The sequence below is a fragment of the Dermacentor silvarum genome, chromosome 4 (assembly GCF_013339745.2).
Source record: "Dermacentor silvarum isolate Dsil-2018 chromosome 4, BIME_Dsil_1.4, whole genome shotgun sequence".
NCBI classification, from domain to species: Eukaryota; Metazoa; Arthropoda; class Arachnida; order Ixodida; family Ixodidae; genus Dermacentor; species Dermacentor silvarum.
In genome coordinates this window covers 62,853,694-62,925,782 of record NC_051157.2, presented here as the reverse complement: position 1 = coordinate 62,925,782, position 72,089 = coordinate 62,853,694, and the positions used below count along the sequence as shown (strand labels likewise).

Below are 72,089 nucleotides of genomic sequence, written 5' to 3'. Positions count from 1 at the left end.
GCAAATATGCACAATACAGAACAGAAAGAGACTGCAGGAGCATTGGAACACAGATCATCGTCCACCTCGAGCGATGCAGTCAATGTGTTCATTGCAAGAGATTTCCTGTCCCCAAACCCTAACAACTACCGTAGACTCTTCCAGCCTCCCGCGAGGTTCCAATGGCAGTGAGGTCCGCTGCGAACGTTTGTGCCTACAGCGATCGCAAGAAACTCCACGGGAGCTGACGCACGAAACTGCGTGCCTTGGTTGGAAGTGTAGAGTGGACACGTGATTCGTGACATAAACCAACAATGCCTCTGCTACGTACGTACATATCCGGAGCGATCTTATGTCTCCGCAAGAGCCAGTGCAGCACCTGGGCATCCCCTAGTCGTGGAAAAGCCATAGTGCTCAATTGAGCTACGTCACGTTTTTCTGCGACCACTTTGATGTAATAAGCTGCTAAACCGTTGCGTCATTATTCCGAGAAGTGATTCAGTCGCATCTATGCTTTGTTCAAAATTAATGTGGCGGTGGAATAGAAATTGGATGGAGTGTGTTGGACTAGAGTTGAATGTCGCACTGAAGTTGTATAATGGATGGGCAGTTGAACTGTGGCATACGTACGTTCAGCAGCCTGGCAAGGAAATAAGAAGGTTCTCAGATGAACTATTGGTTCATAGATTACCGGACTTTAGTGAACATCTATTTTGATAACGTTAATGGAAGAAAGACAATAATATATTGCTGATGTATCGTCTTTCTACCTTATCAAAACATGTGTCCACTGAATTCCGGGAAAGGAAATAAGATTTCGTTATTGGCGCTCTGCTTCTTGAATAAGCTGTGAAAGAGTGAATGTATGTGCACCAAGTAGTTAAAGGGGTCAAAAATCATGACATCGATCTTCAAACGAGTCAAAGTGGGTTGGAGTGTATGACATGCATTTCCAAGTCATGATTCATGACCGACAAACCGCTTTCGTATTTGTAAAGCTAGCTTTCCCGTGAGACAGTTTGCCGTGCTTATGGCGGCATAGTCATTTTGGCAATCAGCGCGTACGAGCACTGTTTGCTTGTCATGTGACACGGGAAATGTAGAAATGTAAACCATTCTGAAAAGACAAGCCCCGCCATCGCATTAGAGAATAGCCAGTTCCGGCAATATTTGGGCGAATGTGCAATGCAGAGAAGCACACTTGCAAAACAAGGAAAATATCTGATGGGGATGAAAATTTGAGGATAACAAAGAAACTCGAGAAAAACCTAAAGGCAACGCTTCTAACGATGGAACAAAAAATAATAGACGTAAAGTTAATATAAAGGAAGGTGGCAGCATGAATTAGAGAGTAAACGGGTTTAGCTTATATTTTAGTTAAGATTAAGGGGAAAGTGGAATTGGGCCGGTCACGCTTAAGTTTTTTCTAACGTGAATTTCTACCAATTAGATCAAATTTCTGTAGTTCTAAGAGAGGTATTTGTCCTGCAGTGGTCATAATGGAATGATGATGGTGCTGATGCTCCTGCTGCTGCTGATGATGTCATTGTTGTTGTCGTCGTTGTCGTTGTTGTTGAGGTTGTTGTAGTTGGCGGTGGGGGTGGTAGTGGAGTTAAAGCTACAAGGCGTTCTATGGCGCTCAGGCCGAGCGATATGCTTTGACGCGGAGGGACAAAGGGCGCTAAGTAACCTATTTTCCACGATCGTGCTGCCGGTCTGGATGACAGGTCAGCTTCAGTTTCCACTACAGTGTCAGATTATTGTGAAATGGAGGGATTTCAGGGCGGAAACGAGCACAAATGTAACGATAAGAGTTGAGGGAAAAGAGAGTGCTGGAGGTTGCGCCCTACACCTGTACGAAAGGTCATGCACAGTACAATGTCCACAAGCCGAAGAGCGGAATGATTTCTCCGAATTGGTTTTTTTTTTTGGGCGACATATTATCCCGGAAAGACGCACGTATCGTTTTATTGATGCCACTTAATCTAAGCATCTTGAGAGTGAGAAGCTGAATGCAGCCTGGCTGAACTAGAGATTTTCGAGTACCCAGGGGATATTTTCTCAGCAGATGTGAAACCCGAACCTTTCGGTACCTGTGTGACGACTACCTGAATTGTCCGCGAAGAAATTCAGTGGATATGTAGCACGAGGTAGCTAGTTACATTTGCTGTCCCATTCCGATTGAGGGCGGAATGCAAAAACGCTTTTGTACTGTACTTTGCGCACACATTAAGGAAGTCGAGGGTAGAGATGGGCAAAATTTGTTTTTATCGCTGTATGTTAATGATTTTGCTTCTTTTTCACAGTATTCAGAAGCCTTAATGTACGCTGAAGATGCTGCATTGTTTTTCTCGGGGAACACAATGGAGGACTTTCCGGTTCAAACAAATCAAGTTTCGAACGTTTGTGACTGGTTTATAAATAATTGCCTGAATCTTAACATTAAACAACTACTCATATATAGCTATAAGAAAACTATATAGGAATGTACTAACTATCAGAATTTAGTTGTGTGTCTTTACGCTATGCAGTTCCTACCTGTGTGCTATTATTATTATTTTGGGTAGGCGGTTCGAAACAGACATGCAATAGCATTGTCAAATTCAAAATCTGTGTAAAATGGTAGCATATGAATGTCAAATTTTACTGAAGACCCGTGAATGTCCCAACTTGCCCATCTTGCGAATCATTTCCCTAGCATTTGTGTATAGCTTCTTATGCCTACTGCTTGGAGGAGTGGTGATGCATATACAAATCTTACATTGGGCCAATTATCTGTTTACAGAAGTCGAGAATCAACTATGAGAACATTTATATATTCTCATCCAACTTCTGCAAATCAGGAAACTATTCAATTGCTTCGTATTTTGCCTCTAACGTCTCTATATAAGATAAGCGTAGCCAATTCAGTTAACGCTATTATTATGTATAATGAGCCCTTTCATCGTTTAGGTAAAAAACTCATGAAACTACTACTAGTGTGCATAACCAATTTGGATAGTAGAATTTGCTGGAACCAGTGCACGTTCGAAATGAATACTCAGAAATTTGAAACTTATGAAAAAATTATGTATCGTTAAAAAAATTATGCTCCAGTCGCGGGAAACGCTTAGTAGTTGAACATACGTTTGAGTTCTTTGTATAAGTGCGTGCATTGTTGTATATTTACCTCTCGCAGCATTTTTCTTAGTTTGATCTGTTAACTTGAAATATTCTGTCTAACATTTACATAGGATTAATTTACTGATACAAGGTCTGTATGAATGAATGAATGAATGAATGAATGAATGAATGAATGAATGAATGAATGAATGAATGAAAATCGAGTCTTACACTTCTGCGTCTCTTTAGACCTTTATGAAAAATTGGGCATAGTGACCCATAACTCTCGTAGGTGTAGTAAAAGGGGAGCCTACTGAATAAATGAATGAATGAATAAATAAATTAATTAACGAACATGGAGTCTTACACTAAGACATCTCTTTAGAGCTTTATGAAGAGTTGGGCATATTATTAAGGTGGGATCCATGACTCTCGTAGGTGTAGTAAAAGGGGACCCTACCGAATCAATGAATAAATGTAGCATGGAGGTCTACCGAGAGGGTGAAAGGGTGTTGGGCGTTGGCCAACCACCGGTAGTAGTCACGAGTCACGTGCCCTTGGCAGCCGAGAGAACGCTATGTCGGCCCAGGTTCAAGAACCACGCAACCACGCGGTGTACAGTTGCCCTATACATCTTTCGCGCATGTCTCCTCGCGTCGCAGCATGCGTGGTGGGAAGAGCATGGAAAACAACCGCGCAGATACGGACCGCAGAACCCTTTCGTGGATGGCCAAGCGCGGCGTCGTCGGCGATGCCAGCGAACAACACTCAAAGGACACACGACCGAGACTCTCGCCGCAGCAGAGAACGCGTCGCTCACGCGGCTCGCTTTGCAGTCATCGCTGTGGGTGCGTCATGCTCCCATTCTCGGTGGAGAACCACCGAGATCATACAGAGGCGCGCGCCCGAGTCGAGCGCACGCCATTCACCTTTCGCCATGACGCCCGGCCCACCGAGACCGCTCGCGCGCTCCACGCCACGCCATGCTCTTCTACGGCCCCGGCTCGTCCTTTATCGTTCCCTCGACGTATCACTCGGTTTCGATGTTCACGCGTCGCTCCACGCGCGCTCGCGCGAGGCGCGTGGCTTCTTCTCGCGACGCAAAAGCTTTTTGAACGTCGCGTTACAAAGCGGGAGACCGCCTCTCAGTTTCTGCCTCGCCGGCGAGAGGGCGCTGGCGGAGAAAGCGCACTTTGTGTCGTGCCTCTCAGTCGGCGAGAGCTGCCCCTGTACCTTGCCGTGATTCTTTAGTTCGCTGGCTAGCTTTCTTTTCCGTACTACTTTTTGTTGTTGTTGTAAGTCTTCGCATTGCTGTCCCTTCGTGGTCTTTCTTTCGCGTTTGATGGAAGATCGCGAGAGTCGCATCGTGTCATGCAGTGAGGCGTTATGTGGGACGAAACCCGAATGTGCGCATGGTTTGGAGGCTCCGCGCGCAAGGTAGTGCACGGGCGCTGGCAGGGGGACATTGCTCTCTGTGCGCGGGCGTTTCGCGTGGACGACGCGTACGAGAAAGTGTGCGCGTAGCGTGCAGCCGAGCTCACGTGTTGGATCGACGCATCCTGGAGGTGACCGAACAGCCATCGTGCGCTACTGTGCGTGTACGAACAACGCACAAACATGCTCACGAACGCACACACACTAACACTGTGTACACGCGAGCACGCGGACAGACAGACACTGTGTCATTGCAGTGTGGGTCACAGTAAACCGTCGCAACTAGTAAAATAAAGTCACACTAGTTGGCGGGGAAATATCAGGCTGGAAATATCAGGCACACTGCAGTTAAATAACTCATGTGATTTGTGTGAACCCCCAATTCTTGGAGATCTTACCAGAGGGAAGCATTCTGGGCAGGGAACTGCGGTGCAGCGGCAACGAACGCGACCGGGAAGATAGTTGAAAATGTGCTCACCTTCGTGAGACATTCTGCTCACTATCCTTCTTGCATCTAAAACCAACCAAACAAACAAAAAATAATTGTCAATTTAGCCCGAAGGGCGAAGCAATGGAAGCGATAGTAGGGCTGAGCGTTGCGCTGAAGCTCCTGAGACGGTCACAGTTCTAAGGGTAAGCGGAGGTCGACGTGTCGGCGTATAGCAGCACGCGAGGCAACTTTTGCTGCGCCACAGGAACAATGCCCTTACAGGCGTCTCACAAGGCTGGCGCGATGAGGAGCGCTGCGTGTGTCGCGCCTCAATGGTGTACGAGGTAAAACAGACGGAAAAGAGCTTCAGCGTGTTTAGCTTGAAAAGTTCTGTCCGTTCCGCTGACACCACTGTACGCACCAAGTACACAACTGCGCAGAAGGAATGCTAGGGTTTATGCCTACAACGCTCATGCCAGCAGCGGAAGACAGAACTCTGCCCTGGCACCTCCACCTGGTCTCGTCGTGTTTGCAAGCGAACGTACAATCGTAATAAAAACAGACAGATACGCAAATAAGCAGGCATAACAGCAAGCAAGAAAAATATGTTGCATGTTGGCGAGTAGCCTGCGAGTGCGTATAATTCGCATCGATGTGTTTCTAAACTCTCACCACGCCCCAACGCCCAGCAGCCGTGGACAGGGGGCCGAAATGAAATAAATGTTTCTCTCTCTCTCTCAAGTGATTACGTGATGCCGGAGCGAGACAGACGAAAACAAAGAAAGGCAGGAAGTTAACCGGTACAAAAAATCCGGTCTTCTACCCGACACTGCGGGGCAAGTGAGGGGGATGTAGAAAGATAAGACTAAGAGATTGAGAGAGAGCGAGAGAGAGACGGACGGAGCACATGAAAACGATCACTGCCGTTCACTGCACAGGATGACAGCTAACACTTGTCGGTGCTCAAGTTACTTGTGCAGGTATTTGCCTGTACGAATTGCAACAATACACATTCATATGCAATTCCGGAGTGAAATTCCTGCATTACTATGCATATCTGCTATAAAAGAACAACGTGGATTTTAACGAAACACCGCCTTAACGAAGCTTTATGACCAACGTAGTGACCTTGCAATTATGAAGGTTTGCTGTACACATACAACTTGTATCAGGTTGCGCGAGAGACACTGGACAGAGCCGTCGTTAGACGTTAACAGGCTCTCGCGGACATTGAAAATTCCTATATTTCAAGAAAGCCACTAAATGTCCGTCACTGGTGGAAGAATCGTTTCGCAATTGGGCACGGCACTGAGCACTCTGAGCGTTATCTGACACTGGCGCGTCTGCTACATTTACCACGACTCCGAGAGGACTCAACCAGCCTGAATGTGCGATGCAGCTTGCAAACAACGAGAAGCCATAAAGGGGGCACCTCGCTCTTGCGACACCGGAAATGGTCCCCTGAAAGAATGCTTGCCAACAGTCCTTCATCGCCGTCATTATACTACGTCAAGCACTCGTCTACTATGACAGAGTGGACGGAATTGCCTAGTTGGTAGTAATCCCTGTCGAAAAGGCCGGGAGATCGTATATTATGACGCACTACCAGAAAGAACAACGAGTCAATCGCTTGTTTAGCCGCCACTTGCACGAGACAGACTGTTGTGCGAGTTTCTGTAGCCTTCTCAGGACCCCTTCATATCAGGAGACCTTAAAGTAGACAATGCACTCAACATTTCTTTGAAGGTGTGCGTTGGAAGGTAAATTTATTAATAGCTGCCAAGAATCTCAAGGTGCAAAAAGTGTACGCTAAGGTTGTCTGTTTGGAAGACGCCCAGTCCCATCCATACGAGTGTTACAGACCGCACCGTATTTTGAGAGACTGTACCGTTTATTCATTAAAGCATTGCTTCTTAAACTGTGGTTTGCCGACCCCCGGGGATCGCAAGAGAAATCTAGGAGTGCCAGAGGAACTGATGCGGATATTCATTGCTCCCCTGACGAAGGTCGTTCATCAAACCAACAATTGAGGTGTCTGTGGAAACCTTGGTGACAACGTATCTCCCCTTCGATACAGATCAAAACCTTATCAACATACAGGGAGACGTGTCGCTATAATCGTAGATTACATTCGAGTAGGAGGAGGAATAACTTTATTGCAAGTCCTGCGATTTGGTGGGACGGGCTAAAGGTCCCGCGGGCATACGAAACAATTAACGATGCAATCGTGCCGAAATGAGGTAAAACGTGGTTTCATTTGCTGTGGGGTTTTGTGGTGTTTTCTGTATATCGCCTTGCTTTCCTTAAAAAATAAACTTATTCGGTGAACGCCACTAAGCACCGCATCACCATCATAATAATTTCTAAATGACAGGTAGCCATGTTATGCGACCATAACTGCCTGATGTGACTGCAAGTGATGCCGCAGCCGATCTTAATATTGCAGTGATTTCATAAGAAAAACATCATCGTAGCATCAATCTCACGGCAGGCGAAGGTGTCCATGGTAGTGAAGATGTGCTGAGGATCAACTGCGCTTAATAAGCAGGGACAGAAATTGTCAATTTTTTATCCATTAAAAGAAAAAGAAAATAGCCCGAATAAACTTTTTAGCCGTGTTATTACGTGTCCTGTCATCAAATTCACTATCGCTGGTGTTTTTGGAGGGAACGCAACAATGTGCACACACTTGACGGAGGACGAACGTGCCATTTTCTCAAATTCGGAATATTTTTTTCTGGTATATTTGACGTTTTTTTTTGCATGCCGAGTCACTTCTAGCAAATTATCTATGTTTAATCCCACCAGTCTCAATTAATCTAAAGACAACAAAGTAAGGTTAAATTTCTATAGTAATACTAATAACGAAAAACTAAACCTGCATCAAATTCTACTTTCTCCAGCAACAAAAGTGACATAAAAGTATATAAAAAACTTACTGCCCTTCCACTCTTGAAGGAGGACCAGCGAAGCTGTTATGTGTTCTTCTAAAATGATGAAATTATATATATATATAAAAGAAATTATACATCATGACAAAGACACCCTAATACACCTTAATCCTCCTTCATGCAACTTAATCAACTTTAATCCTCCTTAATAGACCTTATTCGACCGTAATCCACTCTAATCCACGTTTGTCCACACTAATCTACATTATTGCACCTTAATCGACCCTAGTCCTCCTTAATCCGCCATAATCCTCCTTCATCTACGTTAATCCACCTTAGTCAACCGTAATCCAACTCAATGCACCATAATCCTCCTTAATTCTCCTTCATCGACCTTAATCTACCTTAGTCGGCCGGAATCCTCCTTAATCCACCCTAATCCACCATAATCGGCCTTAATCAGACTTAATAAACCCTAATCCACCTTAAACCTCAACTGGTGCGGTGGGTAGATTACCTCGGCGGAGGGTCGGCCTTGTATTGCACAATCTTCGGGATCGGCCCACTGTTTTCTCTGTCGACGCGACTTCTGCGAGAACCCGCTTGTCCTCGCGCCTGCGAGAGAGAAACGATGGTATTCCTAAATAAACGCATCACTGTTTTGATGATCCAAATATAATCTATCAGGGAGGGAGCAGCCTACCTGACTGGAGCAGTATTTTTGGAGCAGTACCTGACTGGAGCAGTAGTTGGGTGTTGCTAAGTTGCGCTCCGCAACAACCCAACGACCGCCGCTTCGCATCGGGAAGGCACCGCGGCTTCCACCGGGGCACAAACTCGAGCAGTATCCGCTTGTTTACACCACCACACTTCACCGAGATCAAAAGCCGTTGTGCCACACCACCACTACTGCAAGGATTTCCGCCACTAGAACAATCGCTGCAATAATAAAGTGCGGCCGGCATGGGCCAGACACCGCCAGGCATTCAACGCGTCCTAAACGATTCGCTCCCTACGCACGTAGGAGCTGCGCTTGGCAAGATCGCTGTGCCCGGTCCCGGAGATAAAGAGAGCCACGCTCAGTAACTAGCAGCGCGCAGACCAGTGCCTCAAAAGTCCCTAAGTGATTATGTCATTAGGCACCTAGAAGCTCCACGATTGCCATGACAACACGTGTTAAGCGGAAGTCACGTGACCCGCAGTGCCACGCCCCCACTGTACCTACTAGCAATTGTAAAGTCGCTTCCTTTTTCGGCGGATTTTCTGGCAAGTGAACGTGAGGGTAGCTGCTGCCTATGAAATGAAAACTGCGTGAAATAAGCATAAGTATGAAATAGCTATCACTGTCAAGATACAGTGTCAGATATTTGGATGCGCACCAGGGGGTCCCAATTACAAACAGTTTTCAATAGCTATGGTTCAGCAGCTATGGTTCAAGCTAGCTGCCATGCATAATACCGTTTTACAGCCTGGTAAGGGCATTTAGCCATGGGACAAGGCAGCACCCTCAATCTCCTCGATTTCCATGGAACCCTGTTCGGTCATCATCATCATCATCATCAGCCTATGAGTGTCCAGTGCAGGTCGATGGCCTCTCCCAGCGATCTCCAATTACCCGTCTTGCGCCAGCTGACGTCATCTTATACCAGGAAATTTCATAATTTCATCCCATCTCAGTCCGTTGTACAGTCCGTCGTCCACTGCACTTCCCTTCTCTTGCCAACCATTCTGCAAATCTAATACACCATCGGTTATCTGCCCTACGCATTACATGGGCTGCCCAGGTACCTTATTAAGTACCTGGGCTTTAATCCTTTTCGTAATTAACTCGGAAGTAGTTTCGTAAAATACTAATTACAGATATAAAATCGAATGCATTCGGAACTGCATGAAATTGATGTAATCACATTAATGTCGTTAAATTTTTTTTTCAATTAGCACCAATTTCATCTGGACCATTTCGTTGTCTCAGACGAGAAAAAGACCAGTGAAATGAGTTTAGAACACAGCGAGTTGACACGGACATCGGGGATGCAGCATCACCATGGTAACTGTACCACGCAATGTTACAGCATCATTTTTGTTCTTAGGCCAATAAAAATAATTTTTATGACAAGAAACACGCAAAGACCGTTACTTTCCACAATTAAAAGTTGTCGACATGCACAAAAATTGTACCGACTGATCACGATATCGCGATCACTACGCTCGATGCTGCTGGCCGGGTAGATCACATTTTCTTGACTTCAGCAAAGTAGTCTTCCATTTTCAGTAACAAACGTGACAGATGTTTCTAATACATTACCAGTGCCTTCGGGGTTTCCCCAGGGAAGTGTACTCGGGCCAAATGTTTTTTTTTATATTATAGGCGTACGCGAATGGACGTAACCGATACCGTTGAATCAAACAATAACATTGGACTGTTCGTTGACGACTGCCTTGTATATAAGCAGGTAACAGATGTAACCAGGACCACATTAATTGTTAAGAAAATTTGTATAGCTAGTATACAGACAATAGTCAACAAAAATTGTAGAGCCATAAGTCCGTAGAGTGTACATAGACTGGTCTTCTAGGGCCTTCTCCCTCATCCGATTGTCTGCAGAGTACCATGTAGGCGAAAATACGCAGGCTAATCACTCTGCTTTTTCAATAAACAGCTTTCTTTCTCTCTCTCTCTCTCTCCACAGGAAATCTCCATAGTCAGTCTTTAGACCACATCCTACAAAAAGTGTAAGGCCATAAGTCCACAGGCAGTATATAGACTCGTCTATAAAAAATTAAGCAAGTGTTACACGTTTGTAAAACGTGAAGGCGAAAGCCTCATTGCACACTTGGCCCCCTTTTTGTCACGATTAAGGTACGTTTATGAAGAATTGTGGCAACTCTGTGAGAAGTATGCAATCAGGCTTTCGCCTTCACGTTTTACAAATGTGTAACAGTTGCTTAATATTTTGTACCATCTCCGTCGAAGGTTCGTCTATCGGAGCGCACGAGAAAACTAACCGAAATCGCCGCACCTACTGGTAGTGGGCCAGTGCCATCAGCGCCTTCGCAGAGGGAGGGGCAGTATGGGAACGCTGGCATGATCAGCGGCATCGGAGCCATCTGTGCAAGAAGACGACGACGAACGTGCGAGCAGTGGTACGAGCGCGTCTCTGTGGCCACGTTATTTTTTGTACCACACCACTAGACGCCGCGTTTTAGAGCGCAGCTCTGAGGCACCCGTTCCTGCGCTGAGCGTTGGCGTGCCTCGTCGTACCTCGTAACCGAGCGAACGAGCACAGCGAAAGATGAAAACGAACGCGGAGCGTAGCGGGAGATGAAAGAAAGCATGAGGCGGAAAGCGGAGTGGGGGGCGGGGGCAGATGGCCTGCGCATGCGCTTAGTTGCCGGCGGCCTCAGCATCCGCCGCCGCGTGGGCGATCTCATCTGTGCTTCCGACGGGGGGAAGGTTGGCATGAGGTGGGGAGGGCTGCTGAGGTCAGTCCGCGGTACCAGCGTCTGTGACGGGGATCATTGTTCCTGCATGAAGCGATGGCGAGCGGCTACGAGTAAGGCTCGATGTGACGCTTCCTTGGGTGTTGTCGCCGCTGACACTGGTGGCACGATTTCCACGCGACGAGAGGCCGCTCTCGTCGTTGGTGGAACGAAAGCGTGCGAACGAAAACGTAGTGCCGCGCAAGACGGGCTGTGCGGCGACGATGGCTACGATATGGCGACAGAGTAGCGTGCGTCATCTGTATGGAAACGAAGCGCTGCATTACCAGAGGTCTGTCTGCGACGGCTGCTGTGAATCGCGCCCATGCGTCACACACGCGCTGCCTCTCGCGATCTCCTGATTAGCCAGGCAGTCGCGCCAAACTTCGCTCCATTTGCTATGTGCCGCACGAGACAGATTATCCACGCCAGCGACGCTACTCACAACGTTCTCTTCCTAATATAAACCGTGCAACTATATAATCATAATACAAAATATTGACACGCGAAATGAAAACACGTATAGAGCTGCACTCAAATTTCGCGTTAAGGAGCATCGTAATCGTCGGTGAATTTTTTGCAAAGCCATCGCGTAACGAGCGACTTAAGGCTTTCGCCTTAATAATAATAATTAATTTAACGCGTTCACCAAAACACACCTATATATACACTATCGCTCCGTGCGCGGCGCGCGTTCCAAGATCTCCGGCTTCTTGCTCTGCCGTTCACAAGGGATTAGTAGACGTACGGCTCTTTCTTCCAATTGTAATTTTCTGTTTTCGTGCCCTGTACAAAACATTATGGGACGCCACTCCCCCACGCATACTTAGCCAACTAAGTAATTAGCAAGTGACGTGGTGAAAGCAAAGAACGACTTTGTTTTGTCTACTGAATCATCTTTATCGACAAGATTGGAGTTTCGTCTTCATACAATTTATTGCATTGTGAGTTACTGATAAAAATTGGAGGACGCTTAAGCTTCGCTTTTAAGAGTGGAACGCGATAGCGTTATCGGGCCCCGTTCACATCGTATTTTTATTTCAGTGGGCTTCACTGCAGCACAGAACGTAGGATAGCCAGCTTGCAAAGACCAAGCTTACACCGATCCCTTAATGTTGGCTTCACATTTGAATGCATTGCTGGGAAGCCGTTTTTCCAGGGGCAATATGTGTGTATGTGTGTGTGCAAATGCTTTATTTTTTCTTCACATGCGACGATGTCACGTCGACCAAATGGGAGGCTGCCCTAAGCAGCCCCGACCTTGAAGCACAGCTCTGGGCTGTCCATCGGGCCCGCGACGCAACTGAGAGGCTCGGCCTTTCTGTACCGACGTGGGAGCGGCCCGCTAAGTGCTGACGCGCGTTCCGAGGGACCGTAATAAAGTTTTACCATACCATACCATACCATGAACATGATTACACAGATATCTGGACCGATAGCCAGGGAAGGCTAGTTTCCGCTCCAGTGTCAAATAAGTGGTCTTATATTAATTAAACTGTGAAGGTCCTAGCACCTTTTTTAAATATTTTATGAATTGTTTGCTATTGCCCCGACAAGCGCGCGTGTCCAAAACGCATTAGGCAGGCGAAGTCCCAATTTGACCTGCCGTAGGGACCTGCCGAGGATGCCAGCGCCATCTGGATATCATTTTCACAAGTAAACTACAAGTGCGCGCCGCTGTAGGTCTGCTAGAAATGCTGGAAAAGGGGTTTGTGTATGAGTTTCCTCGTAACTAGTATTATGTTTTCTCGTACATTCAAATTACAATCCGACGCCGAATGGTAAACAATCGGACACCGAATCCGACGCCGAATGGTAAAGTTGTACTTTACCATTCTCTGACAGATTTCACTGTGAGAAATTTAATGTTTGTTCGCCAAAACCTTGCACCACGTGGAAGGCCTGCGTGGTCGGGGTGGTTGAGGATGATTTGCTCCGCGACGGATGCCGACATCAACGCCGACGCCGGCGCCGATGCCGGATTTTCTGCAACACGGGGCCCTTAACGCTATCGCGTTAAAATTCTAGTTTTCTAGACGGGTGATACGAACTGTGTCTGTGCGAAGTGCAGACACCCTGAAGACCAGTCGTCCACTGTTGAGGCAAAACTAGAATGCAAGTTGTACTATTTATCGACATTCACGACCACGCGTCATTTCGGTAAATCTTTCGGCTGAGAACACTTTCCTAGAATCTTGAGAAGGAGTGACCGGTCCGTGAGCTGCTGTAATGATGTCATAAGCATATGGCCATGAAACGCGGGCGCTGGCTTTGTAGCGAGTCGTGCAAGAACCGGCACGCACGCTCCGAGATCGCCGGAAATGCTAGAAATATCAAAACTAAGTATTCGTTACGCTGTCGAGGTCATAGTACTGTAACAGTTAGCATAACATGGTATAGTTTAAGTCCTATAGCTCTAACAGCTCTAGAGTCACGTTTAGCCGTTGTCGAAGAGAGACGCAAAGCACACCACAGAAATCCAAGCACGTCGCGCACGTGCACCATTTGCTGTTTCTCTTATTGCCCTTGTGCTTAGCTGGTATGATGCAGACGTTTGAACGTGACAGCCTTTCTGTTAACTTTAATCCCATATTCGAGGAAAACGTCCCGAAAAATGGTCTTCATCGGGGCTCTCAAGTTGGAGGAAATATATTATTGATGGTTTCTTTGTTATTTTGTATTTCTATATTTAACACGACTCCGGCCTCTCTTCCTTCGTCCAAAAAAGTCGTTTAAGTAAAAATTGGATCTTATGTAAATGAACAGTCTTTTTCCCTATTACACTTATAAATGCCATGTAGGCTTATACGTTTTCTGCACGGTGCTGTGATCCGGTTTCGGGTTCGCGGTTCGAACTCAGGCGTCACACAAAAGGCCCCTCGCCTACGACACCTCCTAAACCTTGAAAGCTGGCCTGCGCTATACAGGTGCGTCGCATTAAGCTGACTAAGTGGACCCACGCCGTCGTACGTCTCTATCGCCGACAGTTACTTGTTGGTGAGGACATGAGGTCGGGAGGTTGAAGGAAACGAATTGGTTTATTTTACATACAACTGGCTCCATAGATATAAGAGCAGACACCATGTCGGAGCACTTTACCTGTCTGAGCACACTACACGTCTGACCACACCACATATCTCAGCACTCTACATGTCTGAGCGCACACTGCACTGCACCAAAGATCCGCTTTTTTAAACCATCGCTTTCCCTGGGTCACTCGACGAGGGAATTCGATTACGCTGTCCCGGCCAATCAGAAATGTGTTCGCAGCACTCCGCCCATGATGTCGCATCAACTTACTGGACTCCGCCTCTGATGTTGCGCAATCGCCCCCGCATACGACGCAACCACGAGGCAATTGGGAATCTGAAATCGACGCTGTTCTTACGGAAGTCGTCGATGTTGGCCCCTTGCATCAATTAGCAGGCTCTCCGGTCAGTTTGTAGCAAGTCAAGGTGCCTGGCCTTGACGGTCGTTACCGCATCCACAGAATGCGGTGGTTGCTGTCACCTCGAAGGGAGCTTCTTTGTTTGCCCGTAATCATATCAATAATCATATAAGCAGCGCCAGACCCCGTCGTCGACTAAGCCGGCACTGGTGGGAAGCACAGAAAAAATGCCCATTGTCGTTTTGAGACGTAACAACGGCGTGTAACGAATATAAACGATTTCTGTTTCTTCTTTAGCTATGTATTTGATCGATACTCAATTATGATGGTTTGTTAAAGTATCCATGAACAACCTAGAAGGCCTTCAGCTAATCATCACTCGAGACAGCGCTGAAACATGACCGAAAGCATTGGAGGCAGGTCACTGAAGAAACGCTCTTACGAAAGAGGGGCCCGTATTCACACAAAGAGCTCTTACGCTAAAGCTGTTCGTAAGATCACGTGCCAGCCAACCACGCTGTCGGACATGTTATTAAAGGTGGGGGCTGGCCACAGCTCTTCAGAAACAAAAAATTTCGCGTTGTGAATTCCGCTCGAGAAGCTAATCATGGGCTCCGATTCTCGCCGCTCGTAGATGCTGCCTTTTTCGTGGAGCCAATGGAGGGCCGCAGCGGTTGAGTAGCCCCATCGTACGTACGGTGTACTTCCGCGAGCCTCGAGTGTTTAGGCCAATATCTTGCGCTGCACGGGTGCATAAGTCACGCAACTATAATTAAGCGAGCGTAGCTCCGCGCGCCGTCAGCGAACGTGCCGGTGCGCGTCGCGTACCGGAAGCGCTGATCTTATCGCGCCCGCAGTTCTCGCGGTGGCGTAGAGGTGGCGCCACTGCTCTCGCGCGCGAGGGACAGTCGTCTTGCGGTACACCGTCTCAACGGCAAATGCTCGCTTGCCGTCAAACCGTTACTCGTGGTGGAGGTGGTGAGTTGTTCGAAGATAATCACTGCTCCGTGAGTGCGATAGATGCATGATTTGTTTCGCAGGCTGGACACACCAGGCTATAACAGCGTTACTTTGTCTAAATCTGCTGGGTTTTTAAAGTAGGCCATCTGACGCACCACATACGAATGCCGCGGAGCTTCAGTTTCCATGTCATTCCAAAGTAGAAGCCATGTCTTTTCTTGTTTTTCACTCTTCTTTTACACAACATTCAACGCGAGCTCAATTGCGTAACGTAGCGGTTCTCTTATGCGGCGTGGAGTGGGCGGTGGGCTGTTTTTCGCGTTCAGCAGACTTATCGTGCTCTGAAAGAAAAATAAGTAAATGAATGAATAATTGCGTTGACATTGCGCGCCGAAAGAATGAAACGAAGAAGTAAAATATCGGTGCGTAGAGTCAAAGAGGACAATGTACGCGTGCCTCGCACAATCAACCGTGTGTCAGGCGATTTCCCAGCCTTTGTGTAACGCACGCTACTACAGCTTTCATTGAGCATGATTATTTTTTTTTTTCGTTGGAGCAGGATTATACAATTGGATGCTACATATATTACGCATCTCATGTCACGCATTCGACGAAGCTACTTTCATGGACATGCCTGGCACATCCCAACGCACTACACCATTGCTTTAATGACATACAATTTAGAAGACGCATATTGTCGTCTTCCGGAATATTCAGTCAAGGATTGCAGACACAAACATGTTAGTTACGTATTTGAAGGATCTTTACGTCTCTTCTATTCATATGTTTAATGTAGGACTTAAGATATAAGTTAGAGAAACTAATAGATCACACTTCCGGAATTTGAAAAATGTAAGTCGTTGTCATCAGTGGGGTCTTGGCAAGCGAAACAATATGCAAAGACTAAAAGCGGGTGGTGACGTTACGATAACGGTCCCGCACCAGCGCACCGTAATGTCACGAATTTTGATACAGTCTGTTTGGAGGTAGTTAAACAGAATGATTAGATTTGGATTCGAAAGTAATCAAAGGAAGCTTTAATCGGAGCCAACTCCGGCTTTCCTATTGAAATATGTGTAAAACGCAGAAACACGCTCATTAAACAACCGGTGAACTGATTTGAATGAAATGTTTGCATTTACTAGCGAAAGTTGCGTTCTACCGACTGTATAAAGCAGAAGAAGCCTCGGACTTCCGCGAAATTTTTTGCATATCGGTAAGCTTAAAAAAAAAGAAGAAAAGAAAAAAAGAAAAGAAAAAGCAAGAGAAAAAAAAAGGAAGAGTAAAGTGCACAAGTACATACCTATGTAAAAAAAAAGAGATGTCACAGTTCTGTAGACACTGCATGTTAGAGCATCTATCGCGGACAAATGTGACGTATAATTTTACAGTTTAAGCGAAATTGTTACAATACTTACGAAGGTATTGCCAAAGTCCTACTAACCAATTATTGCTATATTTCAGAACAATGTATTATGCATAAACTTTGTCCGCTTTAGATGTTTTAATAGGTGCCGTTTGCATAATTGCCGATAACGTTTTTTATTGCCCAGTTAGAGAGTTAAGCTTGATTCTCCAGTATCTTAAAATTTTGAGATCTTCCTAAACATGTGCTTAAGAATTGATGCCTTAATAATTTGTGTAGTCCTACAGTCGGTATACTTTAAACTTTACTTTCAATGCAACATTCTTTATCAGAATCGATGCAGTAGTTGTCGAGAAAAGCGATTTCTCTTTCCATATGCATTGAGAAAAGCGTATACCTGAGGCAAAGGTTCTTTTTAAGGACTCAGTCAGTGAATTTTCTAGTTTCCTTCCGCGCACAAAAGTGGTCCAACTATGCAATGACAGAGTGAAATCGAAGTTGTCTCACTGATATCATTAAAGTCATCGGAGCTGCTATTTGTGAGCGATATTCGGAAAGAGAAAATTTTGCCTTCGTTAAATCTGCGAATAATTAACCTTCTTACGCTGAAGGAATGCGAATGGAGTTTGGAGAGAACCCTCTAGAAATTCAGTGTTTCTGTTTCTCTTGAGTACCTCTCCAATACAGCAAATTAAGTGCTACTGTTTGCACACGATATGTTTTGCGCAGGTTTAGTAAGCTTAAACGAGTCCGTAAGCAACTGTTGAAAGGGACACTAAAGTCTAAATTAGTATAGACCGATGAAGAACTCTATCAAGCCAATATTGCCAAAGGTAGAGAGATAAACGAAAACTCATTTACTAGTTACAAATTATCCCGTATCAGCAAACATGGCGGATTTGTTATCGTTTTTTGTAACACATAGCACGTACCCCCGAATGTTTCGGATAGTCTAGCCTAAACCCTGCGTCAGCTTCTTCGTCCCAATGATCAGATCATCGTTTTTGCCGCTGTGCTTGCAGCGCCATGGCGTTACCTCCGGTGGCGAAACCTCCGACGAGGAGCCTGCTAAAAGGTGGCCGAATGGTATGACTTGAGGCGAGCAGCGGGAATGACATAGGATGAAGGGGGCGCGTGTGGAAGGATCGAGTGAGGCTCTATCGTACGTAATATCAGTCACTTGTTGAACAACGCCCTAAGGGCCGGTGTATCGGGAAAGCAGCTTTTCCGAAAGGCCTACGCGGCCCTGAAGATAGAAGACCGAGCTCGCCCGCTCTGAAGTCGATGTCACGGTGTTGCGATTCTACGTGAAAAGCGACAATATTTCTCGTTAATTTAAAGGTAAGATGTTCATAGCTAGAAGAAAAAATGAAGGCCCAAGTTTCGTTTTTAAATTTCGCGCCAAAATTCTAGCACCGCTTGATCCCGTCAATGAGACGTCATGGATTCAATATATATATATATATATATATATATATATATATATTCGTATTTGGCCCATTGCGGCGGGGTAAACGTTCTACAGACTTGATAAATTCAGTCTTTTGATCATGTAGAATACAATCTTGTCCACCTTAACCGATAAAAAAAAATAACTATACCCGAGCCGATAGCCGTCAAAGTCCATGACGTCACGGTGAGTTGGTACGGGAACATCAAGGTGGCATTTTCTTTCGTTCTTGTATATTTTCTGGCTTATCAAGACTTCTCTCGTTGTACAGAGATACGAATGAAAGGATAAATGCAAGGGGATTCAATCAGAACGGGAAGATCTGGCCTGCTACGCTACAATGGGGGGCATGGCCTTCCATGGAGGTAGAAAGATAAGACTAAAGTAGACAGTTGCTTTTTTTGATATTGTAGAAGTGTAATTCACTCATTCACCTCAACTTATCTGTCCCTTTGGTGCCTCTTAACGGAAACTGGGGATCTCAAACTACACATTCCCAGGCTTGCCACAGAAGCTGAGAAAACAAATGCTGTTTCATTGGATACTTCGTCAAATTACACAGTCAATCTGGAAATCAATATAAAACAAGCTTCAGTACAACTCCCAAACTTTTGAATAAGAAACATAAGCTACGGGGTAACATAATTCATAAATTTACTTTGTTGAGAATGTACTATAGAGGAAAATGTGTGATCATTGTGAAGTATAAAGCTGCGGAAATTAATGCGTATGGCAGCATAAATTTGTCTGATCCGTCGTTTAGGTGGCTTCGAAAATTAGGCAACGTTAATACTTCAGATATGAAGGCACATTGAAGTAGGTAAAACAGAGTTGCAGCGATTCAATGTCATTATGAGTTATAAAGATTTTTGAATGAGCAGTTAAAAATATCCAGCAGGCCTAGTCACCACAAAAAAAGAAGAAAATGTAGAATATTGATCAAAGCGAGAAATTAAAATGTAATCAATTAAAAATAATCAAGCTGCGAGTACCACCCTTCAAGCACCAGGTGCTCTTATCACTGGTACTCAAAAATCCGCTCATCATCAGTATAAAGAAATCTTTGTTGTCATTTTTGTATGGCACTGTGGCAGATTATCAAGAGTATCAGAAGAACCGTTCCCTTCAAACCTGAGTCACTGTTGTCGTAAGGTGTACAGGGTTTGTCAGAAATACATGTTACACGTTTAAATTACATTCAGCGATGGATGGTATACGTAAAATTCAAAACACTATATGTTCATTTCAGATAAGAGCCACATATCTCGTGATCTAACCGTCAACGCGGAGCAGAGACAGTTTGGGTAATAATGATCGGATGAGATTTTTAGGGCATAGAATATTGAGCAAGACTGCTCATATTGAACAACATCGCAAAATCCTTAACGAAATTGTAGGGCTTGTGATATGAAGTGCTGAACATGTCACGGTGCACCTGCTCACTATGCTACGGAGGCGAAGGAAATGTTTCATCTCGAATTACCAAACAGGTTGACGGAAAGCAGAGAGCCGACAGAACGGACAGCTCGCGTTAAAGCTTTGTTTACAAAGGTTTGAAGCACCAGTTTATATACTTGGGGACATCCCGCACGTAAACACGAAGTGCCATGCGACTAGTCGCGGAGCGGCACTTTTTCGTATTATGCGGGCTTTCTTTCAGGCTTTGAAAAAGCTGTTATGTCTATGGCACTTATTGCGCAACTAAAAGCTGGATCGGGAGTTTTTCAGGATGGTCTACAAATATCTTATTGACACTTTTGCTCTCAATATAATATCTGATAAGCTGATTAATTAATAATAACTAATTATGTATTTATGTATTTAGCCGAAACACAAAAAAGTAGTCTGAGTTGTTCCAAGCGACCGTCAACAACATTACATTGGTTCTGTCTAGCTACGTGGCACTTACATATTTTTAAATTTGGGCACAAGTTACGTGAGACACATGGTAGATACGAACGAACAGTTTAGTGTGTATACTTCGTGATTCGTTATCCGCACTATCGTTGTTGCACGAAATGGATTTTCTATTAGTTGCGTGGGTCTAAACAGTACATAGCTCTTCTTCAAGTCTATGTCATATAGCAGTCACCACACAGTACATGTTACGCTTAGTTTAACCCGCCGTGGTTGTTTAGTGGCTATGCTGTCGGCCTGCGATGTCGCGGGATCATCCCGGCCACGGCGGCCGCATTTCGATGGGGGCGATATACGAAAGACACCCGTGTGCTTAGATTTAGGTGCACGGTAAGAACCCCAGGTGGTCCAAATTTTCCGGAGTCTCCCACTACGGCGTGCCTCATAATCAGATCGTGGTTAGGTAAAACCCCATAATTTAATTTATTCACGCTTAGTTTATTTTTAATGCTCTATTATCCTGTTGTTAATTCTGAACCACAAAGAAAGAGTATCCAACAGACACACTACCATTACCAGCAGACAAATAAAACAAAGAACAGAAGAACAAGAGCGATAGAAGTAAGCGACAAGTATTGTGACGACTGCCAGGACAGAGGGAGCTCAAAGAACGCCAGGGTCGTCTTATGAATTAGAGCCCATCGCGTGACCACTCGCATAAAACTTTCCCGCGCTACGCCAGGACTTTTACTCGTGCCCCGAGCCGCCACCGTTGTCGACAATTGGTTGTACACTTCCATCAGCGGCACCTGCCTCTACGTTGCGCGTCGCCACGCGTTTCGTGCGCGGCCACAAGGAGCGCTCCGTCGCGTCGCCGACGCCCTCCCGCCGCGGCGTTCGCGCGCGCGCGAGCGTGCGAGCCGCGGCGACTGGCCGCCGGTGGCGACGACGTCGATAGGCGTGACGTCACGCCGTGTTGGAGTCACGTGCGCGCGCCGCCCCGTATAAAACCTGCGCGGCCCGCCGGTCGCGTCATAGTTCTTGTGCGTGATATGTGCGTGAGGTAGCAATGTTAAAGTCGCTCGTTTCGCCGCACTACCCAGCCGTAGAACCCGTGAGTATCGCCGTGCACGCGCGCGCGCGGGGGGGCTTGTTGCCGCGATGCCGGTTGGGCTGAGGGTGGCTTCTCGGCCGTGCCAGGGCCGGGGCCTTTATTATTGATTTTTTAACTTAAAGTCATTGGCAGGTGTTCGGAGTGAAATAGGTAATTTAAATGTGTGATTACGTAACTTATTAATCAATTTCACCTGCGAGATGAATGAATACGTAACGATGGTTCCAGCAATTAGGTGCTTCTACGCGCTGTCACCACTTACTACAAGAAAAAAAAATGTCGAAATATTGTTTTGATTTGTAGACCCTTAATTTGACGCCGTCATTGAAATTATAGGCTCATATAATATGCCAGCAAGATAAGACTGTTCCCGCTTTGCCACTTGGTGTGTTCCCAACTCTAGCATTGCCCACCTGTTACACCTGCATCTGCGGGTGTATGTGTGCGCGTGTGTGTTGTTTGTAGGATTGCATGCACGGCCGCTGACAAAGTGGTGCTTTCGGATACAACTGCACTCGCCCAAGTGAAACGCTAACTCCTGCGCACCACAGGCCAGCATTCGCGCCACCGTGAAGAGACAGCATCAGTGGACCCCCTGGAAAGGCTCTTCGTACGACGTCCCGATCGCGTTTATTTGCACCTGTTTGTTTGCCATCGGCTCTTCCCCCTCCTCGCCCTCCACGTGCGGAATAAGCGGAGCCCATTTTTACGCCCTCCTTTGGTTTTAGTCTTTTTCCTTCTCCTCGTCCCATTCCCCCGTGTGCCCAGAGTGGCAGCAACAGCTTAGCAAGCATCACACGACCGAGGGTCGAGCCAACCGGTTTGGGCGAGGAGAGAGATGCCCACGGTGGCGGCGTTGTACAGCTCGCCAAGAGCCTGCCCGCGAGGAGCGGTGGCCTTCTCCTAATGGCGAATTCGTCTCGCGCGCACACCCATCCTCTCCGCCGTCGCTAGCCGGCCAGGCCGTCCACGAACCAGCCTTCCTTCCCTACCACCACGCCGGCGGCAAAGAGGGCCCCCCGTCAGCTAACAGAGAGCAGCCTCCAGGCGAACCTTTCGATGCTGCGCTGAACGCGTCGTCCCACCAGGCCTCCTCGGCACACCCGTTACCGTATGCGCCGACGTCCTCTATGACGAGCCCGGTAAAACACTTCTCCAAGTGCTTGAGCTGTTGATTGGCCCCAAAGAACAGCTGTTGCCGAACTTTGGCCATGGGCTTCAACGCGTTGGGAGGGGGTCAAGTTTATGGGAAACTGTCACCTGAGTGATGTCGTGGGCGCCATTGTTGAAAGGGTCTTACGTCTGCTGTTTCGCAACAGTGTTGCACGGCCTCTCTTGCTAACCTTTGCGTGCTTTTTGTGCTCCTTTTTCTTTCGTGCAGCGTCATCAACTGGTCCCGAGTCCGAGCCATTCCGCGGGCGTCGCCAGTCCCGTCTCCATGGCCGACACGTGGGGCATGAACGAGCTGGGCGTCTGGTTCGACGAGGCCGAGAACGGCGTCACCGGCGCGCTGCCGGTCCCATGCCGCATCAAGCAAGAGCCACAGTCGGCTCCTTCGTCTCCCCAATCGTGCATGATGAACAACGGCGGTGGCGGCAACGCCATGCTGGACTATCCCGCACTCCTCGAGGAACTCGTGAATGTGACTAAGAACTGTGTCGCATCTCACCCGCGCTCAGCGCCCACGGCGATAGCCTCTGCACAGCCACCGGCTGCTGCAGGTAACGCCGCTGCCGCCGCGTTGGTGGCTCAGCCGGGCAGTCCCAGCATGTACGACGAACCGTGCGCCGGATTAGTGCGCTGCCACGGCACCGCTGCCATGACGTACGCGCCCGCCAAGCCGTGCCGTCCTCCGCCGCCCTCGTACGACCAGCGGCTCGCCATCAAGACCGAGGACTGTGCCGAGAGTGACGCGGCTGCGGATTGTTGCACGTCACTGTCCGCAGACAAGCTCGACCAGCTTCGACTGCTCGCCATGCAGCAGGCGGCTAAGGACATCGACGTCGCCTGCCAGATCCTCAACATCTCGCCGAGTGAGTACTGTTCCTTCATCGTTGACCGCCGCCCTTCTGTGGGGCTTCTGATGATAGTAGCATTGCACACACACATCGTGAAGTACCTGCGCACTTTGCGAGAGTTTGAGTGAATACGAAGGGGACAAAGATGCATGAAGCCAGAAGACGTCTGTAGACTACTAATGAATGCTACATGAGCATGAGGTGGAAAGGCAAATAATTCAGTTCGTTGATACTGTACGGCGTCAATGACGGCGGCAAATGTCAACATCTGAGCTATACATTTTCTACGTAGAGAAAGCGTATTTCGGCACAACTTTCCTTTATCTCACGCTCTCATTTGTTTATGCTTGACCTACCTTAGCATCAAGCTGCTTCTTTAATTATGGTCTATAGTTTCGCAATACAAGTTAGGTGTTTGCACGCTGAGTATCAAACGTGCACATTTATTTCCGGAAATATTATAGTGAAATCTGAATCATCGAGAGTCGCCATTTCACTTGCTATTATACTGTTACGATCATCGTCCCGATTCAAAAGGCCCATTGGTCTGGCGATATCAGCTGCTTTGCACACTTAGCCAATGTGTCAAATATGACGCTAACGCTGCTTTACAAACGAGATGCGCCTGTGGAACTTTGTATGCTTAAGCAATTATGGTGACCGAGGGCACTGTCTGGCACTGTAACTATACTTCCGACGAAACGGAGCCCGTGTTCACAAAAAGCTCTTATTCTATAATTGTTCGTAGCGGAAAATTCCAGCCAATCGCGAAGGCGGCCATGCAATGGCGAAAAGCACTTACGAACGAGAAGCAATGTGAATTTGCCCTCACCATTCTCTGTGTAAACGCCCATAGTCTTTGTGTAAACACCTATATACTGAATCTACAAAGTTCATGTCTTGTTCTTGACGTTCTTTGCCTGCTAGACTGCCATTTTTTCTCTTGCGATATTCGAGGCAGAAGCGATGTTAGCTAATACAGCAACTAACCCTATTGAGTTTAATTACATTGCCGAATCAAGGAAGCAAACACAAGCAAGTTCAACCAGATCGAGCTTGAGCTCCAAAATCTAGGCTTAATTTAAATGTCCGAGCTGCGTACCAGACATGTGGCCTGTGGAAATGTATTCCTCTTACTGTGCTTAATTTCCTTCCGCTGTGAATTGAGTGCTTCCTCAATGTCACTGAATACAGGTATGCCCGTTGCCGACACACTGTTGCCCGCTTGTTACGCGTCTATCTGAAGAACGGCACAAATTGCTTTTCTTTCTGGTGGCTAGCGGCTTTAATGCAAGTTTAGAAGAGCTCACTGCTTTGAGGAAAAGTCGAAAGCAGAGAAACTAAAGGAATCAGGTCGACAAAGTTAACGGGGCACATAATAACATGTTGTAACATCAACTTTCCTTTGCAAGTGATAATTCCTCAGCATGTGTCGTCTGTGCCGTTCCATTTCACTTAACACCGCCCCTTTGGGCGTTTCCCGAACGCGCAGTCTTGCAATGTCAGCGTGCTCCCCTATTTGCATCGATTATCACTGACCCGTGTCGCAGTTGCGGGGCTTGTTCCCTCAAAGCTGTGCGCCGTCAACATCACGTTTGCAGCACATATATGTATACTTCGAAGCCGCGCTTCAACTCACTTCGCTTGGTGTTACTATACTTGGGGACTATAAACAGAGACGAAGAACCTTTATTGCCCCAATCTAAGTGAACTTGTGGAACATGTGCCACTGCATGACGGAGCTCTCTGCACAGGGTCACAAAACTTTTTTTGTTCCCCTAAGAAGTGTATTTAATTGTACGTTCGCGATCCCTATTGACCGACGATTATTCTTACGAGCCGCACCTTGTGACGAAAAAAAAAATGGCGGAATTGTGCCGTATTTAGGGCTAGACCATCGTGCTTAGGAACTGGGCATGTCGTGTAATTTATCTTGAGCGATGCATACTTTAATGGGTGTTGGAGATGTTTTCCTGGCCATACATCTGGCATGACTACTCCACATGAGATAGGTGATGCATGAAATGACCCATTCATACGCAGGTAGTACACACTCACGCACTACATGCACAAGTAAAAAGCGCAAGGGTGACAAGCATCTACAGCCTGATAGAGTATTGGGCCGGTGAACGTAACGTTTCCTATCGTTCGATTCCATTCCTTTCTTATCATCCGCCGCTCACGGCTGGCCGATCTCGGTGATAAAGTGGACGGAGCTACTCCCAGGCCACTGATGAAGCACAAAACGAAAAGAATTGAACTTTATCCCAGCCCTGCGCTTTGCGAATCACTGCAATTAATAATAATAATAATAATAATAATAATAATAATAATAATAATAATAATAATAATAATAATAATAATAATAATAATAATAATAATCTAGCAAGAGCGAGATCAAAAGTAACGAAGAATGGGCTTTCTGGAAACTTGCTGCAATACACTAATTACAGGGCATGTGGATCAGCCGACTAACCTGGTATTGCATCATCCTTTACATGCTTCCTTTATCAAAGGAATGTTAAGAACGAAGGAGGGCATCATCTGAAATATATGTAGCATAAGAAAATTATTCCAATTACATCACTTCTTTATGTCAAAATTAGTTTGTATCAAAATTCGTCATAGTATTTTTGTAATTGTAATTTTTGTATGAGTCAATGTTTGAGAGATGAGATGAGACTATACGCTTCTTTTTCTTCTTTGTTCCGCGCAGATCCCTATCAGTGGAGTGTGGCAAACGTCCACTCATGGCTGGTGTGGACTCAGCAGCAGTATGGTTGCCCGTCCTTCAGGACCGACTACTTCAACATGAACGGCCCCGCACTGTGCTCCCTGAGTGAGGAAGACTTCAGAATCCGTGCCCCAGGATCGGGCGACATCTTCAGCGCGCAGCTGGAAATATGGAAGTCCGGTGAGTGCACCTCTATGCAGATGGCTTCAGTGATGAGGTTGGGGTTCCTCAAGGCTTCCTCTTAGTCAGCAGAGCCATAGCCGTAGTCATGAGAAGTGTATATCGGCGTTAGAGCATCCCACCGATCAAAGGGTAGAGAGGGTTGGAACCAAGGGGAGGGAAGGTTGGGAGATCAGCGATACGAAGGTCCTGTTATCTACCCTAGACGGAAGGAAAGGGGGGCGAGCGTACAGAAACCAAAATTTCAAAAGCTCTCACAACGAAGTCCTGGCCGCGTTGCGGAGCAAAACGCAATCTTCTTCGCAATGGACGGCCATAAAGCAAAGTGGCATATCGTGACTCTGAATACCGTTATTGACGTTTTATTGCAGTATTGCCATAAATCGAGGTAGCTTAAAAGGCGTATATTCTATTCGCGCCGCTACTCGTTGTTGTGAATCCAAACGCCGGTTGTCACCAGATTACAGTAATCGGCATTAGTCAGTAATTACATCTAACGCAGCACCCCATTTGTCGAGAACATACTTTGAGTTTTCCTCTTGATGCCCTTAAGTAACTGTGGCCGTGTTTGGAACTGATCCTAGTACACTTGGACAGTGCTCATAATAACATGAAATATCCTAAGCATGTAGCTGGGAGAAGCTGTAGATTTGCACGGTGACGTGGGCGGTAGCGGGCGTCATTAGATAAGCCGCGGCAGCTACGATAGCAACACCATACTCTCGAGGGCTACGATCTCGTTGCGACGAGCATAGTGCGCACATACGACCAACGGTGTTCCAAAGGTGTACAAAAATAGTCTCGCGGATAGAGAGCGCTGTCTGCAGACATGTCTATCGGGCAAGTGCCTCTGCAGTGGAACATTACGGGCGCCGTTGTACGGAGCCTGATAGCGGAGCGGGGGCATTGAAAGCTGCTTTTGCTTATGTTCTCCCGATCGGGTTCTGATAGTGCTTGTACTAATGCAAGTATGATAACCCTACACATGTCATGTGCTTAGTGTGGCTCGGGCAGCGAGGACCAAACGCCTTTTCACGACTCAGTAGACATTTGCCTTTGTGAACTGTGGAAGCCGGGTGCGGAAGGTGAACCTGCTCCCTCAAGATCATATCAGATACAAGAAATAGGCGTGCTGCCATCTTAAAGCAAAAAGGCAAAATGAAGGCGGTCAAGATGAAACTAAACAATTGCAGTGTGCTAGTAGCTACATAACGACACATGGGGAGAGCTGTAAAGTACAGCCATCTTCTGCGCCCATTCATTTTCAGTTCCCTTGTTGAGACGTTCTTTGAAGGCACAGGTACAACTCAGTCATAAACTTCTTGTGGGCATAGCTGATATCTTTGAGCACGGTGCCTGCACGTACTGAGCTGTAAAGACATGTTTACGAGGCTGTAACATTTTGTCGGCAGGAAGCCGTCACTGTCGCCCCCCATATCGGTACGCGAACTGTAAACATGCTCTGAATATCGCGCCCGAAAGCAAACAGCGTCGCATGCTTTCTAAAGCTGCTGACGTCACGCTAGAGCTGTTCATTTCTTTGTCTATCGTAAACAAGGGAGCGGTGCGCTGGCAAGAAAGGCATTCTGGGTGACGTCGCCTCAAGAACTGTTATGGAAAAAAGCTGAAGTGCGGAAACAAGCAGGAGGAGATATGACAGAAGAGATAAGCCGACAGGTCGGCAGAATGTAGAGAGCACAGCAGTACATTGAGTAACATTAAGTAACACCAGTATACGGTCACCGTTTTAAAGCAATTTTAACGGAAGGTTAAACAATTTTAACACTCGAATTCCCATTCACTGCCTCCGCTAACATGTCCAGCATCAGAATTGGACACATAATTTGTTCTTACGGACAATTATAGAATATGAGTTTTATGAATGCGAGCCCGGATTCGGGCCGCGTGCAAAGATCGTGAGAATACGAATCAGTCTGAAAACTATCGACGCCTGAACGTAGGTAACGTCTTGCTATTGGAGCCTGAGGGGTCAACAGGGCTCGTTTTCAATATCGCTATATGGAATGACAGGAGCTTCGCATGGCCCTATTCACAAAACCCACTCTGCAAGTGGGCGTGTTTAGAGATATGCTAAGTTCAGTCCCTTCGTCTTAAACAGAGCCTAGATGATTTCAGTCGGGTTATCTTCTTGGTGTGTGTCAGCTCCAAACTCCTAGCATGACTATAGCGCTTCAGCCATCAAACGCTGAATCTGCGACAGGAGAATGACGCTGCTCTTCCCTTTGTTTCGTTGTCTCCTACAGCCGCTCATCTGCGGACGTCAGAGCAAAATCATCAGCAGCCAGGCCAACGGTCGGGGGCAACGCAGTTTTGCCCCGAAGATAGCGTGCTGGACCTCGCGAGCCTTCTGGGCCAGACCATCTCGGGCAGTGGGGCGCCGGACGCCTCGCCGCCACGCACCTCGCCCCTCAGCCATCACAGCGACAGCCACAGCGAAACCGCCCACAGCGACGGTGAGTGGTGGCTGTGGATGCCACGAATATATCTACTTTCTGCTGTGCGAACTTTAGCTTTTTTTGCGATATTCCTCCAGGATAACCCATCGAAGAGAGAGCTTGTGAGTCGACCAATCTCTTTGCGAAGCGGAATAACATCGGGCTGTAAAAAGCGTGATGAAGTATATAAAAAAATGAAAGATGAAAAGAAGGTGGAATACTCTTGATGAAAAAGATGAAAGGTGAAATACTAATAAGAAAAGAGTAAAAAGAATGAAAAAGATAGAGATGAAATACTAGTGAGAACTTAAAATGCGCCGAACAGGATCCCTCAGATATATACGCTTGAGAAACAGTCTAGTTACGGCTCGCGCCATCGTCGGCAATTCCTTTGCCGAAAAAGCGCGTTTGAAGGAAATTCGAAGTGCTCCTGTTCGCTAACTGCACAGAGCTCTTACTCGGGAGAAAATAGCTAAGAGGAAAAGAATGTTCCTCTTTTTCTCTGCAGGATACTCAGGGTTCTCTCCATGATAGATTGCGGAGAATCATTTGCACTGAGCTGAGTATACTCTGTTCGATCTAAACAATAACTCCGCGTTGTTGTGGCCACTATTTATACGCTGACATTGCCGTCGCGTGGAAAGGACAACGTTCGAAACGGAGACACTGAAAGCTTATTCAAAGGCAGTCATTCGGTACGACGGCTGTGTCATAACTCGATGCCACCCGCAGAACTTCGATTCTGCCTTCTTCATCCGTATTCAGTTGCACCGAAGACTGCGCTTCAATGTTGACAGGCTTAATCGCATCTGTGTGATATTTTCTATATACTGCATGATCATGTGAACGAGCTGTCAGATATAATTGAAGTTTACATACGATGCCAACTGTTCGGCATACGTGCTGATCACTGCATAACAGGTTTAGGAATGCTGCGCGTAAAAATTTCCCCGGGACCTCCCTTTACACGGGGCTTTTATTTGCCATACCAACGCGATTTATCGTTGCAAAAAAAAAAAAAAAAGAAAGTTGCAGTTAGTCTGTCGCTAACAGTTAGGGAGTGTCTCTTGCTATAGCGAAGTTGTACGACATTGCAGGACATTGCGCTAGTCCAGACATTGCGCCAGTCCAAGCAATGCACTGCTCGACGGGTGGAAACGGTCTTATCAGTTATTATGACCGAGTAGGCTAGGTGCCGGAGCAGCAGAAGTGGCGCTGGCTTGTGAGGCGAGTAGCCGAGAATCTCGTTGATGTGTCGCAGCGCAGTGACGTCGTTCTTTACTCTCTCTCTCTCTCTCTCTCTATATATATATATATATATATATATATATATATATATATTGCCTAGGAAGAAATTTGCGTGAAAAGACGCTTAATATCTACACAGCTCATTTGTCTTAGAAGTTCGCCGCTTACATGTGCGCAAAATTACTAGGCGTGTTGGAGCGCCTTTGTTTCTACCTCACAGTTGTTCCTACGAAATCGCGTAGCATCTTAAAGGCATTTTACCCTCGCTCCTTGACAAATTCGAGTACTAAGATATTCACTGTATGCCTCCTTGCTGCGATTGAACAATCGGGCACTCTCGAACCTGTCATCTCTTATCAGCGACCAGACCAGCTAAGTACAATCTGTGAACTTTTGAAGCAAAAGGTATGTGGATGGGCTGATTTAAGAATTATCTCGTCACTGTTTGCATGCAATCCTTCTTCAACATCAGCCTAATTATTTAAACCTTTGTGATCCTTCCCTCTTTCTTCATAACGCCGGATAGCTAGCCGTTCAGGGCTCCTTTTCTCATAGTAAATCCCTCGAATATACGTTGCTTTTATAAAGGGGCGAAGGCAAATCAAAGCGGTTGTTATTTCCTACAGCCACTTCTCATGGTTAGCAAGCGAGCACTTTCTAATTCCTTTATGACGACACAAGGCATGACTTTCCACCCGCAAGGGCGGCATCTGCTGGGTGCGTGCTTCGGAGGGGGGCGTCCTTCCATTGTCGGCGACGTCCGTCGCGCCATAAAAGCTCCGGCTGTGTGTGTGTGTGTGTGTAGCTCAGCGGACACAAGCCACCAGATGACGCCTTTCCGCCGGTCTTGCAGCAACAGCGGCGTCGAAACGACGCGGGACGAAACAACAAAAGAGAAACGGCCCGCGAGCGCGCGCCGAAGCTTGCGTGCGCAGCGGCAGCGCGACGTTTCCGCTGATAGCAGTGCTGATGGCGCGGTCGCTCGCTGTGTCGCGCGTCCGCGTAGACGTAGTGAGCCGCCCAACTGCCGTTGCTACTGCTGGGCTTTGCTTTCGCGGAGTCGCCTTCTTTTGCGAGCGTTTCACCGGCTTTCTCGGGGGCCTTCCAAATTACACATTCAACACCCCTCCGAAAAACACGGGCTACCAGTCATGCCGGTTCGCTAGCGTTTGGTTCGCTTCTTGTTTTCTTTCTTTTCGCTGCTCCTCGCGCAACAAAGGGCCCGCTGTAAGAAGCGCGCCACTAAACTTGGCTGCTGACGCGAGGAGGACTGGTGTACGTGGGCGATGGACGTCTTGAAAAGAAACCAGGAGCGGGAGGAGGGGTGGGGGTTTAGGTTGGAAACTGTGGGTATGGGATAACGCGAGTGTCCGTAGCTGTTCGATCAGAGCAGAGAGAGAGAGAGAGAGAGAGAGAGCGAAGCAGGTGGAATTGGGAGGTGGCAGTCGAAAATGGGTGTGTGTGGGGGGGGGGGGGGGGGATTGCTGTGCGCTCAAGAGATACAAGACGGGGAGGGCGAAAGCTATTGGCCGCCACCATGGAGGGGTTGTATTCTGCGCGTGCTCGCGCTCTCACGTGCAAAAACAAACACACGCAGACCAGAGAGGCACGAAAATTTCCCAATTTGGAGCCGCCGATCTTTCCGAGCTTCGGGGGTAGCAGCCGAAGGAAAGAGCCAGCCCCGTCCGACGGGCCGCTGCCTCCTCTCTGCCCCAACCGGCGGAGGAACCGGCACCGCCTGGAAAAGGCAGCATCGGTGGCTTCTCCAGAAGCCTAACCTGACTCGGGTCAGAGCTGCCGCCGACGGTGCTACTACCTTCTTCTTCCCGAACGGCAACCTGTTCTTCCACTTCCCGCCCATCTAGAGGAGAGGCGGAGGCGAGGGGGAGCTCGAAACTGGCTCGAACGATGATGCTGCCGTTGCTTGCCGCCGTAAGAGCCGAGCAGCCAAGTTCGCTGGACGCTCGAGGGGGCCCGACGCTGGAATGCGGCCGTTCTACCGGCGGCGATTGGGCCTGGAATCTTTATAGCCGCCGCCGCCGCCGCCGCTGTTGCTGCTGCTGATGCTAGCTCGCCTTCCCCCTCCTCTACCCCTCGACTGCGATGGGCGTCGGCTCCTCTCGCTTGGTTGCCTGCTTCCACTTTTCGAGCCGACCCTCCCCGCCGCCTCGTCCCGTGCCATCTCCTTCGCTGCTGAGCCCCCCTCTTGTTTCGACCTCTTCGCGTCTCGGGAACGCGCGCGCGGATGGAAGAGAACAGGGCGTGGTGGATTACTCCGCGAAGCTACTCGAGCCGCCTGTTCACCCTCTCCGAAGCCGCCTACCCTCCTTCGGGTGTTGCCGCCGTAAGGGGAGGGATGCTGCTGCGGGAGGGGAAGAAAAGTTTCATTTCGGGGCGCGCTCGGGCGCGCGCACTCAGTCCTCGCCTTGCCCCGCCGCGCGGCTTCGTTTTCTTCTTTTCTTCTCTCGTTATTGTTCCTTTTTTTGTATTCTTTCCTGAGTTCTCCTTGATTCAGTCGCAGGGGCAACGGTCTGGAGGCTCGGGCGGCCGGTCCCATCTTCCTTGCTTCTTTTTCTTCTTCCCCAGTGGTCGTCGTTGTTGCTGCTGCTTGTGTTTTTCTGCCCTCACGTTTCGTTTATCGCCACTGCCCCCTCCCCCAAACTTCGCTCCTCTCTCTGCTCTCTTCCACTGCTGGCCCCGGCTCGGGACAGGCCGAGCCGAATTGATCGTTGGCTTTCAGGTTTGGCCTGGCGGCGCACCTGCCTGTCCGATGGTGGTGCCTCTCTTCTCGAACGCTTCGAAACAAGCGGGAGCGGACTTTCATTATCTCTTCTACTGCTGCTGCTGCTTCTGCCGCCGCCTCGCTGGCTTGGCAAAGGAATGAATATACATACGCGCACAGCGGCTCTTCTCCTGTGTTTGGCACGGCTTCAGGGGGCATGGTTACTGCACCCGCTCATTTCTCTCCTGCTACATCTCTTACCTTTCTTTTTTCTTCTTTCACCTTTCATTTTTGCTGGCTTGACCGTCGGTATTCTGGACAGCCCAGGTAGACGTCCCCTCCCTGTCGGGCTTCAAGGCTGCTCTCGTTGCGCCTCGCTGTGGACGCTGTGCTTACGTGGCGCGTCCACAACGATCTGGCTGACTTGGAGACCGTTTGTAACGCGTGCTACAGGACCTATGTTTTGAGTCGGTCTCATCGTCATTACCTGAGCTACGGCACAACGTCTTGTTACTTCACTCTAGCGTGCTTTTCAGGCAGCATCCGTCTTGCGCGATGTGGTGGGGGGTGACAGTATACTTATGCGACTACTATGAAAGATTAGGCGCTGTAGCGACTTCCAAGGCAACGACAATGTACATGCGGCAAGCACAGCAAGCTAGCGTGAGAAATACCAGAACCACAAGAACAAAACAAAGAAACACCATAGGAGCTCCCTTGCAACACACACAATGAAAACGGCGCATAGAGTAGATGACGTCACGGATAATATATGCGCAGAAGCGGGATGCTCTCTTGTGCCAAGGAATGCTATAGAGATATACTCAAGGCAGAGTTGTCGGACTGCGTTTAGCGGATAGCTTACTTACTGTCGTACACTCGTACGTATTGTTCCTAGCACACTCAGTTCGATATGTTCTTGAGCAAGTTGCAAATGTGGTATGCTTCACCGCACGGCGCCATGTGATAAGCGCGGCAAAGTCCTGCGGCTCCTACCAACAAAAAGATGTTCCGTTGCTTCGGCGTTATTCGGCTGGTGAGGATTTCTCTGCACGAGAAAGAGACAAAACAACAACGGTACAAAAAATGAGATGATGGGATGATGACACACATCGAAAGAAAAAGGGGGCACGGAAGTGGCTGCCGTCGCCGGAAAAGAGAAATAATGGTCGCTTTGACTAAACTCGGTAGAGGCGACCGCGTGTGTGCCCCACGCTCACGGTTCGCCGCACCGTAGGAGCAGTGGAGCTTGAGCGGTAGCACACCTGCCACCGCCGCCACGATGCTCGCGAACCGTTGCTTCGTGTGCACCAGTGGTGCGTTCCTACACAAGTGACGAAGCACGCTAGGAAAGAAGACCGTTGACATTGTACGGAGCCTCGCGGTGAAGCCCCCACAGAGGTGCTTCCCTCTGCTGCCTAAAAGCGCTGAAGCGGGGATGCTGCAGAGCAACGGAAGTGTAGATCCGAGGGTGGCGATTTGGTTCGGTAAGTGCGTCTGTGCGGCTTGCGTGTCCACGAAGATGGATTCCCACGAGAGCAAGCGCCCGTGTTTCTCAAACCCCCAGTCGCTACAATCAAATCTCGTTTCCTTCGCTGTGGCCGCTCGCTTGAGCGCTTCTGGAAAAGTATGACGCGCGCTCTACGTGAGTTACGGCACGTATAACTCTTGGGGAACAAGAAAAGCGAAGGGTATTAAGCCGCTATTTTTCCCGTGTGTCAGGTCAGGTGGCGCTTCCGCCGAGAAACAGAGGGGAGGATTAGCGCGCTTTGGTCGCACAGACGTTGGTGCCTTGCTCAAACTTCGTCATTTCCTGTTGTCGAATTGAAGGGTGCGATTTTGAGGGCATGAATAATGTCGGCACTCGAACTTGATGGTATATATATGAACTGGATGCTCACGGTGCGATTACGTTTTCTTTTGCTTTTGCATCACGTACTGGCACCGTTATGCCAATAGAGTGACATCATTACAGATTTACATGACTACAGTACTTGCGGAGAGCAGTGTATTTTACCGCCTTGATTCTTCCTAAAACGGCATACATCACTATCTGCCTTAGCATGCGATAATATCCCCGCCACATTTCCTCATGCTTTCGATCGTCGTAGGGTAATCGTATATAAACGAAGTGTAGTTGTGTCTCGTAATTGACGTTCCCTTTTAAATCTGAAGTTAAACAAGAAGGATCTTGGCATCTCACGAGATGTGACCTTCTTTCCAACCTCCGGCGTCTTGGCTCGTCGTACATAAGACTGACTCACAGGTGGCTACGATTCAAGTAACGAACTGGCTCGAGGCGTTGTTTACTTCCGTCATACCCTCGGGCAATTCACCTTGCTGCGCAGCTCGTAAGATCTCCGTCCGTCTCCGTGCCTGTAAGGAGCTCACGCAACGGGTGCTCGTCGTCGGTTTTATTCCCGTGACCCGACTTCTGACAGCAATACACCCTGATCCCTGGAAAATCTTTCTGCCTATCTTGGCGACGACGTCGTCTACATTTTCCCCTTTGTCGTCTCTTTCCTTCTTTTTCGCATTTGCCTTATCTTTCGTTATCTCTATAGCAGTGGTATCATTTGTCCTTCTACGTTGCACTCGGCGGCTGAAAGCTAGGCGCAATATAACTGTTATCGGTGTGCCAGTCAACGCTCCAGAATGTCAGAAACGACCTCTGTTATGCTCTGGCTGATTCCGCACTGAATTAACTGAAATGTCATAAAGAGCAATAAAACGTCGACATTATAGTGAGTAGAGCAACACTGTTAATTGTATGCTTACGAATGAAGTTTTATTAGTCGCTGGGGGCTCGTGCTAGTTGGAGAAGCAGGAGCGCGAGCCTATCTGAAGTGCATTTTTCTTTGCCAATATAGTAGTGGCTGTTGGAGTGCTTATTGACATCAACTCGTGTAACAGAAAATATGTGCTTGCCAGCACCCACGTCCTGCACCGCTGCAGCAATACCCTTGCTCTTGTCGCCAGTGTCTGTCTGCATTCCAGCTCCCCCTCGCCGCCTCCTCGACCATCGCACGCTATGCGGACCGCATGAATGCTCAATTGTATGAACTTACGTGTTTATTGATTGATTGATTGATTGATTGATTCGGAATTTCTTGCAGTGCCAACAAGGCAATATTGCAGGGGAGGGGGGTAGTCTGCATGATGTGCGATGGACGAGATGGGTGACCTGTAGCAACAGTAATGCCGATACCCTATGACGAGCGGAAAGCGTGGGCAAACGGCTGTATAGTACTATAACGATTCACACACGCGTGCACCTTTCGTGCTGTGCTCAGGTGGATGGCGCCTAACCTACGATGTTCGCCTCCTTGTCGTTTCAGACGAGGCGAGCGACACGAGCAGCGACATCGCCGAACGCTGCCTCGGCACCGGCGTCGCGCTGACGACGGGTGTCGTAGCGGCCGCAGGCCGTGCCCCTTCTTCGTCGCACATCCACCTGTGGCAGTTCCTCAAGGAGCTCCTGTCGCAGCCGCAGCTGTACGGCAGTTGCATCCGCTGGCTGGACCGCAGCCGGGGCGTCTTCAAGATCGAGGACTCAGTGCGCGTGGCCCGGCTGTGGGGCAAGCGCAAGAACCGGCCCGCCATGAACTACGACAAGCTGAGCCGCTCCATCCGCCAGTACTACAAGAAGGGCATCATGAAGAAGACGGAGCGCTCGCAACGGCTAGTGTACCAGTTCTGCGCGCCCTACAGCTGTTGATGATCCCGGTTCCCTGTAAGGGCGGCCCGATCCGACGAGGCTTTCTCAGCTGGTTCTGGGCCTCGATCGGTGCTTCGCGGCCGCCTGGGTTCCCCCCCGTGAAAAAAAAAGAAGAAACGCAAACAGTGTGCGTTGTTGTACGTGTTCGTCGCATATTCCCCCCAAATACTGTAGCGCTCTCTCGCATTCTTTCTCTTTACTACTATCGCGTCCCTGCCCCTGTTTTGGTGTCATTTCTGCCTTGCATACAACGCCCTCTGCCGTTTGCATTACGCCTCATCGGAGTGCTTTCGATGTAGAAACCGCGGAGAACACTCGTCGAAGTCTACGTTTCGGCCGAATGAGTTTGTATTTTGGTCATTTGAAGACTTTACACTCGATAAAAATAATAAGAAGGCGAAGAGCCTAAGATGTAAAGACTAAAGAATCTGTGTCACAGGCAGCCTATAGAACGAACCCACTGTTCCTCTAAAATTGCGAAATCTAGCTCGACGGTTAAAATGTTGGAACGTCAAGCTAACTTCGTTTACCAAAAAAGCATTCTCAGTCGCTCCTACCTCCATTAACAAAATTCGGTTATCTGAATCTACGCAACCTGCAATCAGTGGCACTTAAATGAAGCCCATCATGTAACTGTAGGCTGCATAAAAAAAAAAAAGAAAAGCACGCGAAAGAGAAATACGGCTTTGACGAGGGCTCCGTGGTCGTTGCTTACGTTCTGTACATAGAGACAGGGACATAGCACTGCACTTTTAGTAGTTTTGTCTTTGCTCACTTTCTCGTAAAGTGCGACCCCTTCGCAAGATCTCCCTGTCCCGTTTCCTTCCCGAAGTTTTTCAGCTTTGCTGCTGCTGCTGTTGCTGCTTCCCTTCCCTACTGACCCCCGTCCCTTTCCCGGCTGGTCCGGGATCGGGCGGGGGATGCTTTCCCTCTCTCAGAGCGTGCATGCTGAGGTCTTCCTGCGCCGGCGATCTGCCCGCGACGCTTTTATTTCTCCTGTCGACCGCTTCTGTTTTACTGAAATGGTGTATCCTCTGTTTGCAGTCGTTTATTATTATTTTTTTTTTCGTTCCCGCTATTATTTATTTGTTCGCGCCACGGACTGTTCTTGTTGGTGCGGACACACACACACCTATACGTGGATCTCGTGTTTTTGTGACTCACACACACACACACGCCGTGGTGATGCCAGAGGATGGTGATCTGAAACAAACGGAAGACTGAGCCGGACTTATAAGTGTGCTCTTCAGTTTCTTTTTTTCTTTAGTTCAATGAGTCACACGAACGGTTTTTTCTTTTGTATAAGGCGTTAAAATGCCCATCTTGCTCACGAAAGAAGAGGTTGTTGGAAAGAAAGCCAAGGTTGTTCTCGTTCATTATGAGTTACCCTTTTCTTTCTTTTTTTTTCTTTTTAAGTCTTGTGTTGACATATTTGTCGTTCTCCCGAACATCTATTTATTTATTACCCCACCATCAGTCGGTTCGACCTCGCATCGGCGTCAAAAATCCGCCGCGCGACTCATCAACTCCACCTATCCCCATTCCCTGTGCCGCAGCTTTATTATCATTTTTTTATATTGCAACGAAAATATACTACGAAAAGAGGGAATATTACCGCGCGTGTCGCGCTCTTGCCACCGACACCCGTCTCGCCTGTCTCACAGACGACGCAAGGAGACCTCACCATGAACGCCGTGATTTTTTTTTCTTTTTGTGTTTAAATGTGTGTTAGCTTCCCATTGCACCATACTTCATGTTAAACGAGTCTTTTGCCGACGCGGCGAGCGGACCGGGGTAACGTTGGGGTGACGCGGAAGGTTTTGACGCGGACCCGTGGCAGGAGTTACCTGCAGTAAATCACGCGGTCAACTTCAACCTCCAACCCTAAGTTGCCTCGGTCCTGCAATAGGGAGACGTTCGATCCCAGTGGCCTGCGACCGCGCCCTATGTGGGGATGCGGATCGCCATGAGATGGCGCTAGGAGATTCGGGCCTCCTCCCTCCTCCTCGGCGTTGAGGCGAGAGTGAATCCCCGTATATCCGTGATATGTCGGGCAGTATGTTCTAAGAACAAACCCCCACTCCCTTGCCCCACCCCCCCTCCCCCTTCCTATTTTTTTAATATATATTACAAAGGTATCGTAGTGTTGTTACAGTGAAGCAATGTGTGGTGAAAGAGGTTGGGTTTCGCTAAGGTGTTTGCTGCGCTCTCTATCTTTTTTTAAAATATTGTGCGCTGTTTCGTTTGTTGTAGACTTCGTTGCTCTACGTTTCAAAGTGTGATGTGCCGCATGGACCTTTTGCGAGAAGTACGCTGGCGTTCTGGGCGTGAACGTTGATTTCTGTATAAATAATAAAAAAAAAAAGAAATAACCCGTCAGAGTGTAAAATGAGACAAAATATTGATGAAAAAATTCTAATGAATGCCAAACTCCGATGGCGTACTCGTATACTGTCATCATCCGAACAAAAACAATTATTTCTTCAGTGCACCAAGTGCTAAGAGTTTGATAGGCAGTAATAGTATACTGTTTATGTATTTAGATTGGTTTCTATATTTCCCAGCCTTTCTGATGAGATCAAAATACCTGTTTAATACACCGGAATGCCAGTCGACATCCGCAAATTGCCTTGACTTCGTGTCTTAAAAACTCACGGCGTCCTTTTTTGTTACTTCCGTTTTTTTTTTCCGACGCCGCTTATGTACAAAGTTTGTCACTCTGTAATTCCGTCTTGACTCGTGCCTTTTCGCTTCTTGTGCCTTTGCGCGTGTACCAGCATTTTTTGTGTACGATCGTGTTCGCGTCTCTGGTTGCCTTGACAGATTTGTCAACGTTAACTTGAAGACAGCTTCAGAAGACTCGCTTCGCTTGTTGTTCGTGCCCGCTCGTATAGCGATATACGAAGCGAGCAATGCCACGTTAACTTGTTATCACTGTATTGTCTTCCGCGGCGGAAATTTTGTCCATTTCGGCACGAGTGTACAGTGCGTCTACGAAGTCTTATTTTTTCCCCCCTTGTTCACTTGGAACATTTTCAACATAGCTGTGAAAGCGTTGTTGCTTGTACTGGAGGTTGTGTTTCGAGTCCAAATAAACTCCTTGTTTTTGAATACACTACGTCTCCGTGTCGAGCCTTCGACAATCGACCTCGCGTGCTCTGATGAGAGAGCGAGGTGCTGTTGTCGGCTGTGAATTCGCATTAGTAACACCTTGGTGAGAGCTAGTTGGTTTGTCTATATAACTAAGCTGAAACAGCGCGACAAAACAGGGACGTCTGTTCTGTTGTGTGTGTTTCTCTGTGTCCTTGTTCAATCGGGCTGTGTCAGCTTATAAAGTTCGGTGAATCCGGTAAACTCTACACGTTTATCAATGCTGCTAGCACGGAGGTTGTCCGTCTTTACCGTTTCCGTGAGGGTTGTCGAGGAGGGAGGACGCTGACCGCCACGGTATTTCTGGTATACGCTTGAAGGCGTCTGTCATTTGTCTGGCAATATTAGCATGAACGCAGTGTATAAGCTTCCTGCTTCGGCGGCACGTGAGACCACAGCATCGAATAGACCAAATCATAAGCAAAAAGCAAAGGCGAACAGTATGGAATAGCTGGAACGCGCTATGTGTATTCGGGCTGTCATCGGTCGAATGTATTCACCAAACGATAACCAGTACCCCCTTGTATCTACGTGCCATTAACACTTAGCAAAGAGCATAACGTTACCCAAATTGATAGTGGTCGCTTATCCGTTGTCGCTAGTGTGCGTGTTCGCTGGTGATGTTCACATAATTGAATGGTATATCAGGTGGAGCTTGAGCTATGCTAGTTAAATTATATATCAATGAAAAATAATTCTGGCAGTGCGTGAGAGGACGCTTGCCGGTCTTGAGTCTACAGCCTTTAAAAATGTTGCCTCGAAGCCTCCGATAGTTCCAAGTGCTGGTGCTCCGAAATATATAAGTAAAAAAAAAAAAGATAACATCCTTTTATACGACAGTCGCAAGCTCACTTTCGATGATCCTTGAAACCAATTACGGACCACTGAAATCCGCGAACCCCATTGGCTCCGTTCCGCAAGCTCGCACAAAGGAACCAACTAGGAACGTCAATTTCAATGGCGCTTGGTTTCAATGATCATCGAAAACAATCGATTGAAAACGAACGTGTGAGCGTAGCCCCCTCATGTCATCATGAAGTAACCAGAGGAGCCTTCCCGCTTCCCCAACTAAAATGGAGAATCATAGTCGTCAAGCCTCCCTCGCCAGAAGAATCCTGGCGCCGCCCCTACCCATATATATATATATATATATAAAGTAATTTGCCAGTGCTGGCGCGCGCTTCACTGGCAAGTTATATCGACGAAAAAACGTGGAAGCAACTGGTACTCATAGTTGTCGAAAGGAAAAGCTACCTGCAGGTAATTCGGCTTGCATCATCATCTGATGATCGGGAGTCGCGTGCATGATATACGCTTTTGGCTACAGGCGGTTCTTGACATTGCGAGAAGTGAGTAGATCACCACGAAGCTTTGGAAAAAAATCTTTTAGGGTGAAAAACTATGCCTGCCTTCAAATTTGACGAAGATTGAAGTGATTGTAGAAGTAATTTAAATTTGAGATTCCCAATTTACTTCCCGTCATTTCTCGGGCGTTCGGTCCAATTGAGCTGTTTATAGTTTGTGAAGTGTGCAGGTTTATACAGTACAGAAATATAGTGTTTCAATACAACGCTTTGAAAGCGGAGCTTCAAAAAGAACGTAATCTAAGAAGCCCAGTGGTGATTGTGACGGGCACGCCATCTTTGTTCTTGAGCCTATGTGTACATCGCTCAGAGAGTAAGCAGCACGAGTGGTATCTCTGGTGCACTCGCCAATTTAATCTTCTGCAGATGTAGAAGTTATGAACACAATATGACAGCCAGACATCCATCAAAGAAAAAAAAAGAATAAAGATGGCACTAATATTTATCTAAAATGAGCGTCAGCTATAGTGCGCTTTCATAAATGCGGGAAGGTCAAGACGAAAACCAAAGCAAAGTCGTTCCATTCAATCGCGAATATGTCTCATCTATGCCGGTACCGAAGACTTGATATCGAACGAAACTTACACCAAGGTTTACGGCAGAGTGTATTCAATCTGCACGCCAACGCTATACAAAACACCATCTGAAAAGCCCACAATTAAAGTCTCTTCATTACGACAGAACGTCACCGCAGCGGTTGAAATTCGATATGTACAGGCGATCGTATAGCCTCGAAGCCTCGAGTACTGAGGGCAAGTAGTTGTTTTTTCTGATCACCAGGGGATTTCAGTATCAGTGAAGCACAGACATCACAGCATTCACGTTAAGTGCACAGCACAAGACCAGAACTTACAGGCGGAATACTTCTCTTCTAAGCCAATTGCGCACTTGAAGCAATGTAAGCGGATCCGAAGTGCGACGTCTAGAGTACCTTCGCTTGGCCGCACTCATTTGATCACCACAGTGTAAAGTCTTTCGCTAATGTCATGCCACCCATCACTCCATATACTTGTGTTTCGCTACTTATCTTTCTACAAACTGCTTTATTCTAGACTAGACGCGTTGAAACGGTATACCTAGCATTAAACCCGGCCACTAACATCTACGGAATCCCACCCGGCTCTACTTAAGAAAAACGTATCGCAAATGGCATCGGCCGTCCCGACGCCTAAAAGGACAAGTTCTCAGAGGTCTTTATGGTGCTTGCGACATCTCTACTGTGTTTGCGACATCCGCATCTCTCGCGTCTGCGTGGTGTTCATATCAGACTTTCCATGTGTGCATGTTTTTTTTTAAATTCTTTCTGTATTATTACTATTATTATTGTTTTACAGTGTCTAGGCGTATTGTGAAACGAACTGAATGGCCGGATGATAAGGCCAGCCAGACGAATGACGGCGTGGGGGAGGATGCGAACAGCGCGTTATAGGCTGTGCCGAGTACGCATAGCTGGACGCTTCCGGAGACAGGCCGGCCCGGTGCCGAAATGTATCGGAGCAGGCAGTTGCCGCGGGCTCGGCATGCTCGATGAGGACGACGACCCCCGGGCGGTCCTACGCCGCCGCCGCCGCTTCTGTGCGCGCGCGCGCATGCTAATGAACCCTGTGGGACCTGTCCGGGCCCGACTCCTCTGCTTCTCCTGCTGCTGCTGCCGCTGCTGCTACGCGCTGGACGACGTCTCCGACGTGTCCGAGGCTGCTGCTGCCGATGTTGCTGCCAGCGCTGCAACCTCGCCCTTCATCCTCCTCCTTCTCCTTCTAGTACCTCCTGCAAAGAGGGTCTCGTTACGGGGGACCTGGCCGCTGTCCGGCGCCTATGTGCATACACTCAGCCCTTCTGTGAACGTCGTCGCCTGGCAAATCATTATGATGCACTTGAGGCAGCCGAAACTTATGGAGATGAATGCGGGGGAGAGAAAGGCAAGGATGTGTCGAAACACAAAACACATTTGCAATAACTGTCTTTTTTTTTAAGCGATACATGTGGCTAAAAGGCAGAAAAACGTTTAAGGAAAGTCTCTACAAGCATTTATTTTCGGGATGGGAAGAGGCGGGAGGGGAGGGAGGGTGCTGGCATTGTAGTTATGGTGTCTGTAAGACCAGCACCCCTTTCTTTAGTGTGTTTTCATTTCATTTATTGATACTGTCAGCCCCTTGTAAGGCTATTACATGGGTGGATACTATGATATTTAAGTACACTCAACGTTCATACAGGAGCAACACAACCAATCCTTATCAAGTACAGCAACAAAAATGTATAACTTACACATAAAATAACTTCAAGAAAATAGCATAGCAGCAAAAGGGCGCAACTTTCGGGCACAAACTTATCCCATACAAAAATAGTAATCACGGTGGAGGGTCAGAGAATATTAAATCATTGATTCTGTTCAGGAAGGTGTCTAGAGAAGGTGAGTTTAAACAGCACCAGGCAACACGTTCTATTCTGCGAACACTCCGGGGAAAAATATATATATATATATATTTAAATCATTCATTGCGTGTTAGCGGGATAGGAATAAACATGATGTGGCGGTGACGGGAAGTCTTATTAGACGTAATTTGAAAATGATTTATGTACTCAAATTTAACCAGCTCACGTATAATCTCATCAGGCTCTTCTATTTGCCTCTATACTGGCTGTCCAACGTTGCCATTCACTTAGAACCATTGAGAATAAACAATTTAACGAAAAATTGTTCAGTTGCTTGGAAATTACCGTGTAAAAGGTCATAAGGTTTCTTTTTTCTTTCCGTGACTCGTCCGCAAGCTTTGGTTCTTGCGGTCCCGGAACGATACCCAAGACACCCTGGCAAATGCACACTCAGACACGCACAAACACACACGCAGCCAAACTGACAGGCACTCTGTCTGCGGGACACTCTACATATATCGCAGAATATAATGATTCATGTTCAGTACTTGCTTTTAATAGCATTTGCCGTCACACTACACCCAGGTGGCTTGCGGTGCCCACACTCCGGTCGTAAATGGCAAGGACGTCTAAAAAAACTACCGCTGTCACCACAATAACACCTGCTATAAAGAGCGTGCACGTTAAGATTTGGGAACGTCTGCGTGGGCGATCGCAGCAACACGCTGTTTCCCAGGCTACAACGACGACCGTTGAAGACGTTTTCCTTGGAAAAAACCGACTGCTCCGAAAGCCCATTTCTTCACGCAAAACGAAAACAAGCGTAGGATGCAAGATAAACAGCGCAGGTGATTCCCGCGCTCTCTGGTAAGCGCTCTAATCGTAACGTAACCGTGTACAGCGCCACGATATTTTAATTTTCCACGCTGTGCATTCCCAGGCGCGGAACAACGTTAATATCATGGCGAAACAGGTATCTGGCGTCAAGTGTTAGTTTTCACGCCCGTATAACTGATCGCCTGCTGCATTTTCCTTGCCGACCGCTGTTCTTACGTCCTGATCAGTCAGGCCCTTACCCCGGCGCAACGTGGGCTCATGTCAAGGTCATCCGCAGACAGTAGGTAACTATTGCTCCGTGTGCGTGACGTTCATATAGTGCTGCGCTTGAAATTCTGACAGTCATGGCCCGCGGACGTAGAGTAAAGAAAAAAGAAAGTGGGGGAGGGGGGGGGGGGGGGGCTAAACGCACGCGCTGATAAAGACTTAGAGAGAAGAGTGCAGTGTTGGGCGTTCTGAATGTGCTGTTTGTTTATTAACGGCGACAGTATGAGAAGTTTGGCTCCTGGACAGCCCACCATCCCAAAATTGCATATAAAAATAGAAATAAAAAGAAAACACTAAATGGCAGAGCAATATTGCTATGTGACGCGCTATAAATAAAAATAAATAGAAATAAAGATGTTTACAATTGCGTTAGTGTGATGAACGCACTACATGCAAAGTACAAATATACAAAAAACTTGATACAAAATTGACAATCTGTACAAATGATGCGTGCAATGCAGAGTCAGCGCATGACCTGTGACAAGCATGAGTAGTCTGAGTTAGTCTTACGCGGGACCAGGCAAAAGGATAGCGATGTTTTGCCTATACCGCCATGAGCGTGTGCTGATAGGCCATTGAGCCTTACTAAAAATAAATTGAGCTAGATAGCTTTAAATTGCAGGGTGCACTGTCCAACTTGTCTTTATACAATGGTGCAAAAATCAGTTACCTATGCTTCTGACTTATATGTTTTTTTTTTTCAGTACAAAGTGAACACGGCCGCACCTGAACAAAAGTGATGTGTGCAAGTGTATAGGGCCATAATTAAATAATATTTTCTCTAAGGAAAACGTGGGAAGCAGATTTATGATGAAATGTAACGAACCATGCGCGACAGTTGGTTTCTCATATGCTACCGTGAAACGTTTGGTTGTCAATCTTAAAACTGACCATTTCGATGTAGAGAGTGAGAAACCCAGTGAAAGTCCTGTGTCTGGCTCCGTGCATGCAATCGTGAAAGCCATCTATGACATGATCCTGGACGACCGCCGAATACCAGCCAAATTATTGCTACACATCAGGGGAATATCATGTAAGAGAATTGGTGCTATTACCTACGACAGCTGGAAACGAGAACGCTTGCAGCAAAGTAGATCTCAAAAATTTTGACAGTTGAATAAAAGAGGAAACCTGCGAATACATCGGTGGCTGTTTTGAAAGATCTTGCAAAAAATAAATGATTTAGATTTTCTGGACAAACTGGTTGCTGGTGATGAGATTGAGACATGGATATACCGTTATGATCCCGGATCAAAGGAACAGTCTAAGGAATGAGGGCACGGTGGTTCACTCAGGCCAAAGAAGTTTCGTGTGCAGGAGTCAGTGCAGAAACAAGTGGCAACAGCTTTTTTTAAATAAGAAGATATTTCTCCTGGTGCAGCACCTCTAACAGTGGTCGACCATTAATGCGGAATATTATTGCGTTTTATTCACGAAGTTGACGCAAAACATTATGGAAACATGTCGACGAAAGCTCTCCAAAGTTGTCATTGTTGTATGATGATGCCTCGTCACACACTGCAGGCGAAACAATGGCAAAACAGAACTCTTTTTTAAGCCATGCTCCTTCCACCCTATTCATCCAGTCTGGCTGTTTCTTATTATCATCTTTTCCCCAAACTTAAAAAAAAGAAAACACCTAAAGAAAGAACGGAATAATTTTATTTACAGATACTTAAGAAGTGGCAGGACAGATGTCGCAAGTCCATTGACCTCCTGGAGGAATATTGAGAATAGTGTGACAGTTACAGCTTTCTAACTCAAATTTTTTCCGGGTAAGGCTCAATGCTAGCAGCACACCTTGTTATACAGTATATAAAAGAGAGTGCTGATAAGTAGTGTTCCTATTCAGCAAATATAAAGCAGGGAAAGATGAATCGAAACCTGCCCGAAAAGTTTGACATCGTAGTCAGAAACTATACCAAGATTACACTGATCGTGCTCGCTTCGATGCCATCATTATTCGAATCGTATTCGTATGTATATATTTGTTCAACCCCACACCTTTAATGTGCTGCAAACGTGTCCGCTTTATGTGTGGACATAGCAAAGAGATCTGCAATTCGAGTTTGTGCCTTAAAGAAATAGAAGTTTCTTTTAAGAGAGCTTCTCTGAGTCGTGGATGCCGTAAAAGGCAGGCATAGGTGGGAGACATATGTCTATATATACATCGTGGCCTGCCAAAGAAATTGTGCTTGATAGAGTGCCATTCTGATTTCCACGTTCAACATTATGCAACGGATCATGCTGTAAGCTTGCAGAGGTTGTGGACAGACGGACGGACAGACGGACGAATGTGTGTATGGATGGATGAATATTAAGAGCATCCCCATTGAAACGAGGCGGTGGCTGATGCCACCATTCTCGTTACTCTTGCATTTCTTCTGCGCTCATCATAGATCATCAACAACCATGCTTCGCGTTAATCTGATCGAACCGGATAGAAATTTATTTCCCTAAAAACTAAAGTCTTGTAACTTGAAGCAGCGCCGCCAGTGCACCTCCCTCCTTCCCTGCAGGACACTGTTCGGACACTGATCAGATTTGAGTATGCGTGCTTCTGTAGTCTGCGCGAATGCCGTGGCTTTCAAGAGAACGGATCACTACCATCCACCAGTAGTAACACAAACCTACATACAAAGGAAGCTTACACGGCCTATTCAGAAAGAAAACTTCGCACTGTTTCAGCAAAAATTCGTCCTGGTATGGGGATCGAACCCACAACCAACTCCTTTCCGGAGTGGTCGTCCTACCACCAGAGCTGGCTAAGAAGCTATAGGCAGTGCGTGGTGTATAAGTTTGCCTACAGACATCCTCGCTTTCATTTGGAGTAGGCAGGTAGGCGAACCGAAAGACTGTATAGGGGAAGGTATACAGGAGTAGCCTGCTAGGGGTCGCCGAGTAGCTTTGCTTAGAAAGAGTCCAAAAAAACTCTACCACCACGTGTTTCCTGTCCTTAACGCGGGCGTGACGTCACCTAATGAAATCGACTGGCTTCAGTGACCGACCGTAGGCATGATTGGCCGCCCCCGTTGTTCGCTCTGCTAATGCTTCCCTCACTCTCCTTCGTTTCTTTTCATTCTTTTTAACCTCCTTTCCTCTATGCGCATGGCAGCAAACCAGACGCGCATCTGGTTGACTTTCATGCCTTTCCTCCTTCTCCTCTTTAACGATGTTCAGTGACACAAGGGTTAGACCTAACTATGAATGAAGACTCATTCAAAACCCTTCCGCGTGCCTTTCACTTGGAGCCTTAGCCGGTTCGCGCAGCAGCGTTTCGCTCCGCGAATGATCAGAGCACGCACGACGTCGCGAGATTCTCGACAAGATTTCGATATGCTGCCCCACACACCGTTTCCGGCGAATCGCGTCTCCGACATTACGCACCCATTGTGAGCCGAGCGGGGGGCTTTAACGTACGTGTACGGAAAAAAAAAAGGAGAGCCGCTCGCGCGCGACTGACCCGCGGCAGGTGAAGCCCGCGGTGGGGCGCCCAGGAGGGGGGCCCGCAGAGGTATCGCGGAGGTCGCCGGGGCCACTGGCGGCGTGCGCGAACAAGGAGCAGGATGCTCAAGCCCGGCAGCGCCGTCGTGACTCCTGGGGAAGCGATCTTTCTCCCGCCCTCGGTTGCTGATGTGCGTGTGTGTGCTCGCGCGTCCCACTGAGAGCGCGCTCTAGGTGAATCTGACCATGGTCCCAGAACATCTGAGTGTGTAACACGTGGTCTCTGTAGCAGGGTCCGCGGCGTTGCGCCTCTGAAATCGAGGACCAAAGAGTCCTTTCCTCGAGGACTGGTTAACTTTTTGACTGAATTGACAAAAGTAGGAGGTATATAGGTTTAGGGTTGGTCGTGAGCCCACACGCAGAGGTTTTCTTTTGAATGATTACGACATGAGTGTCTATAACACACATTTTCCGGGGCAACGGCCTATATATGTCTGGCATGTACGATAGTAAGCGAAAGGGATTCTCGTGGCTTGAGCAATTCCTGATCAAATTGAAAGGAGTATTTGAGACGTACAGGGTAGGGACAATTCACAGCACGTTCAAGTCTGTAACACGCTTTTTAACCTGAAGCTTTCTTTGACCACCTTTTCGTGATTTGACGTGTCGTCTTCGTTGGCTATCTAGCCGAGAAGAAGCTGTCGCTACTCTAGACACCGTACTGTCGCTCTCGGTGACAGTGTCGTCCGCGAATAATGGTGACGAGAAAGGCAAGAGCACGATTTTTGATGTTCAGGAAGGCGTAGGTTTCGTTCGCTTTATGATGACGAAATGTTGCGAGAACGGACATAACGCTCGTACCAACTTGCGCTTCTAAATGGCAGTCTCTTCAAACGAGCAGAAAAAAAGAGGCTGGGGGGGGGGGGGGGGATTGATAAGACACATTGAAACCTATACACTGGAAATAATTTTGGGGAAAGGAGGAGCCCACTATAATTGGTGCGAACCAGAATTGTTCGTGGAAATTGGCTGGCGTTCGCGGAAATTCGCAGGTCATAGGGAGTGCCAGTTCTTCGCAGCGAAGAAGGAACACACTTGTATAGTGACGCCAATTATTTTTGTCACTGACTATTAATAAAGCTGGAATCCGCCTTAAGGAGTTTCAGTGCACCTTAATCGGCTGAAATAGGCACCTGCAGAAAGTGAGGAGCGAACGCATGAATCCAGTGATAAATTTCCGTTGCTAGAGCAAACTACAGCTGCCCAAAAACTATCACTGTTTCGCACGCGTAAGCGAATAAAGTGATGGCTGTTGGTATATCTTTATTGATGAAGGACAACTATGCATTTAGCCGTTTATGTTCCCAGCTATGGATGACAATGGCAGAAAAGGTGGAGGCCCGTTGACAAATCGCTCAGCATCTGGGCGAGTCATCCGCATGCTCTTATCGTTACTAGTGCCCAAATTATCAATAGTACCAATAAATTTTAGCTTCGAATTATACGTTTTACAGAGGCAATATCCCCCAGATCTAGAGCAACTCACGAAAACGTCAAATGCTGTTCGCTTTGTAGCAAAAATTATCCAGAATCTGGCGCAGAATCATCACTTCTCAATTACCATTAAGCCGAGAGTACCTTCGAAGAGTACCTCCCAAGACTACCTCCCAAGAGTACCTCAAGAGTACCTAGCTTCCTGAAAATACCTTCAAGCCAAGTACCCTGGTCCAAGAGCAGCCAGGCTGCTCTTGTCCGGGACATTTGGCGGTATTTGGAATAATGCTGCTGATAGCAGTGTTTGGTCCTCTTTCGCGCCTGATATGTCAAGTACTGTCAGTGGCGTTTACAAAGAGAAGCCGCTCTGAGAAGCCTCCAGGCAATCGGATTCTTGGTACTCTCCTGTGCATATCACTGCCTCAGCTTGCAATCCCCCCTGCAGTGGGAGACGAAGAACGCCATTTTTTTTGCATTTCTATGGACAAATGCCAATGCAGCCTAGGAAGGAAAATCAGAGCTCGAAGCTGGACACGGAGAGGTGGATAGAGAGAAGGTGGGGGGGGGGGGGGGGGAGGCCGGGGTAGTCATGCAAGCTCATAGGAACGACAAAGGCCACTGACAGAGCCTCTGTGGAAAGGCGTAGCACGCGATGCTCGGCGAAAAGACACTGCCACATGCGACCGGCCTTATGGCGAAAATTAGCCCGACAAGGTGCGCGCCGTCCAGAAAGGAGGTGCACGCTTCGGACGCGCTCGGACGAAGACGCAATTCTCGGGACGCACCCGAGGTCAGTCCAGGCTGCTTCTCGGCGAACCTTCTCTTCCGCGCATTTCGAAGTCTTTCTCTCTCCCTGTTCGCTCTCGCACTATTCGCCCACTCGCTGTACAGCAGCATCGTTCGAGAGGCGAGCAAGCGAGGTCGAACACCCCGCCGCTTGGCATGGCCCTCGTTCTGGAGCGAGCGAGCGAGCGGCCATGCGCGCGCGAGCGGAAAGTGAAAGAGCAGCCGCGGACGATTGGCCGCGGCCGGTCAAGCCGATACATCGGAAGCCCCGCTTCAACAGCAGCAGCAACGGCAGCAACAAGAACGAGAGAGGCCGTTCGGTCGACGGCGGCGGCGTTTCTTTTTGGGAGGGGAAGGAAGCAAGGGCCTGGCCACGAATAAGGAGCCCGTGATTGCGTGAGCAGCGAGCCGCCGCCGACCCCCAGGCGGCCGCTGCATGCTTGCCTCGAACGAAGAAGCCAAGCCACTGCCCGACCCGCGTGCGGTGGCAAACGCAGCGTCGCCGCTTTCCAGGATCAAGTCGGTGGCGCTGCCCTGCTCTGTTGGAGAATTCCAAGCACCACGAGGCCTCTCCGAAGCTCGGCTCTAGCTTGAGTTGAAATAGCACGTCATATGCGCTAGAAGAAAAGTTAGCCGCAGAGTGCTTCGAAGAGTGGCGAGTCGCTCATTGCGTGCCCGGTCTCTCCCATTGTCATCGGGATGATGTGAAGAGCCACGCTCTTTTCTTTCTTCGCGTGGCAGCGGAGTAAATCGCTGTGGCTTGAAGAGCGTTCGATGAAGAATACTTGATTGATCGGAGAAAAGGGGCAAGTGGGGTGGGGTGCGTGTTGTAAGGGGGTGTACGACCGTTGGGCAGTAATGAAGTTCCCTTCTCTCCCTCTTATAAAGGAATTCATCTTTCGTCACGACTGAAAGAGAATGACAACGGCTATGCCCGGTTGTAGCTTCTACAGACTGACAATGCCCGACCCTGTATGGAGTTCATTATTCTTAATGTTTGTTCTCAGTCCCGGTGCAAAGTGGGTGAGAGTGAGCGTGAACAGGCAGGCTGGTCATAATGGCGCCCTTCACTCTTCCTCTGAATCTAAGCACAGCTTTACTATTTGGCACCCCCCCCCCCCTTTTTTTTTTTTTCTATGCACTAGTTATTTACTTTGCCTCCGTTACATGACGAGGAACCATGAACCTGAGTTAAAGAAGTCAATTGTTTCAGCCAAGAAACTGCAACAGTTAAGAATAATTTTTCACAACGTATTTCTGTCGTGTGGATGAAATATCAAACATGCATTATCCATTACAGAAGAAAAGTTTTGTGCACAGTTTAGCGGCAGTTAATTGACTTCTTCCTCTTTTTACTCTTTCCTGTTTCGAATGACGTTCGAACGTGCAACGTCCTCACAGCCTGAGTAGGCAGAGCGCCTTATGATATCGACGCCACACACAGGGACTTCACGGCTTGACTCAATCTCAGACATGACATTAGGTCGCTTTCTTTAGTTCTCATACATTCTACAGCATCACGGGAAGGCGGCTACGAAGCCCACATTCGCTGCACATTTGGTAAGTCGCCTGCCCTTTTGCTTTCTACACGTCATAGTTGTCTCATGACACGCGCCGCGAGCTATGTACTCATCCCCATCTCCAGCAGGCGCTTGGAAGCACGTAGGACGGTGGTCATGTTCAAGTGAAGGCGCATCATTATTGTATGCATTGATCGTCGTTACTATTTGCAATATGACTCAGAAATAGAGTTCCTTGGACTTACACCACCGAAGAAAAGAGCCGAGTAAAAAAGGAAAAGAAAGAAAGGAAAGAAAGACGTACTACCAATCAATAAGAGCGGGAGAGAGAGGTTTATTACTTGATAAAAGCTGAGAGATCGGCCGGACATTCTGTGTTGTAGCCTGCTACAAAATACGTAATACGCAGTGCAAGGGAACTGTAACTCAAGGCACAGTATACAAGAAAGGAGGGAAGGGGGGAGCGAGGTGCAGAGGGAGGGAGCACTTATAAATACAGGTAGCCCCCCCCATAAGCCGGCGGGCAGGTGTCCAATCGAGAATCTGCCAGAATTCAGATGGATTGACCTCAATAGACGACTTTCAGCGCAGGTATGCTGGCGGCGAAGAACAAAGAGTACTTGTAGTGTTCGCGAACAGAAGAGCTTAGACATTATTCTCGCCACTGATTTTATAATTTAAGCACGGTTGTCAAGATGAGAGCGATTCCTGCGCGTCCAGCGTACAGATGTGAGATTCGTGGACCTCACCCCGTCCCAATCCAACGAACTGACTCAGATGGGTACCCATGCCGTCAGGCTGGCGCTCTTACGTGGGAGAACAAAATACATGACACGTAGGAAGACAGACGAGATAAATAGGAGGGGAAAAGAAAAGAAAGCCAGAGCTAAATGCAAGAGAAAGCCCAAACAGCGCGAGAAGAACCAGCAGATCGAGAGAGCCCGTGGCATGCAAATACCGGCTGACTCGCGCATCACCAACGACGTATTTCACGGCTCGGAGAAAATCCCCCCATCAGCCACGGCCACAGGCAACGACGCACGCACACGTGCATAAAGGGAGAGCCGGCTCCGAGACAGTCACGACGCCTACTAGTCTTCCTTCGTTCGCTTCTTCTACGTTTCGTTTTTCTTTACTTACTTTCGGGCAACTTGTAGGAGGTAACGGGCGTGACAGTAAGAAAGCAAATAACAAGCGTGAAGCAGCTCACGGCGGCGTCGCGCATCAAGCACATGAGGAAGAATCTGGGTGAAACGTGTTTTCGGAAGCGCTCTACACGACGCCTAGCAGCGGACAACACGCCTCTCGCTGCTCGTGCCGCAAAGATGGCGGCGGTCGCTGACGTCGCCGCTGACGTCAGAAAGGGGCGCCGGCCCGGCTGAGCGTTCGAAGCGCGCGCGCGGCCACGGGGTGACGACCTATATGGGACACGCAGACTTAGCCGAATGCCTCCTTTTTTCTCTCTATATGTCCGCTGGGCAGCAACACAGCGGCCAGCAACCGACCGAGAAGCCCTTTATCGGATGCTCCGGAATTTGGAACGGAACGCCGAAGAATTGAGGGGCTTCCCGAACTGCGTGCGAGCCTCGCCCGCTGTATTGACATCAGGCGACAATTTCTCACTCCCCGTAGGGGAATCACTGTTACTAGGACGCAAGAGCAAGATTTGCTTCGAGCACTAAATATTTGCAGATAACGTATCTGGAGTTATCTTATGCTCAATGGATCCCGAATACGCATAACAATGCGCGAGGGAATTCGCTTTCTGCACATCGCTACAATCTCACGACGGAACTTCGACTTGTTGCACACCAGAAAATATTGATACGAATAAAACTTCTTCCTAATGCAGGTGTCGTGTATACATAATGAACTATGACCTCATGGGTGCCCGCGCTTCTTGGAAGAATAAGTGGGTTACGGACAAAGCGCGGCCCGCTTACCGGAAGACCGTGATGACGGTAAGCATCCACAGATGCTTAGGAACGATAGAAGTAAGCAGTGGATCCGCTGAGTGGCTCAGGAAGATGGCGGAGAGAGAGCAGGTACCGGGACCGTCGACACTATTGCGTTAAATAAAAGGTGGGGCAGCAGGTGCAGTCAGCCTGACGAGCTTGGCCAGCAATTGCTACGCCTGAGCCCCTCCTACGTTGTTAGCACCGGTGTTACACAAGTAGTTAGTCAATTCGATGTCCTGGAGGAACGCACTGAAAAGGTGTAGAATTCATACCGTGATTACTCCCAGACCTTCGGGGAATACCGTGGTTTTAAAGCTAGCGATGGGGACACCGGTGTAAGAAATACACTTCAGGTGTTGACACTCGCCGCCCGCCGCGGCGGAGAGCGCGGACAGATCGTGTTCGCTGTAGCCACGCCCCATCGGCCCCTGAGCCGCAGCATCGGCCCCATTTCAGGCTCGGCAGTCAGATGGAGAGGCCGCGGTGAAGGAACGGCAGCGACAGCGGGCCCGTGAACGTCTAAACGCTCAAAAAAAAAAAAAAAAAGTTGTCGCAGTTTCACCTGAAAGGCGAAGCATCAATTGCGATAGCAAATTTGTAGAGAGCTATACGGAGTAATGATAGTAGCTTTATCAGCTGTATAAACTTGGGCATGCAGCAGCACCGGCAACACGCAGAACTGTTGTCGACGCCGTCGGCGTTTTGCCCGCGTTCGTACAAAATGCGTGCGGCGTTGTTGAGTGTTGCCGGAGCCTCTGATATAAATAGGCACTTGGTGCCGCAGCTAAACGTCGCCTCCCTTCCCTCCCCCTCCCCCCCCACGGCCTTTCGTGCGTCAGAAGAAGGCGCGTTTGCTCTACAGATATGGTGATTGTAAAGGAGGAAAGAGACGCCTACTTCTGCTGCCCTTAAGGGAGCACGGCACAGAACGCCCGTTTGTTCTCCGCCATGCGTTCACTCACCGTGAAAGCGCGCGTCCCTCGCGCCCTTTCACGCGCACATACAGCGTTCGGCGGCGCGCGGCGACGATTTCATCTCCATTGACGTCATACGTAACCTCACGGCGACGGCGACGCCAACGGCAGAAATCTGCTTTGGAGTGTCCATATAATTGCTATCGCAATAAAACTAACCAACCCCTCCCCTATGGTTGGACAAGCTTTGCGTGCACCCCTGTTCGCGGTAGTAGAGGGGCTACTGATTTTATTGCGATAGCAATTATATGGACACTAAAAGAGGATTTCTTCCGTCGCCATCGCCGTGAGGTTCCGTATGACGTCAACGGCGATGAAATCGTCACCGCGCGTCGGACGCTGTATGTGCGAGTGAAAGGGCACGAGGGACGCGCGCTTTCACGGGAAGCGAACGCACGGAGGAGAACAAGCGCGCGTTCTGCGCCGTGCTCCCTGAAGGGCTGCAGAATTAAGCGTCGCTTTCCTCCTTTACAATAAGCATATATATATATATATATATATATATATATATATATATATATATATATATATATATATTTATATATATATATAGAGAGAGAGAGAGAGCAAACGTGATTTCTCCCGTCGCGCAAAAGGCTGTGGGGGGACGGGAGGGATGGAGGGGAGGCGACGTTTAGCTGCAGCACTAAATGCGTATTTATATAAAAAGGTTGCGAGGCGAGAAGGTGGTAAAGACTTCCGACGCTGCTCGACGAGTTTACCGTTCTGATCTCGTCGAAAACCTCCGAGCCGCCCCCAGAGGCCCTGGCAACAGTCACCAACGCCGCGCGCGTTCGGTGCGAACGCGGGCAAAACAGCGACGGCGTCGACAACAGTTCTGCGCGTTACTGGTGCTGCTGCATGTCCAAGTTTATACAGCTGATAAAACTATTATCCTTACTCCGTATAGCTCTCTACTAAGTTGCTATCGCAACTGATGCTTCGCCTTTCGGGTGAACTGCAACATTTTTTGTCACACTTTCACCGCAGCGGTTTATTTTCCGTGGTGAAGAGCACTTTAGCAACAATACACGAAAAAAAAAAGGAACCCTAGCATATGTCAGCATAAAGACCTCGCCTCTCTAAGTGATGTAATCAAATAAGGTGAAGTGCTCGCAGATATATGGGATATTCAAGCCACCGTAACGAAGTTAAAAGGCTCTTCACTACAAAACAAGTCAACATTCAAGGCTACATTGCTTTAGTTGTACGCGCCAACAGCGGTTACATCCACTTCAATGCTCGTTACGGCTCCAAGTCATAAATATTGAGAGAGATGGTAGCTTCATCACGGTTCTTCAAGCGTGCGCGACACGCATCTCTGGAACACTGCCGAATTACGTTCAACGAAAAGCGCTTCACGGGCACTCCGAGTGACTCAAGACGTCTGAATCCAGACGAATAATTTTCTCAGTTAAACGCAAATCACGTGCTTTCTTACGTTATATTTTAAAGACAGAGGAAGCGAAACAAGAATAAAAAATCAGATACAAACGAACTTCAAACTCACTAAGCACCTTGGCTTGTGTTTCTCGTCTGAAGGACGCCGCTAACAGATCGGCAAGCCACTCACGTTGCACTGGCAAGGCTCTACCAAGCAGTGCTTATTGGAAGAAAGGCTCTTTTTAACACTGATTTCAGGAAAACAAACGTTGGCGCACGGTTAGAGAGATACAGAGAGAAATAACTTTATTCAGGAAAAATAGGGTTAAGGGGGTCGGAGGGTGGGTCCTCAGTCCAGGACGCCAGTGGCTACCGCGCACTGTTAAATGCGAAGCATTTTTGGCGAACATTTTCCACTCTGACAGTATCTATCTATCCGTCTATCTATCTAGTCGCCTACATCCCGGTGCTCTCATGGTCGTTTCGTTAACTAGTATGTACCAAAATTGCCATAGTATGACAACAGTGTATGACGAACATGAATGATAGGTCATGACGTGAATGCAATGACATGCGTGTCATGTAGGTCATGAAACAGCCGACTACGTCTTGGTGCTCTCATGGTCGTTTCGTTAACTTGGTAGGTACCAAAATTGGCATAGTATGACAAGAGTGTATGACAAACATGAATGATAGGTCAGGGCATGTCATGACATGCGTGTCATGTAGGTCGTGAAACAGCCGCCTAAAATGACAATGACCCAGCTAAAAAAGATTAACACTCAAAAACCACTGAAATGTGTTCTGACGTGGGTACTAAGTGAAGGAAACACTAAAGAATGATGGTAGAAGTCATAGTCATGACCATGACTCAGCAAAAATGACAATGACTCAGGGAAAAAAGATAAGCATTCAAAAACCACTGAAATTGGTTTGGATGTGGTACTAAGTGAACGAAGAGGCTTGATGGTCGAAGGTTGATGGTCGAAGTCATAATCATGACCATAACTGAGTAAAAATGACAATTGCTCAGCGAAAAAGAAATTAACATTCAAAAACCAATGGATTTGGTTCGGATGTGGTGAAAGAAAATACTAATGATTGGTGGTCGAAGTCATAGTCATGAGCATGACGAAGGCTTTCGCCTTAAGGTCTCTTAGGCGTAGCTAAAGGGACTCCTGAGGACTCATGACATCAGTGTCACGACATGATTGTCGTGTAGGTCATGAAACAGACGCCCACGTCTTGGTGCTGTCGTAGTCGTTTCGTGAAATTGGTAGGCTCCTCGGCACATTGCTTCGCATAACATCGATTGCCACAGAGCGTGGGATCTGCCGGCTTTTTTTTGCTTTCTTTGTTTTGTGCTCATGAGCTTTATGCACACAAGCAAACGAAGAATGGCGAAACTGCGTCACTGCGAGCCCTTTAGATGCAGTTTTAAGGCGAATAGCTTTCTTTGGCTCTTTCGCTCGCTTTCGTGGCTGGTGGTCGGCGGTGGGTTGTTGCTAGCTGCCGGTCGGACTTTCACCACCGATCCAAAGGCTGCGTGCTCTCGGGTAACCAATTTGCCAGAAGCGTTCGTTGCCGAACGTCAACAGTAAATATGTCAGATTAAAGTAACTTCGAACGCAGTTCTCACAAATATACCAGTTCTCAGATATGATATTTGCAATGGTAAAATAAGTATTTCGTCAAAGCTGTACCAGAGGTTGTGGAGATAGCCACAAGACACTGCAACTGCAAGGCTAGAATTTGAAGACCTTCATTCGTAATGTCATCTAGAGTTGTGTGTGTAAGTGAGTATCAGGCTGCCGGTACGTGTTGTGGCGCGAAAGCTTTTGGGTGTTTGAAGGTATAGTTGCTGTGGTGGAGCGCTCGGGCATGGACATAGCCTATGGGAAGGATGGCCCTCCTCTACTTCTGTCACCCACTGCATGTCCTATGGGGGTGGCAAGAAAAAAAAAGATTATGGGCTTTTACGTGCCAAAACCACGATCTGATTATCATGCACGCGGTAGTGGGCGACTCCGGATTAATTTTTACCACTTGGGGTTCTTTAACGTACACCTAAATATAAGTACACGTGTGTGTGTGTGTGCATTTCGCCCCTATCGAAATGCGGCCGCTGAGGCCGGAATTTGATCCCGCAGCCTCCGTGCTTAGCAGCGCAACATCATAGCCACTAAGCAACCAGGGCGGGTTAGCGGCGGCAAGAGATGGCTCCCGCAGCGCTACAGATGTACTGGTTAACGCTCCTGTTCTCTACAATATTACGCAATGAAACAACAAACGCGACCTAAATGTCCTCCCTACAACAAATACACGCCTTCAAACGCCATCAGTCCTTCAACAAATACGAAAATCTTTCTAAAAGCGTTCGGCTATTCTGGGGCATTAATAATCATCGTCAATGGTTTCTGCACAATATTTTGATTGCGTTTTTGTAACTTTTTTTTTTTTGCGTTCGAGAGTGTGTGAGCGTTTGGTATTACTACCTGTAGGTGCACTTGGATTTCCTCTTCCAAATAGGTTCAGTCGCTTTCTGCAAGGCAGAGTCCAACACAAATAAGACTCAGATGCGCCGAAGACTCGAACAGATTTCTCGAACGACCTACAACTCGAACTGCGTAAATACCGTGCAAGACATCGCTGCGACTGCTTCGCTCTTTTGGGCGGGACATTTACATATTTTTTGCACACACTGTTTTGGTGTTAAGTGCAGCGAATACAGTACTACAGTCACTGAAGAGAGAAGTAGGCTCTTTCAGTCGTCATTATCATCGCTATTACCGTGACTTAGACTTGTTCAAACAGCGAGAAATATGTTTCATGAGGGGGAAAGCAACGAAGACAAATACTAATCACAAGGGTAAAGTGCACTGCTACGTGGTGGAGGCAAACGAGCAAAATGCACTTTAACAGAGGAATATGTAAGGTACAGACAGAGAGTGATAAAGGAAATACAGGGAGGGTAACGAGGACTAAGCCAGTTTAACTACTCTACACTGGAGTAGGGCAAATAGAAAGGTGGAAGAGCACTGTTGGCATTCATATTAATTGATGAAATATCTAAATTGTTGCTTTGCTCGGCTACAATGCCAGTGATATTCCTTAGTACGAAAAGAAGAAAATAAGAACATTTTCCCTAAAACCGTGTACTTTAATTATTTTTCTCGTCTGCAATATCATCATTTCGTATCTACTAGGTGGGATGTGGGTCCGATTTCATAAAGCTCCTCCTTCGTAGGAACTGTTCGTCTTTGGCAAGAGACAACTTGAAAGTTTAGTGTACTTGAAGGTAGTTGAAGAGGTTATTTTCCTGCCACAAGACCACAATGCATCTAACGTTCTTAAGAAGAGGTTCTTCTTGGGAAGCAGCCTTCGTAAATAATACGTTTTCCAATCAAAATTCACAGTAACATTTTTTCTTTCTGTTTACTTACTTTTTATTCATTACTATACTGCTCAATGGAATTACAAGTACGTGCCACTGCCCGCAGTACCTGCTTTGCGAATTCAGTGTTTGGGCCTGTGCGAGGTCTGTTAGAAAAGTATCCGACCTTTGGCCGAAGAAAAAAAAAAAACTGGCATCACTGGAGCGTTGGAAACCTAATCACGCTCAAAGTAGTCTCCTTGGGACTCCACACACTTCTCCAAGTGGTGCTTCCATTGTTGGAAGCATTCCGAGAACGCCTCTTTGGGAATGGAGTTTAGCTCAGCTGTCGTTGCAGCCATAATGTCCTCTCTTGTCTGAAATCGCGCTCCTTTCAATGGCCTCTTGATTTTGGGAAACAGCCAGAAGTTGCAGGGGGCCATATCAGGAGAGTAAGGAGCCTGTTGAACTACAGCATCCTGGTTTTTCGCCCAAAAAAGTCTGACTCAAGTGCGAGGAATGTGCAGGAGCATTGTCGTGATGGGTGCGCCAATTTCCTGTTGACCACAACTCCGGTCTCTTGTGCCGTGCAGCATCACGTAGGTGACGGAGGACATCCCTATAGTACTCTTTGGTGATTGTTTGACCCTGTGGTGCGTACTCGTGGTGTTCCACACCACGGGAGTCAAAGAAAGCAGTCAGCATCACTTTGACAGTTGCTGCGCACTTGGCGGGCCTTCTTTGGTCTTGGTGACGTGGAATGCTTCCACTGTGACGACTGGGATTTGGTTTCCGGGTCGTACCCGTACACCCAAAACTCGTCACCAGTGATTATGGTGTTAATGAAGTCGGGGTCACTGTTTGTGGAATCCATCATGTCCTGTGAGACTTCAACACGAAATTGTTTTTGCTCCACCGTGAGCTGCTTCGGCACGAATTTCGCCGCAACTCTCTTCATGGCCAAATCTTCAGTCATAATAAAATGTGCGGAAGAAGTGCTGATGCCCACCTCTTCCGCAAGTTCTCGGATGGTCACACGATGGACCCGCATCACCACAGCGTTCACTTCTGCAATGACCTGGTCATTTCGGCATGTTGATGGCCGACCGCAGCTGTGGCTCGCTCTCCACCAATGTGCGGCCGTCTTTAAACCGGTTGTACCATTCTCAATCTGTGTGCTGCTCATAGCGTCGTCACCGAAAGCCGTCTGAATCTTCTGAATGGTTTCCACTTGGCTGTCGCCCAGTTTCTGGCAAAATTTGATGCAGTAGGCACGTGGAAGTTCGCGTCGTGCTTTTGTATATTTTTTTCTTTCCAGCGCGCTCCGACTGCCATTCTCGGGCCTGTGCGACGAAAGTGCTGTACGCACAAACGGATCAAACGTGTTAGGGACAAGAACTTCGTTGTGATGGCATGCTGCTGCGCCTTAAGTTGCCGCAACCGACAAGGCGAGAGCAAAAGGCTTTTTTTGTTTACCATCCGGCGTGCGCAAACGCTTGCTGCACACTTGATATTTGCGCCGTCTCGCATCGTCGCGTTGCTACTTCCAAAATGGCATTATTAAGACCAGTTACTGACTGACGAAGCAAAATCGCGCCTCAAAACGTCTCCGCAGGGCGCGATCGAAGTTTTCCTCGGATTTCCTCTGGTAGCGCGTTAGCTGTCGTCTGCCACGGCAGGCCCGACGCAGGCGGCGCCACTGTCGATATCGCGCCTCGATCGCGCTGGTCGCGCCGAGCGCGATAGTGGAATGGAGGAGGAGGGAAGTGGATGGCGCTGCTCCAGTCGCTCCGTCATTTTCGTTGTAATAAAAAAACGTACGAGACCACTGCGCACTACCTGACTCAAACGCTGCGTCCCAGCGACTGATGCTATCGGCAGGCGGGAACAAATTCGCGCATGCGCACGAAGGTTCAAGGTCGGCTGATGCAAGCGCGCTTGTTTCATAGCCATCAGGTGTTCGAAAAAAAAAAAATAAGGTCGGATACTTTTCTAACAGACCTCGTATTTACATTGAAGGGTGGGGGGGGGGGGGGTGTTGAATGCTATAGCGGTTGGTAAAAACTGGCTCAATGCAATGTTGACAGCTACTACTTAATTCAACAAAGTCACCAGCGACTCGCAATGCGTTCTTAGCAATGTAAAGCTTTCTGAACTTGGTTTATTGCACTCGGAAGCGCAAACAGTGTGTGTGTGTGGGGGGGGGGGGGGGGGGGCGATGTTAATCTTTAAGCTCAGGATTAAAACAGGCACATTGCTCTTCAGGGCAATATTTATTTCCGAGTGGTGATGGTGGTGGTGGCGGTGGGTTGTAGCAACAGGCGGGTTTAGCCTGGCGATCAAGGTCGGCAATTGCTCCACCCTAACGTCTCTTACGATATGACTGCGATGTTTTGCCCCATGTCCATCAAAGCAGTCTCTCTTAAGAATGCTGTAAGAAGACGGTAAGTTTCTTTGCGGGCTATAACTGATCCTTCGGGGAACACAAAGTGTCGCAGGCACGCACGTGGAAGGTCCTTCTTATGCAGGTTTTGCAGGAGAGCGACCCTTTCATCTTGGCATTTCTGGCACGACCCCAGAATGTGTTCGGTGTTTCCTGTCTCTTCGCATGCCGTACAGTTCGGAGAATTGATACGCCCGGTTTTAAATAACCATCCTGGTGTATACGTGCAGACAGACAGACAAAGAACTTTTATTCAAGTCCTGAGGAACTGCACTGGGATGCCCCCTTTCAGGGGGAGTCGGTAGCAGTCGCGGGCCGCTCCCACGCAGGGACCGGAAGACCATGGCCCTCCGCCCTCTCGCAGGCCCTCTGGTCAGCCCGAAGTTGAACCGAGAGGTCGCCGCTTTTAAGGGATTCCTCCCAGTCCTCTTCGTTGATGAACTCTGTGTCGCGTAACGCAGGACATTGCCAGAGCATATGAGCTAATGAGCAATACGCCTCTCCGCAGTCCGGACATTGCGGTTCGATGTTGTAGAGAAGTGACTAAACCTGTCCCTCGAAGCGAAAGACCCCGTTTGGAGCAACCTAAAGGCCGACGATTGCGGTAGAGTGAGTATAGGGTGAGGAAGTGGAAAAGCCCTCCGAGAAAGATGATAATGAGTCAAGATCTCGTGGAAAGTGAGGAGCGAGTCACTGTACCTCCCGCCGTCCCCGCCTTCGAATCCACCGGGACAGCCGCGGTGAGCGAAACCTCGCGCACGGTCATGGGCAAATTCATTGGCGTTGGGAACATCGGGATGTACGTTGGCCCCCATGTGGGCCGGGAACCATTTTATGGTGTGAAACCCGCCAGCCCCTTCGCTGCCGAGGATGGCCGCTGCCTCCCGTGAGAACGAGCCCGAGGCGAAAGCCCTAGCTGCGGACCGCGAGTCTGTGAATATATTTGGACGCGATGGATCCTTCATTGCTATAGCGATGGCAATTTGCTCAGCCAGCGTTGCCGAAACATTTCTAACCGAGGCAGAACGAGCAGACCCTGTCCTTATTCGATATAGAAGTGAGGCTTCCTCTCGACGAAATCTCTTGATTACGCAGGGCATACGTTGTGGAAACCAAAGTGATCCGAAGTGATTTCGAATGTCAGATATTTTCACTAGATTACTCTTTGAGCCTTGACTTTGGGATGATGATAGAGCGCAGCGCATCAGCAAGAGCATCAGATTTTTCGTTGCCAGCAATACCATTGTGTGAGGGAATCCACCGAAACCTTATGTGAAGTCTTTGTTACCGAGTTCTTTCACGAGGGTTAGTGATTTGCGCGGGAACATGATGGACGGTAGACCACGGTAGAGTTGTTGCAACGCAGCCTTCAAGTCCGTAAGGAGAACCACATTCTGTGGAGGCAAAGTTTTTAGCTTGCGCAAAGCAGCAGCTATTGCCACGCCTTCCACAGCTGTCGACGAGGCTATACCTGTACACCTTACGCACTTTACAGCGACCAATTCTTTAGGCCTCTCCACAGCCAAGTTACATGTACCATTCACGTTCTGATTCACAACCTGACATTTGCCACGTTCCACCATCGTCAATTCATTTATTATCTTTTGCTTGGCGCTCTTTGGACATGTCTGGCCCTTGCGCCAACAACATGCATTAATCATCGAGACTATAGAGTCCAGACGGTCCGGCCACGTATATCTAAGAGGGGAAAAATAGAAAGCAGCTGCACAGCGGCCTTCGTATACTTTTACATAGCCATCTGTGCACACTTGTAGGTGATTCGGGTAAGTCGTGTTCAAATTCTCCAGAACTAGTGACTTGACTTCTGCGGATGGAATCAAGCTCTTTGACTGCAATCGTGGTACACTTAAGTTGCATGTGTAATCTTCGGATGTCCAGGGCAGGTCTATATATATATATATATATATATATATATATATATATATATATATATATACCTTTTCCCTCCGCCTCCAGAAGCGCAATCCGAAGAGAGCTTCACCGGACGAAGACTCAGACGTAGTAGCTGGGTCATGAAAATTTGGGAACCTTGAGGTCGCAGAGGGCGTGACTCAGCTTCGTACAGCACTATATCGTTCGATGTCGGCTAAGGGTCGCCAAGGCACAGTCGAAGACCTTTTCTATGCATAGCTTCTAAGTGCTCGTATTCACTGTCTGAGAGTGACATCAGAGGCAGCTGGTATATGATCCGACTGGTTACCAACGCTGTATGTAGCCGTAGCATCGACGTCGGGTGGTTGCCCCAGCGTATGCCAGCGATTCGCTTGAGCACATGTAGCCTCTGTGACGATGACGTCACAACATCGTCAACAGCGCGGCGCCATGCAGAGTAGCCTGTGGTCCAAGGTAACGCCAAGAAATCGGACGTTGGTGACTTGTCCAATCTGGTGTCCGTCCAAATTCAGCATCAAGCATGTAGATTTTCTATTAATTCCAGGAAATACTAGTATGCATGATGGTTTCTCTGCTGATAGCGATAAGCTAAGCGTTGCCAAGTGGCCCCGAATGGCATTTACTGCTCCCTGGGCTATTCGGGCGAGGCGACGATGCTGGTAGCCGGAGACCCATATGCCGACTGGTGCTCGATTGTTTAGTATTCTTGGGAGACTAGCCATGCCGATGTTAAATAATAAGGGAGATAAAACACTCCCCTGTGCTACGCCGCGAAATATACCTATTTCATCGCTCAAAGTGTCGCAAAGACGAACGCTGATGGTGCGATCATTGAGAAACGTATGTATGAAGTGCAAGAGATGACCCGTGACGCCTATAACTTGTAACTGGCTGATGATGGCTGTTTGAAGCACGTGGTCGTAAAGAGCACACATAACGTAAAGGAGCACCGATCAGAGACGACAATAGCGACGGAGGCGGGTTGGTTGTGCCGGCTGACCTGCCGGAAGAGTACACTTGAGCAAAGGCATTCGCAAGACAAGCGAACGTCGATCCCGCTTAACTGCAATGCTGGGGCTTCAAATAGCTTGTTTGGTCAAACTTTTCTAGCAAGGTTATTAACGACCCACCATATCCTTAGCAGAAACTTTGAGGTTAACAAAGAAGCTCGAGAACAAGGTAAGGACCGCACAAAGAGCGTTGGAACGAAAAATGTTAGGCCTAACGTTAAGAGACAGGAAGAGAGCGGTGTGGATCAGAGAGCAAACGGGGATAGCGGATATTCTACTTGACATTAAGAGAAAAAAATGGAGCTGGGCAGGCGATTTAATGCGTAGGATGGATAACCGGTGGACCATTAGAGTTACAGAATGCATACGACTATAAGGGAAGCGCCGTGGCTCGCGGCAGAAAACTAGGCGGGGTGATGAAGTTAGGAAATTTGCAGGCGCAAGTTGGGAATGAGCTAGCGCAAGACAGGGGTAATTGGAGATCGCAAGGAGAGGCCTTCGTCCTGCAGTGGACATAAATACAGGCTGCTGATGATGATATACTTAGCACTGACATGAAGACCGATAGGGTTTCACAAATGCTGTCCATTGATCTCATCTTAATCTTCTTGTGAAACGGCGAATCACTGCGTTAATTCTGTTATACATTGGTGGGTCGCCCTTCGTCCTCGTCAGCCTTCGTTCCGCTCTTCTACGGGCAGCGCATAGATCTTTAGCTTTAAATCCGATTGGGGAAGTGGTCGGGTAGCTTCAGATCAGTGGTAGCTAATCTCTCGCTACGTAGCATATCCGTGAACAGGTCTCCAGAAGATTCGCTTAGACCGGCCCTGTACGTATTCCAATGCTTCACAGAACAGGATCTTCAAATTACTAAACGCCATGCATCCCACTCGTTATAGGGCCAACTGTCCTTGGTGCGGTGGCATACCTACCCTAATTCACGTAACTTGGGAGTGCGCTAAGCACCCTCATAGACCAAATACCAGTGACACAATGGAGCAGTGGGAGGCACAGCTCGCCCGCTCCGACCTGGCAAGACAAAAGTCTTTAATTAGCCAGGTCAGGCAGGCGGCAGAGGCCAGTGGGGCCATGGACTGAGAGGCTCCGACCACCCCTCCTTAATATCTTTTCCATTCCAATGAAGTTTCTAAAGTTTCGGCCGGTGGTTCGAAATCCGGCAATGTTGACGAAGAGAGGAAAATGATCGCTGGCCATTATATCTTTACTCGTCGTTGATGATGCGAGGATTTCCGAAGCAAATTTTGTTAGCATGTAGAGTATACCATGGTAGGGAAAAAATAAAATAAAACGTATTAATAGGCCCTCTTTTGCATTAGCCGACCGTCTCGAGGCCTAGGATCGCGGTAAAAAAAAAAGTGTCGCAACACACGTCGCCTAACAGCGGGGAGCGTTATTCGATTTATTATTATTATTTTTTTACCATTAATCGAGTGAAAAAAAAAACAAAAAAACTGAGCGAACTGTTGCGGCCACTGCAGTGCTTGCCGCCATTTTCCCCCCATGGCCGACACTTCGTAAATCACGCCTTTCCGCAACCGAACGGAAGGCCAAGGACAGCCTTTTGCCGCACGCCTATGATTCACCGAATTTGACGTCGCACGATCCATAAGGCCTACGCAAGACTGCCGACGCGTGCAACGTACGTGGCCACTTCGCGCGACCGCCTTTCGTCGTTGTCTGTATATTTCTTTTCTGCAGGCCTCACACAGGTGGCGAGTGGTTCGACATTGCCCGAGGCGCGAAAAAATGCTTTCTCTCTTGCGCGCACTCGTTTCTGGGCCGGGCTCTCCGTGTGCTTCCTTTGACGCATCGGGTGGCCGAGCTTTCGTTCGAACGCCCCACCTGCTCACTCACTGTCGTTCTTCCTCGATGATGCAACTTCCATGGAAGCATCGTTATTTATACAATGGGTAGTGGTATCGGCGTGGGGTGAGATTGAATTGAGCTTCAACTATCTGCATATTGGTGGAACTTCCTCCTATCTCGTTGTTACCTGTTTTGACGGCAGATATTGTGCGCCACACTAAGCATCAGTTTAGAGACTTGTGTAGCTTGTTTTTTTTTTCGTTTTTTTTTATTTTGCTACCAGTTTCAATCAGTTTCACCTACTGTCTTCCTGCGGTACGTTGTCGTCGATTCGTGAAATGAAGATAGTTTACAAACATACGACGTCTTTAGCGTAGCTGATCGCAACTTTTTTTGCTCTTTAACGTGTTAGAAAATGACCTCAAAAAACATGCCCAATAACGCAATAGAGGGTCCTCATTTCTTCAAAGCCCTATTTTAATTTTTACTACAGCAAGAAAATACAGCAATCGCTTAGTTAACATTTTTAGCAGTCTAATGGCGCCAGCAAGTTTCTACGATGTTACGTGATATATATGTGGGAGTACATTAAAGTTCATTTGTCATCTTTACTGCATTGAGTATGTAGCGGTTTTCTGTTCAAGTCGTCTAGTGAAACGAGAAATGAGAATATGGATTCGCATATCCCTTCATCTGTGAGAAGCGCATTCTGTTGGCGTCATCGTTTTTACCTCGTTACGTGTTAGGTGAAGATCTATAAGAATACTTCAATAACACAGCTGAAACATTGGATCACAAGAAAGTTCTAATGAATGGGAGTATTAACATAAAATTGTTTTTTTTAGCTGCCAACAAATAAAAAATAAAAAATAAAAGGAAAGCCGCAGCAACGATTAGAAAACTTCGCGACTGACTCGGTGAAGGCGATAAGCCAAATCTGCTTATAACACGTTCAGCCGGTCACTCTACTCTTGACCCATACGATTGAGCCTTGAAGAAAGCCAAGCCAGCGCTTTTTGCAGCCGGATAAGCGCCGGCCAACCGCTTTCGGATCCTCTACTTCCCGTCGCTGAGGCGGGCGTTCAATCACCACGTGGCATTACGAACACGTACGAGTGAGCACGCTATAAAGCCGTGATGATCCATCCGCATTTAATACTTAATGCAGCGTTTAGAATCTGCGACCATATGGCTTCAGTTGGTGCTCCGTCATTTAAATGAGGGCGGTCCGCCCCACCGGAAGCTGACGGCAAGTTTAACTGTAATCTCTCATCAATTGAGACAGAAGCAATAGAAATCATAGTTTCTGATAAAACGGTCGTTTGTGATGTCAAGAAACATAACTTCTGATCTCACCTATTACGGAGGTATTTCGAAGCTACAACTAAATTGGTATTTGGAAGCCGAGCTGCACGCAACCTCGAATGCGTTCCGTCGTCACAAGGCTAGTGATTCAACTGTCATTCAACTTCTGCGATTATCGCCTCTGCGAGTTCTAAAACTGAGCAGCGATGGTGTTCACTTAAAAGCCTGTCATTACTCAGGTCGCAAGCGTCGAATGTCAATATCTTAGGCCTTAATGATTGTAGTTGGCTAGAGACGTAACGTGCAGGGCTCGTGAACTGCTTGAAAAAGCGGATGAATGCAGTATGTCGATGTGTGATGTGATGTGATGTGATGTGATGCATCTTTTGTCGGTTTCGTGCTGCTTGTGATGCTTGTTATCTAAAAAAAGAGAAAAAAAAGAACTTGATTGATCCTTGTTTTAAAGGAATTGGTCACAACACGCAAGTGAATCTCGTTTTCTAAGAAGATGTGGCAGCTTGTCGCAGAATCACAAATACTAGTCCATAAATTTGCACAGCCTTATAATAATTACAGTTCTGCTCGAAAGGTTAAGAAATAACAGTCATAGCAAGCACGCGAGTCTCGCGCTGCTGCGCAGCGTCAACTGCACCCCGAAGGCGACCAGGCGTTAACTGCGACGCGACGGTGAGTGCGTATGTGGCGAAAGTGCGTTAGCTCAGTGGTTCTGACCAAAGCTGACCCGCACCAGACTACTATCTATTTATACCCATTTATATACCTTCGGCCTCCACATCCATGGGCCCTGACGAGTGAGTCAAATATTATGTGTAGGCTCTTTCTGAGAGTTACGTTTACGAAGTTTTTTTGTTTTTGTTTTTATCACAGAAACAGACTGACCTGCCGACCGACCGCCTCGTTCGCCGGCTTGCAAGGCTTCGAAGACATCGCGCTGCTGCATTTCTTGAGGTTCACTCGCTTGTGTGAGCGTCTTTGACTGCACGACGTTGCCCCTGAGTGAACACGTGACGGCTAATCCCGCCAGTTTTCTAGTTGGCAGGTTACTCTTCTCCGTTTCCCTTCATTCCAGTGCACGGTAGTCAATTGACCGCTCTTCTCGTTAACACGCTTGCCTGCCTCGATACCGTGCTTAGCGTCAGCTGTATGCGGGAGAGTTCTTGGTGTAAGCATCTCCGAGAGCCGCAGAGCCCGTTTATCGATATTTATAAGCACGTGCGCTCGTGCAGAACGTGATCCGCGTGTGATGTGTTTTCAAAGCCGCGGGTTGGGCATAACGAGATAGCGCTGCAATGCTTGGCAGACGAGCACGAACTTAGGAAGCATTTGAACGAACACGGCGGTGGCCTGACGCAAGCCGTTCCCGTTTCCCGTAGTTAAACGAACGGAGGCGGGTTCGCCACACCACAGCCACGCAACGCTGACAAGGGCACAAGCGGGAGACGAGGCAAAATATTAGGATCGAAAGCAGTACAAGTGCAACAGGGGACAACGGTGTAACTAAACGTGCGTCATCAGTTAGCTGACAACGGTCTAGCCCACCGCTTCCTATAAGCTGACAGTGCCACGTGGTAAAGCGAGTCTATAAGTCCATTTGGCAATAAACATTTGTGAAACCGGCTGTTCCATCGTTGTGTACACAAGGGTCAAGCTCTGCGCGAACTGACAGGCTTAGAGGAGAGTGGGGAGGGGGTGTCTGCGCATCTATTCAGTAAAGCGGAAGAAAATTACAGTACATCATCTTCGGCCACGGCTGACACCACACTTCTCCTGCATGGAGAAGTGCGGTGTCAGCTCAAAGGACTCCTCAGCTCAAAGGACTCCTCAAATGTTTCCTGTTTCTCTCTCATAATCGTCATCGATTCCTTCAGAGATGAATTTTACACCAGTCGCCGATAGAGAACTTATTATGCAGTTTAACGGATGGAGGTGCGATGATTTCATGTGGGCATGGAGCGGAGGAACCGTGAAGGTTCCGGTCACAGAACGCTTAAGATACGCAGGGGAAACTACAATCCGTCCAGTGCCGCGTGACCCTCATCCGTATGGACGGCATCGGTTGAGACGTTTCTGGTGAAAAACTGGACTGCATTCGCCTTCTAACGAGTTCTTCTAGCGAAGAATAGAAAGTGTGCGCGCCACGTGTTTTCCCCCATCCTCGCTCCAGGCGTGTATTACAGCAATACCCAGTGTATCGCGCTGCTTGATTTCTCAATGACGAGACACGTTCAGCCACCGCTTACTCTGTTTTTTTTCTTGCAGTATACTTTATTACTTTTCGAAGGGCAGAAAGAAAAGAGGCTTCAGTAAGAGAGAGATAAGAGGAGACAGAGAGAGAAATCCAGTTGCGCTCGCGTCATCGACGAGAACGGTGTGCTGACACTCTTGAAAGGTGTAATCACGTATGCGGCTGAGCTCTGCGCGCAAAATTCGCAGAAGCGAATCGTACGTTTTCGTGACGTCGTCGAGCCGTATTCGCGACGTTGTTCATGCGCTGCACACAGCTGGCTCAGTCCTGGCCGCTTGCGGCTGTGCCTCTTTCTTGCTTTTCCTTCCTCCTGGCACGCATTGCTGTGTGACGTAGCTTAGTACCACGTAGAAAGATGGCAGGTTGCCACGGTGACGTCGGCCGAACCGGAAGATTGGTCAAAGGCAAAGACTGGAAGGCTCAGGCAAAACAAATCGCTTCGTCAAATAATGCACTTGACGTAAGCTTCACGTCACCCAGATCACAAGAAGCAATGTCAGTGCTGAATCGGTTGTATTTGTCACTTTAATATCGAATGTTGAGTTGTTGCCGGACTAATATACTAATTATGTAGTGTTTGGTGCATGAAGAAAATGCAACGGCGATGTCTCGCCCATGTAGAGGTTCATTTGTTTCAGTGCACTTCATTTGTGTTGTCGTTGCTGGATTATTCTGTGTCATTATTTATGACTATAAGCAAATGCAGAAATAGTTCTTTTCTCTTCTTCTTTCTTTTCTTTTTTTCTTTTTCTTTTGTGCTTACTGCAGACGACGGATATTGGGCACTTGATGTGTTTGGTCTCACTGATTTGCAAGCTCCACTGTTGCTGTATTCCTATTTCATTTATTTAGCTTTTTATGTACTGTGTTTAAGTACGTTCAATTTATGTACATTTCGTTCCTCTTTTTGTACTTTTACGAATCGTGTTGTACTCTGCCCCCCCCCCCCCCTTTTTTTTTTACCTAGACGTCCTTTGTATCTCGTGTTCTCTCTCCTGTACAATCCTGAAAATAGACTATGGCATTTGTAAATAAAAATAAATAAATAATAACATAAAAAGGCGTTGCAGCATATGTGGCATGCACTCCCGAGTCATGACCGGTGGCGTATCGTTACCCGTGGAAATAATATTGAACTATCATTGCATTCTACTCATTTTAACCAATCAGACAGAAATTTGGACGGTAACAAGAAGAGCTTAAGAAGAAAGGACCACAGAACGAGTGATGATAGAACGTAAAATGACGAGCGTAACAGTAAGGGCCGTTACAGAATGGTTGCCAAGAGATGGGAAAGGCGGTTCAAGGTGGCAGAGAACCAGGTGTTTTGAGGAAATGAGGAAATTTATCGGTGTTTTGAGGAAATGAGGAAATTTATCGGCATAGTGTGAACTGAGCTGACGCAGGACAGAGATAATAGGAGGTCACTGGGAGATGCCTTTGTCCTGCATTGAATGGAAATTGGGATGATGATGATGATGATGATGATGATGATGATGATGACGACGACGATGATGTAAGCATCGGTATGATACATTCGCAGCAGGACTATTGCTGGCAGTGGACTGCACACGGTGTACCTCCCGCACAATTAGTAGAAGCGAGTAAACGAATGGAGACAAGTCTGTACTAGTCAGGTTGAAAGGAAAGGAGCGTGGTTGTAGTGTTAACTGGAAGTGGCGGGAAGAGTTCAGTCATGGCAGTTGCCACCACAGACGCCAGAGGAAGGGCTGTGTTGAGCAGTGACGACATAGTTTTAATTCGATTAGCATGCTCAGGCTCCTTACCCCACTTTGCGGTTCGCATCGTGTTCATAGCCTGCCTATACCAACGGTCTCTCTAATAAAAACAAAGAACGAAAAAAAAGTGGGGTA

General features: G+C 47.8%; 1 protein-coding gene across 2 annotated transcripts; it reads left to right on the top strand.

Annotated features, from left to right (window-relative positions):
• Window positions 1-21,360: 21,360 nt before the first annotated feature.
• On the top strand, window positions 21,361-39,642 carry LOC119450131 (SAM pointed domain-containing Ets transcription factor). 2 transcript variants are annotated; one of them, XM_037713498.2, is made up of 5 exons: window positions 21,361-21,451; window positions 22,833-23,484; window positions 26,186-26,383; window positions 28,648-28,857; window positions 36,148-39,642. In XM_037713498.2, the coding sequence occupies exons 1-5, from the start codon at window positions 21,407-21,409 to the stop codon at window positions 36,525-36,527; spliced, it is 1,485 nt and encodes a 494-aa protein (XP_037569426.1). In that variant the 5' UTR covers window positions 21,361-21,406; the 3' UTR covers window positions 36,528-39,642. The 2 variants fall into 2 exon arrangements, with proteins under 2 accessions (XP_037569426.1, XP_037569427.1); XM_037713499.2 differs by lacking the exon at window positions 21,361-21,451 and adding an exon at window positions 21,478-22,593.
• The last annotated feature ends 32,447 nt before the right edge of the window (window positions 39,643-72,089 follow it).

Bases quoted from the DNA above. Each gene is read 5' to 3' on its own strand.
- LOC119450131 (XM_037713498.2), top strand. From the start codon at position 21,407: ATGTTAAAGTCGCTCGTTTCGCCGCACTACCCAGCCGTAGAACCC. The intron at 21,452-22,832 runs GTGAGTATCGCC...TCTTTCGTGCAG, and splicing joins ACTACCCAGCCGTAGAACCC to CGTCATCAACTGGTCCCGAG. The intron at 23,485-26,185 runs GTGAGTACTGTT...TGTTCCGCGCAG, and splicing joins GATCCTCAACATCTCGCCGA to ATCCCTATCAGTGGAGTGTG.